Below are 72,089 nucleotides of genomic sequence, written 5' to 3' on the forward strand. Positions count from 1 at the left end.
CCGCCCCAGCGGGTGGAGTCCACGCCGCGCTGCACCGGGATATCAAACATGCTGCGTTCAGGTAACAGCTGTACGAGAGACGAGAAGAGGGGACAAAGATTAAATCAGGAAATATTTTCGCAATAAACGGACACAGAGGAAACTTTCTACAAGATACAAATTCAAAGCACTGAAAAGAGGGATCCCGTAGCCTGTGAGCATCGGCGTATTACGTTTCGGGCTCTTCTTGACTCCGTTTCTTCTTCCTTGTTTTACCGCGGCATCAAATTTTCTTTGTGCATGAAAGCATATGCCCGTAGGTTCTATAACGCACGAAAAACAAAAATGAGGCACGAAGCGAGATCGGTCGGTATTGCACTTCAGAAAATCGAATACATCCTTCGGCCGGAGGAAAAGCAGGAAAGCTCGCGCAAAGCGCTGAGATCCCCCTTAGCCGGATGAAGGGTGGTGTTGTCGATCGCAACAGAAATCATCCTCCATGTGACTTTAAAAAACCAAAGCAATCCTCTTCCTTGACTGTACGTTTTGGGAGGCTAACCCGGCAGAGTTGAGGATTTTGGTTTGTTTGCGTCCGTCTATGCGTTTGTGAAATCTTCAGCGCTCCGTTTTCTTTGCTTGTTCATCGGGAAACAACGAACAGCACGCAGGTGCAGTTCAGGAGACCGCGCTATTCCTTGTTGTGCCAGAGCGCCCGGCCCAAATTCGCTTCACGGGCGACGCGTCGACAGCGGGGCCGATTCACGCCTCAACCAAACCAAGTCGGCATTGACAGCAATGAGAAGTTTCTACGTGCGCGAGGGATGGGTGCCTCTGCAGCAAAATCAGTCGTTCCTGCTTTTACGTAAAATACACTGCATGGATTACGGCTAATCATGGGTGGTCGGGAGATCCATTGAGAAAAATGTCACAAGTTCCTTCGTATATGCACTGACAGATCACTCGCATGGTGCCAGCATATTGATTATTTGCAGAAAAAGGCATCACGTGTAGTCCATGTTTTGCGTTATCTCGCAGGCACCCGATGGGGTAGTTCATCCGATTTTATGCTTCGAGCGCATGCGGCACTTGTCCGTCCGGACGTAGCATATTCTATATTTGTTCTTCATGGTCTGTTAGATCATTCAGAGTAGCGACTGTGCAAGCATTCGTAACCAGAGGCCTCCGTCTCTGCCTCGGAATGCCGAGGCCAACAGGTGGCTCTTTGCCAACAGGTGGCAAAATAGCCACCTGTAAATGCTTTGCGAGTACAGGAGGTACTTCCCTATCACCTGCGCCTGACTACGCAGCATGGGTCGCACCCTTTGGTTCCCCGGTTTGGCTTCCTTTGATTTGGCATCAACAGATTTCAGCGTCAAAGGTTCATAAGGTCCTCTTTGGTGACATCATGGTCCTGCCCCTTGCGTCTCAATGACAACGCAGCAGTGGGTTGCCTCAATAGACAGATCCCTGCATTTACACCAAAGCTGACATCCCCTGGATGCCAAAAAATCATCTATATCTACAGTGGAATCAATGCAGGTGATGCTCAATTACACGCATGAACATTATGCTCATTATGTGCATATATACACCGATGGATCGTTGGCAACCACCTCGTCTTCGTCAGCTTTCAAAATACCGAGTCTCCACATTGATCACTGGGTCAAGCTTTCGCACCCCACTTCGTCGACGGCTGCAGAGCTTTACGCTACATACGTTGCAGTCAAATTTATCGCTAATATAACTTCACGGACTATTCACAGATTCAAAAGCGACTCTTCAAGCCCTAAATCCAATTGCGACTTGTACTCAAAACAATCTGTTGGCAACACGCATCTTTGATGTGATGGCAACTGAAATAGGAAGAACTTGGAGAATAATACTTCTGTCGATTGCCGGGCACATTGGAATACGTGCAAATTCACAAGCTGACCAACTAGCAGCAACCACTCATTCAAATTCCACGCATAGCACCGTGTGTTTTACCAGAGGTAATGTGAAAAATTATTTGATACAACTGAGCACGCGCATTACTTTGGAAACCAGGTTGACCGATAAATATCGTTCACCGCTGCTACACCAAGTGGACCCGCCCCTTGCGTACCCGTGCACGTATCACCTCGGTCGTTCGGTTGACTCATTGTTACATCGCCTTCGTCCTGACATGGCTTACACCAAGAAATTCCTTTAACGTATTCGATTTGCTGACGACACAAGCTGTGCTTGTGGACACCAAACTGAAGACGGGCCCCATGGTTTGCTTGAGTTCCCTCTATGTTCCACAGAGCGGAAAAAAATAAGTTACAAGCTTAGTATGCTACCTCGGAAACTCCTATCTTTGAAAACTGTTGGGACCGCGGGACAATGTACGCAACCAAACTAAAGCCTTTAATCTTTTTTCAAGTGACTACGATGTGCCTACTAAATGCGTGCACATTCCTCTGGATGAGTGTGGAAACACACAATGGTGTTAGGCATATAGGTGAGAGTATCTGTGTCGCGTCATGGCCAGTTTGTATTGTATGTATTAAATAATATATAGGTTGTTTGGGTGATCGTTCAACTGTGGGTATTTCATTGTACTTATTCCTACCTTGTTGGTCATTACGATAATTATTGTATCTTCTAATTACTCAAATGTTTGGTGTAGCCAACTCATTTTTAGGTTGAAGCTAAACTCTCCAATAAATCCTTATTTATCTTTCTCTCTCTTATGTGCTGAAAGAGGCCATGTTTTGTCGTCTGCCACACGGGTCAACCACCCGCGCTGTCTTCGTTGTTTCGGCTGTTTGTGGTTGGGTCGATCGGTACGAGGCCGAAGCGGCTGCAGTCATCCTTCACACAAAGAGCCGCGCAGTTGGTTCCTTTCTTTCACTGACGTGTCTCCGCCATCGTTATCGATTGCTTTCATTACGCCAGAGTCGGTGTGACTGTCTGTTTGCCCTCGACGGGGTGGTCCCCGCGCTCCACCCGGATGGGAAAAAATAGAGGTCAGCCCGAAAGCCATCTGGGGTATGTGAGAGCAAGGAGAGATCACCCTTTTTCGGTTTAAAAAAACTGCCGTCACTGGTGCCTTCATTCCTATTGTCAATATGACATCTGCTCATTCCTTAAATGTTTGAATTGTCTGGCCTCCTTTTGCTTTTTGTTTCTGAGGCCTTTTGCTCTGTTTTCATATGTCCCCTTTAAATCTCGTAATCTTGCTACTGTTTCCCAACCCCTCCTTCCCCTTCAATTTGTGACTGCGTTTGTAAATTTGTGGCGTAGTTTTTCTCCAAATGGGTAAGCTATCGTAAGCGTGTATTTTTTTCACCTCCTCAGTTGTCCCGCATATTTCTTCCGGTGTTCCAGAATTCATTTGTGAAGCGGAAAGACTGCCGGCGGAAGCATTCTGTAAAACGATTACTCCTGCTCCGAACCTAGCTGTCGTACCTGAGTCCCAGGGTGGAAAGATTTGGCTATGAACTTCTCTTTCTCCGTGCACGAAGACCTTCATACCTTCGTGTCTGTGATAAAATCGTCTGCACTAAGCTTATACAGGATTACGTACTTTACGTTAGCACACCTTATTCATTATTAAAGACATGGAGAAGCGGAAGTATGGTGTCATCGGTCACGTTATCGTGCAACCTTCGTATTTGTTTGACTCATTCTCGCCACGTGCGGGAGGGCTGTATTGAGGACACCAAGCCGGAAAACTGGCTAAAACCAGTTAGACTATCAAAAGAATGGTTTGAGATAAAAGAGCTCCAGCACAATAAATCTAAACATGCTCTGTGACACTTTTGAAATGCCACTTTTTCCTAATGTGCGAAGTTTCTTACGACTCCCTATAACTTTCTATTGCCTTAGTATGACTACATTTTAGGTAGATATAAATTTTCCATTTGCAGAAACTTATTCTGTATTAAACATTTTCCCGAACTTGTCAAACAATTTCCCATTAAAACGACACTAAGAATCAAAAACAGAAACTGCAGTCTACAAAGGAACGACCGTTTTGGGACAACGCATATAACATAACACATCTGTTTATTCCCTGTATAAAGGTAACAAATGTTTTTACTTATTTCCCGCTTTCATACTTTAGCGACACTCCTTTCACACGGCGGCAAGCGGTGTCTAGCTTCGCTTTCGACACTGCGGAACCAGTTGATGGCTGGTTGGGAAGTCCTGGCGCCGCTATTTATCGCCGCCTAAACGACGTCCACACACTGCAGAACAGGGGGAGAGAGGAAGTTTGAAGTGGAATAGAAATCGATGACTTTACGGCGCCAAACGAGGAAAATGTGGTGGGGCCCGTCGCGGCGCTCTGTCGTTTTACGTTCGAGGACCGCATACTGTCCCGGGCTTCGTGAGATGTCCTCCCTTTGCAGAACCACTAGCATCCGAGTACGCGTCACTGCCGTGGCTCCTATGGTGTTTAGTTTACAATAATAATGAGAATCGAGGACGGGATCAATACTATTTAAAGGTAAGAGCGAGCTTGGATCGAGGTTTAGTAAGTGCCAAATATGGGTTTTCCACCCGAAGTAAAATAATAGAGTTATAGCAGATTGGAAAAACGGATCCGGTGCAGTAACGTCTACCGTCTGGACGCCACCGCACATGCGCAGAACCATACCGTGAACCCTTGGCCGAAGTTGGCCGGACGGTACCGAGACGTACCGTGTCCGTCGTTACAAAGCAACCGGTCGTTTTGGAAGAGTTTGGTAGCCGTACGCTTGGCTCACGCCTAGTCGAGCGGACTGCAAATATGAGATCGTTTAAGAAAAATGACGTTTCAACAAGTGAAATCCGCGCGATTCTGACAGCTCAAGCAGCAAGCGAAACACGGTCCCGACCCAACTTCCGTGGCTTGTGTCGTCGAGGGACGCATGTACGATTGCTTCTTTTAGGTTAAATAAAGGCGATCCGGCTACATAACTAGTATTACAGCAACATGGGTAAAAATCTACAAATCGCGAGTACAAATCGGCGAGTGAGTAAGAGGCGGTATCAGTGCGAGGGACTCTCAAATACAACGAAAAACTAGAAGCAGCCAGCCGTATGTACAGAAAGCCCAGCTTGACCTGCTGGCGCCATCTGTTGAGATGGAGTGGAGGTAAAATGCCCGCTTCATGTTCACGCAGTCGCTAGTTCGAATCTCCGTAGGGGCGTTGGATAAATTTTTTTAATACTGCCTTTACCGCTTTTGAGACCTGAAAACTAATATTTCAGTACAGGAAACGCCACAGACTCACGCAGAATTGCCAGGCGACGTACAACCCAAGTTTCTCTCCCAGTCACGGTAGCGCGGTCCGGTAGTTACGGTCTGCTATAACTCTTAAAACGAGCCTTCCCGGTACGGTACGGTAACGGGTACCGCGTACCGTACCGGAACCGTTTGTCCGATCTGGTATAACTCTCTAATGTCACCAAATGACACCACCGGTGGCTCGAATTTCTGCCTTTCTTTCTGTCTTTCTCTCTCTCTCTTTCTTTCTTCTTCTATTTCCTTCTTTCTCCATTTCTGTCTTTCTCTGTTTCTGACTTTCTCTCTTTCTGTCTTTTTCTCTTTCCTTCTTTCGCTTTTTACCTCTCTTTCCTTTTTCTCTTTCGTCCTTTTTCCTTTCTTCCTTCCTTCCTTTCTTTCTTCCATTCTTTCTTTATTCATTTCTTTCTTTCTTTCTTTCTTCGGTTGCTTTCAATCTCTTTCACATCCAACATCGTTCTCGTCGTTCTCCGTCTCCCATCCGTCCGTCCTTTCGCGAGAGTCCGGCGCCGTGCAGCCGGTCACGTTTATTGCACCGCTCCTTCGACCGTGACGGCGAGCTCCACAGGCGTCGGCCCCACTTCAGCTGAACCACTCCGTCTGTATGGTGCCGCATCGCCGTCTTCTTATCGCACGCTGGGGCGGAGGCTACCGGCGTTTACACCAGGTTTCCTTTCATCCAACCTATCATCGATCAAGTCGAGGGCGGTTCGCGTATCACGAAGTTTGCTTGTTGGGGCAAAATCCTTGTTTAGAAAGTGTACAGTGCTCTTCAGAGTACATAGTGCCACACTGCGACTTGGAAAGTGGAATCTTATTCTGTTCTATGACCGGAGTTCCTTCAAGGTATCCTCGCTGCTATAATCATGATCATCAACAACCGCCCCCTACGTCCACTGCAGGACGAAGGCCTCTCCCATCGACCTCCAACCACTCCTGTCCCGCTCCACTCGAGTCCATTTTTTGCCTCCGAAATTCCTTATTTCGTCCCTCCATCGAGTACCTGGCCTTCCCCTTCTTCTAGACCCGTATCTGGGTATCCACTCTGTCACCCTGGCAGTCCACAGGTTGTCATTTCGCCTAACTGGGGCTTTAAAAAAAGCAATTGTATGTGGGGAAAACGCTTCGGAGAGAAGTAGGATTCGCTACGTTCAGTACATAAAGTGTCGCCGTAGCGAACGGGAGCTACAATAGCTTCCCTGCGTCTTTTTTCTGCTATTTTTCCCGATTTGTTTTTACGAAATTCATTCTAATGGATGGAAAGGTTTTAAGGAAGCGTTAGCGGACCTACGAAATCATTTTCTGCATTAGTATCCGTAAGATCATCACCATCTTTAACATGGTGGTGACCGCACTAGAAAAAGTGGGCGCGTCATCGCTCCATCCCTCCATTTCTCTATCATTTTGCGTGTTAGCAGTCAGCACTCAAGTAACGTACCTCTTTCACGTAACACTCAAAGCGGGTGACCTCGCTGTGGTATACGTACGCACACACGCGCACGCGCACGCACACGCACACGCCCGCGCACACACGCACGCACTGATTCTCCCAAGGTATGCAATGCTTTCCATTTACAAGTCATAATCGGTGATGAATTGCGCCTGTAATTCATTTTTCGCGAAAAAGTAAATCGAGGCACACTAATCGTATCGCGAAGGAAGTTACTGATTCAGGATATTTTTTTTAGGATCACCGCAACTTTTGAACTGACATACTCGTAAATAAACAAATACTTTTAAAATTGACTAATTAACAAATTGGCGAAGCTTGCATATATCTCACAAGGCTTTAATTTGAGGATTTCTTGAAGCTTAAGGATTTCTTTCTCTGTAAGCACTGAAGGACACAACACCTCGCGTTGCATTGGGTTTGAAATGGTTTATTTACATGTTCCGTCGTTGCGTTTCAGTGGGGTAGTAGTAGTCATCGCCATATCCATCTATATCGTCGTCTTCCTTATGCATTACTGGCGGGTCCGGATCGCTTTGTCCGCAGGCTTTCACATTTCTCCCAAAGTGGAACGCGTCGGCGCGCACTGGAACAGGCGGCAACCGGCTTCGCGAACTCGTCGTCTGTAGCGCGAGCTGTCTTGCGCTCTCCGCTTGAGGCGCAGACGCACGTGAACTGTTTTCTTAGCACTTCTTTGCGAGCGCCACGCGCCAGCCTGGACGACGCCTGGCGTTCCTCAAAAACGCGTGCTCAAAACTGCGGTCAACGGCGGGAGCAACTACAACACCGTTTCTTGATGACGCCGCACATTGCGCACATTATGGCCAGCAACAACAGCTTCGTTGTTTAAATTACGCGCCGAGTAATTTTCCGTAATAGAAATGCTCGCTGTAAGTACACCCGATGCCCTATTATATGCAGTTGCCCTAATTTTGCTGTAACCTTTGTTATACCTCGTTATAACGAAGTTTTACTGGAGCGATAAATTAGTTCGCTATTAGCGATATTGGTATGTCGTAACAGTATGGGTAAAAATCGGCTTCAACAAATCGGAAATCTGGCTAGCGCAAAAATCTGATACAACAACAGTATACGCTAGGCTTTGAACCCACTACAAAAGTGGTAATCCTTTCCTGCCTCCTTGTGGCACTTCAAACTGAATGGACCAGAACACGAGGAAGTGAAAATACAACAGAACAAAGTGTGTTCGACAAAACATACCTGCGTTATTTATTTGTAGTAGGATGTGATCTTCATCAGATGGCTTTTCACAGCACTGAGCAGGATGAAGTTTTCCACATTGTCTACACATAAAAGGGCCTTTCTACTCCCGCAGTTTTGAACGTTGGGAATTTTTAAAGCAGCCTATGAGCCTTCCTCATATATTTATTAGTTATAGCCGATATCGCACGCGCCTCTCGTAGTTTCGGTTTCGTTATAAACAGAATTAGTGCCACTGTAATAAAGCGTGGCCAACCAAAGTTCGTATTTACTTGGCTATAGGAGATAATTTGCTATATCCGTGTTCGTAATAACGAGGTTCAAGTGTAATACCTGTTCTCTTCTTCTATATATCTTGGTTGATGTTACCGGTTATAGCCTGTATAGTAAAGTAGCGGAATGCGTCAACGAAAAGAACAAAGAACAGGCACTGCATCACTTGGCGGCTTGCGGAACGCTTTAATTCAGTGGAATTCATTAAGAACAAGCATGAAACAAATTTGGTGCTGGTAGGCCAACACCACAGCCACCCGTTGGACAGCCACAGCTCTCGCATCCACCACAAGCTTCTTTAGACTACTAACATCCTAGCCTAGATCCAAATCGTGGGCCATGAAGTTATTTAGCTCACACCGGCGTCAGCATTATCCGCGCCAGTGTCAGCATTTCCGACGAGGCCGGGGGACGTCTCCGAACACCGCTCCAACTTTTCCATTCCCCTTCGCCACCCAGAAATTCTACATCATATGGTAGTGTAGAATGATCGAGGCGCCTCTGACGGTATACCGTCAGAGCCGCCTCGATTACACCACCCCTCACTCACCCCCCAGCGTTCCCGACGCCCGACTAAGGCACGGACTCAAGAACCTAACATGCTTCAACACCTCAATCTTTATCACATGTTTCTCACAATTGATCTCGAGCTCATTTTTACGCTATGTGTCTGATGAGCAGTGTCGAAGGCGTTCGCCGCGTATTAACCCAAGATTACTGCGCCGTCTTGCTCACTGAAGCTCAGCTACCGTGTATGCGTTTCTCCCTCCTTCCCCTTGTCTTCCGAGCAGCTGGCTGAAGGGATTGATCAATTTAAAATGGCATCGGATATCTCAACACAGCTTCTTATGGGCATCTGCATAAATAAACCTTTAGGATTGGGGAAACAGGTCATGCAAGACCGCGCATAACTAAACAATTGACATATTGAGACAAACGGAAGCATTGCACCAATACAAGACGGTGCTTCATTCCTGGAAGGCCGCCTTCATCCCCGTCGTTCGCCCTCGTGGTTTTCTCGGCCCGCACCATTTCAATTTCTCCGCGCAGGGCGCTGATGCCCCTGCTCTGGTTCTTTGATTTGCCCAAACGAGGCATAAGAAGCCTTTCCTAAGCGATTATCTTACGCCAATGTTTTAGTCATGTGCCCCAACGCGTTAATGTTTATGCGTGTTCGGTGCCGGTCGGTAGTAACGTATGCCAAAGTCTGAGCAAGCGAGCACTTTTTATTGTCGCCATAAACGCACTCCACCAATCCGTAAGACAAGGAAACGATCGTGAAATGTTTGTTTTACAAGAACGCGTACTTTACGGAAAACAAAAACTGAAAGAGTATTACAAATTTTGTAGAAAGCAGCGTTATTTCTAATCTTACATAAACTTCCTTGCCTATTTTTTGTTTGCTGTTGAACGTGCTGTTAATTTGCAACTACGCAAAAGCAAGAGGTGTTCTCATTATGTTCGCAATGCTACTGGTCTTGAGTTGATTGTACGCACTCGGAGTCAGAACCATTCACAAAAATCGACGTGCTCGGCGAAGAGGCAGCACAGGAGCTGTAAAAGGGGCATCAATTGCAAGCGATGTATTTAAGTACTTGCGGAACTTTTCCAATAACGAAAACTAAACTAACTGGGCAAGAGGTAATTGCTTTCTTCGACAGGGTGCAACTTGCGCAGCAGAAATAGTTCCACATAATCAAACGACGAGATAAGAGGACAATGACTGTGGCCGTGACCCTCTTGTTCCCTTGCTTACTTACATCTTTCGTTTAGCGGTCTTGCTTGCGGAGTATATGTATGCTTAGGCTCAACAGGGAAAAAAAGCGGTATTTCCTTACGAGCACCGGGATTTTAAAGCGAAGCTTTACTAATCTCGTCCAGCTCTTTCGCCGTCGTGGTAAATTTGACCTTCATTTGACCGCAGCTGCCCCGTATCTTGGGCAAAGCATCACGTGACTCGTCGGGCCGAGCTCCGCCGAAGGCCGCACGCGCCGCTGCCGCACAAGGCACGCGCACAAGGCACGCGCACCCTGCACAAGGCACGCGCAGAACAAGCAGCTACCAAACATACCGTCAATGCGTCGCGGACGAGCCAGCTTTGAAGGAGACAAATACTAGTATATGGGTTAGGTATGGCGGTTTCCTGTACGGCTACCCTCCGTAGCCCTTGTACAGCGCTCGTGATATGCACTCACATATAAATCCAATTCTGTGTAACTCCTAACCTGTGTAGTGCCTACCTCCATAACTACCATGTTTCATAACCTGGTGTACTTAGCGGATTTCCTTCTACGATTCTCGATTGATTGTAGTGTTTAACGCGGCGACGCAACGCAGAAGATGAGGCGCGCCGTAGTGGAGGGCTCGGGATTAATTTCGACCACCGGGAGATTTTTAACGTGAGCCGAAATCTCGTACACATTGGCGTTTTTGCTTTTCGCCTCCATCAGAAAAGGGGCCGCCGCAACCGGGGATCGAGCCCGCGACTTCGTGCTCAGCAGCGCAACGTCTTAGCCACAGAGCCACCGCGGCGGGTCCTCTACGATTATCAAACCATCTCTTGTTCTCTTTTAGGGGCGAAGCCCCTGAAAGGCTGGGGCTGTTGGCTTCTCTTGTCGTCGCCGTCGCAATCGTCGTCTCACGTAGTCATGGTGCTAAAACACCGGGACACTCGTTTACGCCTCACGCTTGAACCCTTTGTGCTTCAAAGACAGGATACTTTTACAGCACAGCTGCATACCTCCACCCGTCAACTGTTTCATCTTGGTTGGGAAAAACGCCAAGGCGCCAAGAATACACTTATACACTGCACGCTTCGCCCCTCCCCATTTGTAAAGCTCTTCAACACGAACAAATATGCCGTCGCCGGCTAGCTTCCGTCTTACCCTGTGCCAATATTTCATTGAGCAGGCCACAATAGGAGCATTTGAGCAAATTATTAATATGTAATTGGTACGTTGAACGTGATCACACATATCAATAACCATAGCAGCTGTTCTTTCATCACCATAATCACCACACCACCACCCTCATACTAATCATCATTTGCCCAGAATTTCCCTTCAACAGTCAATACCTTGGAGTTTCTCGGTGGCATCTTACCTCCTGCCACTTTATTCTATACCATGTCATCAAAGAACATTTCGCGTTGATACTAAAGAATGAAGGATGTCATAACAACTGCAGTGTCCACAGAAAAGGGCAACCTTTTCTCTCTTTCTCATTCTTTTTTCTTCACCCAACCTCGATGAACTGTCCGGAAGACAATCTGACCCACAGGCGGACGACCTGTCGCCTACACGAAAGTGTTGCGTGTAGCCTGAGAACATTGCGTTTTAAGAATGTGCGTTTAAAGCCAGCACTGTATATTCGGGCTTGATAAACAAACGCAAGGCAGGGGAACATTTTTCCAAAGAAATAAGATAGAAGGGAGCGCAATATGAGCCCAAAAAATGATAAGACCTGGGCAACAAAAATGTACATGCAACGCAACCTCAAAGACAAATATTAGGTTGTACAAACATTTTACTCTCAACCGAGAATGCTTCCATTCAGACCAAAAAGTTACGAGTTCCGTTTCCGCGTGAAAAGCTTCGCCGGCGTTCGCGGCGGTGGCTGATGATAGCCTCCACTTGCTTGTGGAGATATTTGGCTCGCTCTGGTCATTTCCAAGCTTTCGCCAAAATTGTGCGCTGCTGCGAGTGCAACAAACACGGCGTGGCACGACACGTTGATCTGATAGGCTGCTGGGAGTCAAAGCGCGCAAGTGCTCATAAAGCGGGCGCCCTTCCAGAGCGACATCACACGCAGGTTGTAAACAAGGTTCCTGGTTTCCTCTCCGACATCTTCATACTTTGAGTTTCATGTTCTATATGATGTGGAAGGCTTGAGGCGAGATCCTATTCCTTCTTTCTTCTCTCTCTCTCTCTTTCTCTTTGTCACAGAGCACTTGAGAGTAATCTAGGGAGCAAATAAGAGATTCTGACCTCCTTCATGCCTCTAAAATTGCAACTGTTTCAGGCAAACCTGCTCGAAACGGTACTACCAGCCGAAATGCTATTCACGCTTTGTGAACACCAGTCCCACACGTCTCTCGTGTGATTTGTTTGTTCTGCGGTAACATATTTTTGGAATGCAAATAGCCATTTGCCCCAGAAACGACTTACAATAAATCGTTGCACGTGGAGGTGCGGGGACCGCTAGACGACGTTAAAGTTCAGAGCGTGACGCTGGGCCTAACCTCCGGCTGTGGTAAATCCGCGTCACCCCTGTCTCTAATGCGCATCGACTTTTGCGGAAGGGAGTTATAAAGCGGAAAATAGGAGTGGCTTCACGAATAAGGCTCAATAATGATATTTGAAGACGAAGAAAGTGAAGAAATTTTGCCGTGTTCCTGTAGACCGTGCGTGTAGACCGCCATGGGGCTCTGTGCTCCGTAAGGACACGTCATCAGTGAGCGGTTCTCTTGGTTTCTACGTGACTGCAGCGGGGCGGCCCTACGTTTTACGTTGGGGTAGCCCCTTCCTCCTGGACGCCGTCTCCCTACTGACCGCTGGACCACCATATTGGACAACAAGGACACGTCACCATGGCTTCTTAAGAGGTTGTTCAGCCACCACCCAAGGCACATGTTTTCTACTTTACGGCCTTGAAGGACGTCACCGTGGACGACCTGGTGGATGCCCTCGAGGAAATCGTAGGTCGTTATGGCCTGGACACCCTGATGCACCAGGGTGGGTTCAAGTTCTGCGCGGTGGCGGCTACGGCTGCTGCTGCTCGTAAGCTCACGGAGAAAGGAGCCGTAGTTGTGAATGGCGTTTCGTGTCCTGTGGCCTGCATGGGCCCGCAGGTCGTCTACATGACAGTGTACCGCCTGAACCCCGTTGTGAGTAACGCGGAGCTTGCGGCAGCTCTGAGACCGTATGGGAAGGTCCTCAACGTCAGCCAGCTGGCGTGGAGAAGCCTTCAGCATATCAAGACCGGCATGCGACTCGTGAAGATGGAGATGGCCAAGGCCGTCCCTAACTTCATGAAGATTCGAGGGTTCAAGGCCCAGTTTGAATACAAAGGTGTGCGGAGGGTGTGCGGACCGACCACCAAGTTAGCGCCTGCAAGACCCCCTGGTGCGGCCGCTGCTCAGAGTACGGCCACGATGACGTTGACTGCAATGCGCAGTGTCGCCGCTGCAAGGGCAACCATGCCACCGCCGACTGCCTGCGGCCCCGCTCCTATGCGGACGCTGCGAGCAATTTCACTGAGATGACTTCCGCACCTTCCAGTCAGCAGGCTCTCGAGAGTACGAGCGACTTTCCCGAGCTACCCCGGGCCTCCTTGAGCCAGCCTGCCGAGGCTTCAAGCGAAGGTACTGCTCTGGGCGTCAACTCGACGATTGGTGAATCGACAAGCGACAGCCAAGAAATGGAACACGAGAGCTGCCTGTCGCCTTCGGAGGACGAGATTCCACCTGCGGAAGAAGACACTTCATCGTCTTCGACCGATGCCTCCCACTTCACGAGCTCCAGCTCTGTCGAGTGCAGTGACCTCGCGGAGCAGCCTCAGCGCGAGCCAGGGCGTGCAAAGGAAAACAACACCACTCTCCCTGGTTCCTCGAGCGGCTCGCGCAGCCGCCGGAAGGAACGCAGCAAGCCCGGCACGAGCAGCAAAGCAGCGGTGAGCCGTTCTAATGACACCTCTAAATCGCCTGTAGCTGGCAACAGTACGTCCACTTCCAGTGGCGTGCCTACACCGAAGGTCACTGACCCTCATCTGGTCAACCCTGTCTGCCAGGTCGCCGATTTGCAAGGTTCCCCGTCTCTCCTGGAGCGGCTCGCAGCGTCCACCAAGCAAAGTCTGTCTTCCTCGACGGCCACAGGTGATGCGGGCGGCACTGACGAGCTTCGTACTGCTGGCCCATCCCTCGTTGTGACCTACCCTCGCCTCGTCAACCCGATCAACCAGGTGCACGACTTGCTTCCTCCCCGACCCTCTCCACCGGACCGCCTAAATGCGTCCAAGCGGACGTTGCCGTCGTCCTCAGCGGACACCGATAATGCCGACGATAGCAAGAAAGTGTTCGTCGAAGTCGACGTGCCTTCCGACGACAGTGAGTTTTGAAGATGGGAAGGTTAATGCGGGTTGTGCCCTTATCACCTTTATGTTGGTGCGTTTTCTTACTTTGAATGTTCAGGGCTTTCGGGACTTGGACAAACAGAGGGAGGTGATGCACTATTCTCGGGCGCAACAGGTTGACCTTCTCTTTTTGCAGGAGTGCAACTTTCGTACTCCACGCGACGTTCTTTTGTTTCGCGAGCGCTTTAGCGTGCAAGCCTTTTTCACCCTGTCAGACAGGATGTCTTTGGGCGTAGGCGTCGTCTTTCTGCGCGAGAGCTTGCGCCGCAAGGCTCATTGTACCTTCGGGATAGGAGGAGGAGGAGGAGGAGGAGGAGAAACACTTTATTTGCAAACTGGGTCTAGGGGAGAGCGGTGGCGGAGGATGCGATGTTCTCCGCGACCTGGGCGGCACGGTTGGTTAGTGCTAACTGTACTTCCGGGTCGGAGCTCTCCAGGGCCTGCTCCCAGTGTAAGGGGGAAGGAAAAGGGGGAAATGGGTCGTGGGGACACTCGCAAAGGGAATGGTAGCGGGTATCCGGCTGGAGACATTGAGGGCAAAGAGGCGAAGGGTAGAGATTGAGGTTGATGCGGTGTAGGAGAGTTCGGCAGGGGGTTGTGTGGGTTTGTAGTAGCCGTCAGTGGCGAGCGGCTTCGTGGGTGAGGGAAGGGTGTGGGGGAGGATATATCCTGCGGAGGAGGCGGAAGTGCTGGGTAATGTCCCGGTACGAGACTAGAGCGTCCAGGAAGCTGGGGGTGCCGTGGGTAGAGCCAATTAGAAGGGCCTGCTCGGGTGACAAGAGCTCGAGCTGTACGGTGGGCCGCTTCATTGGCGTCTGTTCCCGTGTGGGCCGGGGTCCACAGCAGAGCCACGGGGTGGGAAGGTGTTCTACGGGAGAGGATTTTGAGGGCGAGTGGGGAGATTAGCCCTGCAGAGAAGTTGCGAATTGCCGACTGAGAATCCGAAAGGACAACTTTGGGTGTGGGAGACTGTACTAGGGCGAGGGAGATAGCCGCCTCCTCCGCAGCGGTAGCTGATGTTGTATGTATCGTGAGTGCGTCCAAGGGAGGGCTGTCGAGCTATGAAATGACGGTTGTTGTAGCGAAAGCTGGCTTATCGTGGTAGCTAGCTGCGTCGACGTATAAATGATGCTGGGAGGGAGGGAATGTGCGCTGCAGATGTCTAGCCCTGGCCAGTCGGCGGTCGGCGTGGTGGTGGGGGTGTATATTGCGAGGCAGTGGGCGTACATGCAAGAGTTGGCGTAACGTAGTGGGGATAGGAGAGCGCGTTCTTGCCGTTGATTTTTTCTTGCTCGCACGTCGCGTGCGAGCTGTTGTAGTGTATGCACCTGCGCAGCACTCTGACTCGTCCTCTTTTTTTGCATCCCTGGACGCGTTCATGCTCGAACCTTACCCAACATTCTTGGTGGGTGATTTCAATTGTGTGACCGACCCTCGGCGTATTGTGCGGGGACGTGGGCAAGGTCGGCCTTATAGTGGTGCCCGGGCGTTGAAGGACCTGATCGGTCAATTCCATCTTTCCGACGCGTGGGTGCAGCTTCACGGCGACAGGTTTGTCGCTACTTGGGAAAGAGGACAATCTGGCAGTCGGCTAGATAAGTTCTATTTTCCACCCGAGCTGAGCTGCTACGTGGAATGCTGTGACGTCCTCACCTTCCCGGCTGGAGTTCGTAGCGTTTCCGATCAGCGGCCTGTGTTAGCAACGGTTAACCTTGGCAACTGCACGCCCTGCCACCAGATGTGGCGGATGGACGAGCGTCTGCTAACCGACAGGGACAGTTCTGCAGCGCTAACGGCTTCGTTGACTGATCTGTGCGAGTACAGTTCTCTCCCTTGGGATGAGTTGAGGACCACTGGCGCGTGCTTTTAGTTAAGGAGGGTCGTGCGCTTAAGGTGCGTATCACGGCCGCGCTTAACGACACGTTGAGGAGACTTCGCATCGTACAGAGAGGGGGCACCTTAACCTTCGCGATGCGGGACTATGTCAACCTGCTGAAAATACGCTACGAGTCCCTCTTACGGCAGTCATCACAAGCGGCGAGCCGTGCGCAGACCTTGGGCAGGCCTGTATCGGACCCCTCCGTACTCCGGCATATTCGAGCTGGCTCGCTTGACGAGGTTAGGTTAGCCGCTGTTCCACAAGTTACACTCGCCGATTGTTCGGTTAGCACGAGGGTTGAAGACATAGCCGAGGTATTCGTGGGACATTTTGCCACCCTTTTCTCGTCCGAGAGCGTGTCTTGGGATGCAGAGGAATTCGAGGACAAGCTTAGCGCATTTTGTGGGGTGCTGCCATGCGTGCCAGATCACCTGGTTGAGTTGCTGTGTGCTCCTGTGGATGCCGACGAGTTGAGTCAGTGTGTTAAAAGATTGAACGGTGCGTCGGCGCCTGGGCCTGACGGTATCCCTGCTGGATTTTACAAGAAGCTTTTTCCGGCCATTCGGGGTGCACTCCTCGACATGGTGAACGGCTTTCTTCAGCGCGGAGTGCGCCCTGACTCCTTCCGTGAAGGCCGTGTCATCTTGATCGCAAAACCAGGCGGGGATCCTACTCAGCCCCAGGCGTATCGACCGATTACACTACTGAACACTGACTACAAGATTGTACCATCCATTCTGGCCAGACGCACCAGTACCGTGTTGGCCGATATCATAAGCCAAGCGCAAACGTGCAGCGTACCAGGTCGCACAATTTTCTCGTCCCTGGCATTGACGCGCGATTTGTTCAGTTACGCGACAAAGATTAGCGCTTCTGGGTGCTTCATCTCTCTCGATCAAGCGAAAGCTTTTGACAGAGTGGAGCACCGATACTTGCTGGGAGTTTTGCGCCAATACGGCTTCCCGCCAGACTTTGTCGCTATGCTCGAGCTGTTGTACTCGGACGTCAGCGTTCGAATTCTTGTCAACGGGCTTTTAAGTAGTGCGTTCTCTGTCACCCGTGGGATAAGGCAGGGCTGCCCTTTGTCACCTTTGCTTTTTGTCATTTGTCTCGACCCACTGCTGCGACGTGTTGATGCAAGCTCTGCCATCCGCGGCTTTCCGTTGCCAGGCATAGGCCAAGTTAAAGTGTCCGCGTATGCGGACGACGTGTCCCTGTTCATTCGGGACGAGGACAGCTACCGAGCATTTATGCGGCTATTTCAGGAGTACGGTGAGCTGTCTGGAGCTCGACTGAACAGGGGAAAAACTATGGCGGTGCGCTTCGGCACATTCACGTCTGGCTTGGCGAGCGACGTAGAATGGGTGACGGGTGTTCGAGTACTAGGTGTGGTTTTTCATGCCTCGGGTGAAGTGGCGCGTAGTACGTGGAAGCGCCTCCTTGAGACTGCGGAGCAACGTCTTGCAGTTGCAGGAAAGTTCAGGCTTTCCCTTGCAGAGCGAGGGAAAGCCTGTAGCACGCGTAGCACGCGTAGCACGCGTAGCAAAACCGCCGCGCCATTTCACCCGACAGTTCGCAACGAAGCTTGGATCGTTCTTCTGGGCGGGCAAAACAGAAACGGTGTCACGAGCGCTGCTGAGGCTGCCCAAGTCAATGGGTGGTTTAGTCTGCTTGTTTGCAAACCATGAGCAGCGTGCTGGCGGTACGGGCAGTGATCGACCTTGGGGACTCAGACGAGTACCCAGGAAAGGCGCTGCTCCAGTACTTTTTGGGAACTTCCCGGTCATTATTTTATGACGCGCACATCGCCGGTCCTTCGGCTGAGCAGCCGCCGCCATTTTACGCGTACGTTATAAAAACATTGCGAAATCTCCAGTCTTTCTTGCCTAGCCTTAGTTTTAGGGAAAGTACGGTAAGTGAAGTGTGCGAAAAATTGGCAATAACCCAATTAGACAACCAACAGATAGGAAGGTCACGCGGTGTCCGGTGGCATCAGCTGACTTCGGCGGCACTTCCGGCTGATGTTCGGGATTTCGGATGGTTACATGGCTGGGAAGTTCTCCCGACGTGTGATCGTCTGGCGAGATTCGGCGTTGTGCGTTCCGCACGGTGTCCGCACTGCGGCCACACTGAAACATCAGAACATGCCTTGTTTCACTGTCGTGTAGCGGCAACGTTCTGGACTGTATTAAGCAGGATGTTCGGACTCACACTTCGAATGAACACTCGTTCAAATGATGTGTTGGTCAACTTTCTGATGTGCGCTGGTGCTTTTGTTCTGTGGAGAAATCGTGGTGCTGCATGTCTTCGAGCCCGGCCGCAACGGGCAATGTTCCCACTGCTGTGGCGTGTCCGGTCGATTCTGATGAGTCATTTGGAGCATGAGTTGGCAGCTCTAGGGGAAGAAGCCTTCCTTTTGCGTTGGTCTACGCGCTTTATAGTGGTCAGGAGTAACATCCTGAGCGTTTCTCTAGTGCCGTACTGAGCTGAGTTAGTTGATGAGCTGTTTTTCTGAACACTGGTGAAGTTTGTGTGACTTGATTTGTAGTGACTTGTTGACCACGCCAAAAATTTTGCGCAGTGTGTATAATGACCATGTTACATGCAGACTGATTGGATAATTTTCTGTTATTAGGGCAGCGCTGTTATCACTAGTCGCTGCGCCCTGATATGTGGGTTATAATAAATTATCTTTACCCACCTGTTTACGGGAAATTGGCCGAGGTGGGCTAACCGTTTATTTCGCACTAAAATTCCTTCGTGGTGACTTTTTCGCCTTACGTAGAAGAAAAAATCAGGCAGAAAGTTCACGGTTAAGGCTCAACAGTCACATGAAATCATAGTATTTTTATGCATCTCATTGCCGCGTGGCCATACATTTCGTGGCGGCATGTAGGACAAGATAAACTGCACTACGTTATCCACGTGAATTGAATTATGACACGCCCGACTGTTCTCGTAATTCAGCTTCATTCTGGCGACGACCCTTCCGACCTTAGCCCCACCTCCCTCACACAGCGGCGCTGCTGGAGGAGATAAATAATTAAAGGGGTACTGAAAGGCGTTTTGAGCACACTAAATGAAGTAGCGCAATCGTTATATTGGGTCATCAACGTCATCTGTGCCAAATATTACTCTTTTACGCGCCACGGAAAGCTCACACTCTTGTTGCAAAGTTTGCCGCTTTTTTCACACCGTTCCCTTCGTGTTTTTGGACGTGTGCATCATCGATTCCCAGATGTTCGTCATGAGATAGACATGCTGCTACTGGGCGGCTTTTTCACGCACTTCCGGCAAAGAGATTAGAGGTCTGCTCAGCGTCGGCTCGCCGGCTGATCTGCAAGCGGAGTGCCGGAGTGCTTGGACATTTTACGACAAACGAAACAAGTGTAAACAAATGCTTAACCGTTTGTATTGAATGCAACACCGCCATAACACGACATGGATATTCTCTTACCTGAGTACGTTCCATAAAGAAAGCGTTGAAGCCCCGTGGCACTTCTTTCGTGCAATCGCAGAGAACGCCCTGAACCGAATGCCCGGGTTTCACGCATACATTTTATTCAACTTTAAAAAAATCCAGAGATGCGTTTCGAACGAACACAACGTCACAACATGCGTTGCAAGTCTGAACCGCGATTGACAGACGATGGGTCGCCTCCTTCTGCCCGTCGTAAATTCGGCACTCACCTCGCACCCGGTTTGCGGGGACGAACAGCAAATCACTTAACTCTGGCGCACAAGCCGAGATGGCTTTTAGCCACGCACACTGCACATACCCCATGCGAGGTTGAGTCGTACGTCGCCCGAGAAAGATAATCCAGACCATGGGAAGCACTATCCACCAGCAGAAGCACTAAGTCGCATTTCATCGCGAAACAAAGGCATCCACAACACACACACCATCGCCTCCTGTAATATCAAACGCATCTCGCACATATAAATGGGAGTGAGTGGTACGCCTGCAGTGCCCACATGTCGCGAGGTGGGGCCCCGAGCTGAACCGGAACCACGCAACCGTAACTGACTTCTGGAGCGGTTTGTGCCTTGTTGCCAAGGCAACCGATGTTTGAGATTGTCAAAGAAATGGCGATCGCTCCAGCGCTAGAAAGCTCAGAGACGCGCCGGAGCATGTTTGCCAACGTTGCCGCTCTCCACCACGCGTCGCCCCAAGCGTAACTGATCACATGAGTGAAGCGTTTTGTGCACGGGTTCTGTATCTGTTTAAAATGTCTTTTTCACATGCCACCGGCAGGAATTACCACCGCCGCAAAATAAGACCCGCACCAGCGAAGCCACATCTGATACGGCGCTTTTTGGATAAACAGTGCGCGGTGCATGAAAGCGACCGAGCGCACGATGCTCCCCGAGCGGCTGCGAGTTCGCTGCCGATAAAAAGCCACGTGCCGCCGATAGTAACTGCAGCAACGTACATACACCGCGAAAGAGCAAGGCCAGGCCGCCGCACAAATGCGGCCAGATTTTTCGTTCGCTTTTCCAGCCTTGAGCGGAGTGCGGGATTCATGGTGTCAACAAAGCTTGCCCGTAGCAGACGGCAGTCTGAGGAGCGCCATAGCGGAAGTACGTCATCGCTGAGGAGCGCAGCATCATGGGAGGGAAGGCTCGCAAGCCGTGAACAGCGAAAGGAGGAGGAAACGGGGCGCGACGATAATGCGTGGTTTTTGATTTACGATTTCTCAGCTAATACTCATCGCTTTAAGAAAATTCTTGCGAGAGGAGATTGCTAATACATTGCTCTATTTGGTTACATGTACATCCATGCATCGGCGGAAGGTATTTCAGGACCCCTTTAAGGGCGCGATTACACGCCACGTCATGACGCCCCAGCAGTTGCTTTATTACAGCGTTCCGCTGACCTGCACAGTGAGCCACAACTAAGTTGCGCGACTTGGGCAAAACAAAGTCAAAAGATCTGCTGGAAAGCCTAGAGACGTGGGTTTTAATGAAGCGCATAACGCTACGTGGATCAGAACAGACATGCTATGCGGTCAATTTCGTAGCTCCACGCGGGACTTGCGGTTCGATGTACCCTGTATTGGGGTCAATTTAGTATGCCGGGAGGATTTGGAGTCTCTCCATGCACAGCTTCTCTAGGAGACGCAGAGTAGCTCCACATAATAGGGCCGGGTTTCATACTCACGGCACATGGCAAAGAGATCATTCTCGATCGAGTTGAAAAGTGACCGCATAACAAGTCGGGGCCTTATCCCAGCGGGGTTTAATGGTGGCCAAGAAGAGAACGGAAATTCTGACGGAGGTTCTTCTGAGGCTGGCGTTGTGATTTGTTTCATGCCACAACTGTTTCACTGTTTCACGTAACGTTCTGCGTTTTATTAAAGACGATTGTTTTTATTGGGCTACTTAAACGCAAAAATTTTGTTCTGTCTGTATGTCTATCTGTCTGTCTTTCTGTCTGTCCGTGACTCGATTCAGCCACCCGGCCAAAGTGAAACATAAACTGTGCAATAGCCTTATATACTCACAGCCAAATCTAAACATCCAAGTCCGGCGTCAGTGTTCATACTTGTCAACGCTGTTGAACAAGAACAAGACATTATGCGAATATAAGGCAGAAAATGAATGCATAAGTGATATTTGCAGTGTTCCTTTATTAAAAAAATCAGGGATGCTTAGTTTTTGCTATAGCAAATGAAATACTACACCAACGGCACAAAACCGTCACCTGGTGTTGCCAGCGCTACTTCCTGGGGGCATTTAAGAAGTCAAACGGCAGTAGCAACGAAATGTTCCACTAGATGGGATCCACGTTCTGCTTGGGACGCGCGTGGAGTAGGGCAACGTGGTTCTATAAACATTGCGGTAGGGTTCCTCAATTCCCACGCGTCTCCGCCGTACAGCAGCGCTGGCATCAAGACACCCGACTTGGAGCAGTGGAACGCGGTAAATTTGAATTGACTTGAGCAAACGTCTAGCGTCTTATTTTGGGAGGAACGAGACGGGAGAGGATCAGCATGAGAGGTGAGCGGGAAAGAGAAGGGAGGCCTTTACTTGGCAGGGGGGCCAGTCGACTATCGTCTTTCGGCGACATTTGCAACTAAAGGAGCAGATACGCAGCCATTTTTTTTTTCTCGCGCGGTTGCGTGAGATGTGCTCTTTAGTAAAATCGTATGTTTATAATTTCTATGAATGGTAGGGAGAGCTCTACGGGGCTCTGATGTACCTCTGTTCTGTACGGCTTCTTAAGACCTGCTGTATACGGCTCCTTTGTTTGCCTTTTCGTGGAGTTTATACCTCGAAGGAAATTAGAGCAACCGAACAGTTATTCTTTTAATTGTTGTGTTTTTATGTGCTAAGCCCTATTACCCCCTAACCGGCTGGATGATTCCAGACGTATCAATCTTAAACAGTTCTTGCATTAAACCTTACCCAGAGGCATGCATAGATTGAAAAATGTCGCCTGATAAAAAAGGAAATGTATCTTAGAACGGGGAGCAAGTGGGCTTGTTGGTGTATGTTTAAAAATGTTCTTACATTTTTAAACATACTGTCCTGTCCTTTGCGCTGTTTCTTACATTTTTATAAAAGGAAGGAGAGCCACTTAAATTCGGCATTATAAAAACTTAAGCAAAAAAAATATGCGGCAGATACTGTCGAGATACCTTTTCGTAACTTCTGTAAGGCGTATTTAAAATTCAGCATGATAATGTTGTTCGGTGGGATATGGCACGCTTTTTTATATTTTTAAAACGTTGTAGCACACTGGTGATTGCTTCTAACAACTCTGGGCCATTTTAGCGCCCACGTTTAGTAAAGGCAATTGGAAAAAATGTTGCCATTGGATCATTTGTTCCTATATTATTGATAGCACAGCATGCAAAATCATTCCATAGAATGGTGTACCGGCTAATGATGATTCAGTTTATATTATGTAACAAGTCTACATCCACTGTAAGTTTAGTAAACCTAATTTTCAGACCTTTCATTATCATCCAGCCTATTTAGCCCTGCAATATATAGTAATCATAAGGGGACTTCGTCATAATCCACTGTGACATTGCACCAAATGGGAAGATATATTTGCCGGTTGTTCCTGGCACGATTCCGGTTAATAATAATGTTGTGCGAGTCTACATTATGTCAAATGTTGCGTCTTGCTAATCCTTGCTAATTACGCCTGCTTTGGGAAATGTAGTAATTTTAGATGATTCGGCAGCTTCTTGAAAAGTGTAACGTGTAACTTTCTCGTTCTCAGTGTTGTACGGAACGGCGTTCCTGGAACTATAGTTCCTTTTGGGAGTGCCGGAGGAACGCCACTGTTCTGTTAAAAGTAGGTAGAACTGCAACGGTAACTCGTTAGGTTTGCGAACGTACGGCAAATGTGGGAATGGCGTGGGTATCGTTAGGTTTGCGAAAGTACGGCAAATGTGGGAATGGCGTCGGCCCGAACAGAAGCGCGAATAGGTGAATAGGAAGCCATACCGCGAGCCGGCCTAGTTGGAGGCGATCGACGGCAACGTTGCACGAAAACAAACGAGGGCAAATAAGAAACGAAAGGACAAGCGCAGCGCACTTTCTTGTCGTTTCTTCTTTGACCTTGTTTGTTTTGCGCAACCTCGCCATGTATAAAAAGCCGCTACTAAAGTTCCTCCATATAGGTCCCTGCGGGAGCTATATAGAGGAACTCTAGCCGCTACCGCCGCACTGCGCCCTGTAGTTCCAGCTCGTCGAGTAGCTGCGAATACCTCCCGGATGAAGGGCAACTTGCCCGCTTAAAACGCCGACGCGGGGCAGTATTACTTGTTCAGGTTTCTTTCACTTCTAAGCCCGCGCACATAACCGGTTGCCGGCGTGCACGGCTTGGGGGGAGGGGTGCGTGCACGCGGTCCTTACTGATGGCGCCTCCGTTGTGCTGGCGGGAGGTTTAAACACGGACGTCAAACTGCCCAATGCGACTTGTCCGGTGTCCTCTCAGTGATCGAGCGGATTGGGTTGGTGTGTTACACGAACAGTGAGATGCCTACGAAGCGGGAGTCAGCTCCTAGCTTGTCCGCGAGACTGAACCTTGGGTCCTTCCAAGTTCATTCAGCTAATTGGCTAGGAAGTATCCTCAATCGCTATGTACGAACAAACGTGTTTCCTTTCATGCACTCCGTGGACTGCGTCCAGCTTCGCAGGTCATTTTTCTTCACAGAGTGGAAAGGGCACTAATTTTCTTACAGCCACGACTCGTACGCACCCGCCGCGATGGCTCAGTGGCTAAGGCGTTGTGCTGCTGAGAACGGGGACGCGGGTTTGAGTTCCGGCCGCGGCGGCCGCTTTTCGAGTGGATACGAAGAGCCGAACCGCCCTTGTATATACGAGATTTAGGTGCATGTTAAAGATCCCCAGGTGGTCAAAATCAATCAGGAGCCGTCCACTATACGGCGCGCCTCATCGCCTTCATTTTGTCGGCGCGTTGAACCTTACAATCAATCAATCAATCAATCAATCAATCAATCAATCAATCAATCAATCAATCAATCAATCAATCAATCAATCAATCAATCAATCAATCAATCAATCAATCAATCAATCAATCAATGAATGAATGAATGAATGAATGAATGAATGAATGACTCGTACGCAGTAGCATTTGTGTTCCCGCGTAGTGGACTGTTTCTTCAAGACGTGGCGTTTCTTATTCGGTTTCAAAAGCCGCGGAAGGCGTCCGGTAACGGCCGCATGATCGATAGGACCGTGAAATCGCGCCAGCCGAAGCCCCCTAGCCGACATGAGGAACCACCAAACAAGAAGGTTATCTTGCTCCGTGACGCAGCATAAAATGCCTTGTCATGCATGCTCCGGTGGCCGCGCGGCTGCGACTTGATGCGATAACTTTTTCGTTTTGTTTTACAACTGGCAGAATGTTCTGGAAGACGATATCGATGTGAAAGAGTGGAAGGGTAGGCGGTAGCCGACCAAAAGCAGCGCTCTCTAATGCCAGGATAAGCGCGTTTTAGAACAAGGGGCACGCCATCTGCCTGCCTGTTGCCCATCGGGCGCAGAGTAGCTGGCGGCGCGGTGACGGCGACGATGGACAGGTGAGTTTTTTTCCACGCGGTACACGGTCTATTGGGGAGTTTGGTTCGCGCTAACAGGTGTTTAATGCCATGAGTGTTGTCGGTTTCGTTTCCTTCAGTCGTTTTTCGTCGTGCCTGTGCCATCCCCGCTCCCAACCGGCTCGCTCGGACAAGCGAATACCCACGAGGGCCTCACGGACTTCCTTCACGGTATGCTGCTTCACAGTCTTCACCGACGACTCTTCCAAGTGGTGAGTTCCGTGGCTGAAGGCCCGGTGCGACGTGCGGCGTGCCCACGAAACCGGCTTTCGTATAATTTTTTCGCGACGCTGAACGTTTGCGTATTTGAATTTTCCTACCCGAGCGCACATTAGCCTCGGAGCCGGACGTTTCCTGGGCCGTCGCGACGCAGGGATTCCGACTGTCGCCAAAGCTTTGCGGTGCGCGTTAGGCTGTAGCTTTTGGGAAAGCGGCGCAGTGGCGGTGTTGGAGCCCTTCGCCACTGCCTCTAGCGTCGGACTCTAGCGTCGGACTCTGCTCGGAAGCCCCGTTAAGTTGCGGTGATAGTCGGTCTTTCTTTCCGAACGCCGCGGTAGCCGAGATATATGCACTTCGATAATGCCTTCCGCTAGTACTATCGCGGTCACACTTAGCGGGAACGCAGGAGCGCGTGGCGCGAGCTACTACTAGAGCTTCCTAACGGCGCCGCGCGGAAACAGCAGGCATGCGCGTTGTGAGGGTCCGGAGAGTACAGAGCTCATCACGCGCATCGCGTCATCAGGCGGCAGCGCGTCGTCTGCTACATGCGAGCTGCCGGCGCTAAACGAGCAGCAGACGTTGCCAGTGGCGGTGAACCGCAGTAATAAAACACTGCAAACGTCTAGGATTATTTTTTGCAGATAAGAATTGTCACCGCGAGCTACGCAATAGGCAGAGCCTTTACGAACTTTGTTGGAAGGTAAATACATTTTGTGTGCTTTTCAAGGCAAAAAGGTATCAGCGACGGGCTTATCGCTGAGGCGAGCGCGCAAATTATTTCACATGTGAATGCCAGCACAAAAGGCGCTGTAAAGTAAATGGCCCAGAGGAACACTTTATTTCAAGCTTTTCTAATCAAAGACGGTGGTCTGGGCCGTTAAAAAATAATAAGGAACCAGTTGAGACGCCCTTACTAGTGCGTCGACTTCGACGACAGCAGACATTCTTGACGGAAGTGATTCGTAGAGCGCTGTCACATGTGAGGTGTCGCTTGCCAGCCGCTGCCATTCGGCGAGCACTGCAGCCCACAGCTCGTATGCAGTGGTCGAAGGCTTGAGGGTCCGGTTCAGCGCCACTTTCATGCGACCCCAAACATTCTCGATGATGTTAAGGTCGGCTCCTTTCGGCACCGATGCCAGCTATCGACGCCGGTCTGCTGAAGGTGTGCCTGCACGGAGCGGGCTGTGTGGACGGGGGCCAGGGCCAAACCCCAGGCAGGGTGGCCTCGAGGTGCGTCACATATTCGGCCTTCGCAGCGGTATGCTTGGACAGTCCTATTCACCGTATGCAGGGGCCTATTCACGAGTTCCCTGATTTGACGCTGGGAGTAGCCCTTCGACGGCAATTCGACGATCCGGCGCCTGTCTTCTTCGGGAGCTCTTGACATGTTGAGATGCTACGGCCCTTCCGTCACTGGCGCATTTTGTGCGTATTTTATAGCGTCTCTTAAGCCAAAGAACTTCCGGAAAGCGGTGGCAGTTTGTTGATAAAGTAAAAACACGCACAAAAGACATATATGCGTCGATCCCTACATCACTGGCGTAAAACGTAATTCAACATGACCGGCGTTTCGGGCATAGTTGAGCCCGCAAAGATAAAACTGACACCCCCACAGACGATGCGGGCAGTGGGCGCGCATAGCCGGTTTGGTCACGCATCAAATATTCATCAGCTCGCGGTGACAATTCTTGCTTGTGAACGCAAAGGCGGCAGAATAGCGGTGCGCATCTGAGCAAGGAACCGCGATGTGACCTTTATTTCGAGCAAAAAAAAATTAGCGCCAATCCACACTGTGAATGTGGTTGGAAAGCAAAGCTGTAAACGACCCTCACACTGATTACTCATGCGACGTCCCTTAAATTCACTCACGTCGCTCTACAAATAGTGAAAACAGAGAGAAAAGGAATGCCTTAACCACACCCTCTAATACTTGAAAGAGATATTCTTGGTAAGGTTAAATTATTGCATGATGCATGAACGGTGGTAGATTGAGTTGTATTGGTGTAGCACGTGAGTGGAAACTCTTTTTTTATAACATTAAAGCTCTAACCCGGTTAGACGACCTGACTTCCCTGTCACCGCCGTCGCGGACGGAGGCGATGAAATCGGCTGCAGAGACGCGGGAGGAGCTAGCTTAGGAGGGAGAGCATAAGGAAATACTTCTATTCAAATTTTTGAACAGCACAGAGTGCCGCCCAGGGGACTGGTTCCTTCTTCACTGTACCGCATATTCAGTCTGCGCCGCCTGTGCTCTACCCGCTAGTTGAAACTGTGTAGGCAGAGAGAGCCTAGACAGCAGCATCTCACATTGCTCTTGTTCGCTAGTTGACGAAAAAGGAGAAGGGTGCTCAGGGCTGAAGTCGCACACCCCGATTATGTGGCGGAGTGTTCCTACTTCTGAGCAAAATTTACATTCAGCGTCGTAGTGATTCGGGTTCATTAAGTGAAGGCGCTTCGGGTGTGGGAAGGAGCCGGATTGTATGAACCGTAGGGTAGTTTGTTTTTTAATGGAGAGTTCAGGGTAAGGCGAAGGTAGGGTCTGGCTCAAAAGGGGATAATGCTTGGTTATGTCCCTGAACGAGAGAAGTGGGTGACTGTCCCTCGTGCAGCTCCATAGCACGGGGGGGTGGGGTAAAGTGCAAGCTTGTTGGGCGTATTCGTTGCCCTCCATGGAATCGTGAGCTGGTGTCCAGATGAGCTGAATGGAACCATTTCATGAGTGTTTTTTTTAGCACGCTCAGTGCAGGTCGGGTCACCAAACCCGACTGGTTATTCTGGCAGGCTCGTTGGGAATCTGTGACTACCTTACGAAACCCTGTTAGAGTGAGAGCCAAGGTGATGGCTGCCTTTTCTGCTGCCGTCATTTCTTCGGTCTCTAGTGAGGCACACGCAAGAAGGTTGTTTCTGGAGGTAGCCACAATGATGGCGTACTACTGCCCTCGATGTTGGGAGGCGTCTGTGTAGATAACTGCATGATGCCCACCGAGGCTGCTGTTCAGCGCTTGAGCCCGTGCTTGTCAGCGACCCTTGTCTTGGGAGGGGTTCATATTTCAAAGCAAAGGGAGCATCTTTAGCTTTTGTCGCCAAAAGTTCAGGAGTATATCAAGCGGAGGGACATTCTGTGCTGCCCAGCCAATCTGGTGAAGGATGCGGCGACCCGCCGCTGTTCTGCTCATTCGGTGCTTCTGAATAGAAAGATGGCCCTCTAACCGCTCTTCCACCGTGTTGTAGAGCCCCGTGCTAAGCAGCCTTTCGGTGGACGCACTCATGGGAGGACCAATGGCTTGCTCAACCGCCTTTCTAATCATTATATAAAGCATTTTTCCTTGCCGAGAAGAAGGCAGGGGGTTGGCGTAAGTGATTCTCAAGAGGACAAAAGCTTGAACTAATCGAAATGTATCAGATTCCTTGAGGCCTCGCTTCTTGGTGTCAACTCGACTGATCATGTGTATGATTTTATTGATAGTGTGTTTGAGGCTTTGCAAGGATCCGTAACTCTTGGTGTTGGTCTGAAGATGTAGGACCAGTATCTTGATTCTGGGGCTTGGAGTGATGGCCTGGCCATCAAGGAGTATTTGAATGTGTTCTTTGGGGTGTCGTTTGTCGTGAGGGCGGATGACAGGGAGCTGAGAATTTTACGTGTGTACTGGAAGCCACAGGCTTTAGCACACTGGCGTACTAGAAGTGATGTCATGGGTTGGTGTGAGCTTCCTTGAATCGCTATCGCGTGGCATTCAGCGAAAATGCAGGAGTTAAACCCCTAGATGTGCTTGGTGAGTGCACCACTTTTCTTCCTCGTCTCCGCGTGGGCTCGTAGCTAAATCGGTAAGACAACGGGCTCTCGCTTTGTTAGTCTGTTAGTTTTAGGTTCGATTCCTGGCAGTGCAGTAAATTCTTTTATTTGTTCGCGGGAGTTTTCTGGTGACACCAACGGTCGCGAAAGAACCCTTGGGGGGTAGAGGTAAAAAGCTTTGCTTTAAAAATTGCTGCGTATCTGCAAATGCTGTTCACGGCCGCTGGCAACGTCTGCTGCTCGTTTAGCGCCGGGAGCTTGCATATAACAGACGACGCGCTGCCGCCCGATGACGCGATGCGCGCGATGAGCTCTGTACTCTCCGGACCCTCACAACGCGCAGGCGTGCTGTTTCCGCGCGGCGCCGTTAGGAAGCTCTAGTAGTTGCTCGTGCCACGCGCTCCCGCGTTCCCACTAAGTGTGACCGCGATAGTACGTCCTCGGTTCGCGCGGCGTTCGGAATACAGTCGACACCTTCAACGAGCATCACTGAAGCACGGAACGCAGCTCTGCGGTCCGCGGCTCCAAATTGGGGTCGTGGCAAAGGCGAGTGATGGAATTGGTGTCCTTGGTTCCCTTTCAGGTTCGCGTCCGGCACCGCCTCCGCCCTCCCCTTTCCCCGACCCTTGTGTTGTGTCTTATTGCACTTGCTCCTTCCAGCAAAGATGCACTACTCTTCTGGCTAGGCAGGTACACGTCTCCATCTGTCCTATCTACTGAGCTCGACGAGGCGTGTTTTGTAAGAGGCGTTTTCTGGTAATGAAAGTGGTTCTGTCGCTATTCGTCTGTTACTTTGCCTTTCAGCGTCCCCTCCCGTTCCTGCCAGGCGTAATCATGGACCCCGCATTCGGTAAGCCGTGATTACCTTCGAAATTGCAACATTTCTAACGTGCTTTGCCTTTTGTTCCAGACCGCCGCCTGCCTATGCGTACCGGCCACCACCGAGCAGGACGGGGCCGTCATCGAGACGTCCAGAATGCCGTTCGATTCGAGCTGTACATGCCTGCGCCTGTGTTGAAATCATTAAACCCTGTTTGTAATCGGTAAGGAATGGTGGCCTCCCTAAACGTAACATTTTTAACGTGAGAGGAGGTGCAGACCGCCTCCTATCTATGCGTCCTGGTTACCACCTTGGAGGACGGTGCCGTCATCGAGCCTTCACGGATGCCGTTCGAGTCGAGCTGTCCGTCGCTGCGCCTGTCTTGGAATTAAACCCTGTTCGAAACCGGAGTACTGCCTTTGTCGTTTGTACACAGTCGATGCGGCTCGCTGGCTCTGTCGGCTCGAGCGACATCAAGTACTGTGTCGGTCTCTTGTATCTCGTTTCGAACAGTATTTTAGCAAATCCTAGTTCTCACAATGGCGCTCATTAAAGTTGGGAGAGAAAAAAAAAGAGCGAACAAGTTCGCACTCCTAGTGAGCATAATTCCAAAAATGATTCGCTAGGAGTGCGGCTAGGGACAGCCATCATGAAGAGAAGTTCTTACTCGGGTACTTTGTCCTTTGGCTGGTGTGGAAGTGTTCATTCTAGGCAACGTGTCCTCCCAGGATTTGGCCCCGGACGGCGAAAAAGGTAAATGGACTGTTGTGTGTAACTTGTACAGGGGAGTTTGGCGTAGCCGCCGGCAAAGTAGCATGCGGACAGAAGTCTGAACGTTCTTGTCGTCACTCGTAGAGTTGACTGTAATACTAGGCGTACTGTTTAGTTTTCTCAGTGGCTCTAACTGCACCAATTTGTGTCCAGATAAACCATGTCTCCCGCCTACTTGCTTGGCCAGTGGGCTCCTTCATCTCGAAAGCAAGTGTGCCCTGGCAGAGAATATATTTCCTTCGTGGTCAATAAAAATGCATAAAATGATTCACGATTGTTGTCCTCCCTTGCTTCACTTACCAAAGCGTTCAGCACTAATCAGAGGCACCGAAAGCACAGCGGCAAACAAATAATGTTCACATACGGCCATATTTTCGCTTCAAACCAGAGGAGTCCTATTCGATGATAGAAATACATGTACTGAATTAATTAAACAAACTAATGCGATAACAGACCAAGTAAAACAAATGAAAGAGAAAGGAACAAAAGGTAAAAAAATTGCTGAAAAGGTACTGAATCAGGCTTGCGGCTTATGCGCGGGGCTCAATCTCTGACAAGACGACGAAATCTGCCGGCCACTGTATACCGCCATCTAACCTCCACACATCATTGGCGCAGAGAAACGCCCTCTCACGGACAGACTCCGCCATTAAATGGCTCTAATAATGTTCCCTAATGCGTGTGGAACTAAACACATGAGTAATTTGCCTGGTAAAGTTAAGGCTGAAAGCTTCAGAACTAGCGCTACTAGCCACGGGTGTACTAATGGGGACGAAATACGAGTAGCATTTCGGCTGGCGTACCCGCAAATTTTCCCGCCATTTTTTTGCGGGGCTACCATGGTTGCCAAACCAGGAATGCCCTCCCCGCTAAAAGAGCGGGTGCAGGTGGTCGCCAGTTTCAGTCCGCTCTGGTTACAAACCCCTGCGCGCTCGCGCCGCGGGCTATGGCTCGGGCCCGGGTGCGGATCTGTCAGTCCGCTCTGGTTGCAAACCCTTGCCGAAATACGTAGGTCTCAACTCGGCCTGCATGCAGTCTTTGCCTCAACGGGCGCTTTCTAACCATTCCGACTGCGCCAAAAAGGGCAAGGAAGGCGCCAAGAGGCACGATTTGCGTCGCCGTTATCAGGAAAATCTTTTGCTGATAAGGGGGGTATTTTCAAGCATTCTTTTACAAAACTTTTCACTCGAAGGTGTAACCATGGCGTAACATTAGGCTGCGCGAAAAGGTGTAAACTTTGACTCCCTTGAGGTTGTACGTGCTGACTCTCTTTTGCAGGGCTATACCCACACCCTTTGAGGGAAAAAAGTTTCGCTAAAGAACGCTTGAAACGACCCCCCTTATCAGCAAAAGATTTTCCAGATAACGGCGACGCAAATCGTGCTTCTTAGCGCCTTTTGGTGCCTTCAGAATGGTTAGACAACGCCTGTTCAGGCCAAAGATTATCGGGACGCTCAAAATATACGCCCCTTCACATCCACAAGCCTGCGAAGCTGTAATTAGCCACGCATTACCGAGTTTCGCGTAATTAATTAACGGAGACAGTAATTTAGAAATCCGCGGACCTTTCAGCAAACTTGCCGTGTTTTGACCATAGTACAGAATACTTCGGCTCGAAGGGTGAGAACTTTTATGTTATCGGGCAAATCTTTTGCTGTTAAAGGGGGTCTTTTCAAGCATTCTTTAGTTAAACTTTTCACTGGAACTGTGGAAGTATAAGCCCCGCAGAAGGGTGTCAGTCCTTGTACCCGAGAGAGAAAGAGAGCGAGAAATATGTTTATTGGAGAGGTTGGCCTAGGAAAGTCAGAATTTGCTCCCTTGCGTGCAGCGTAATGTTAGACCTTTTGGGGGAAACTTCACATCACGTGTGTAAGTTTTCTCTTCGACGTGAGTTTTCATGTGATCTTATTTATTCGTATTCAGAGATCTTAGTGAGTGAGGGTTTGTTTCCCATCCAAATTCCATTTTATATTCATATTTTTAATTTTTTTTTTCTTTTCAATTCTGTACATGCACGCCACTGTGCTCAAGCTGGCGTAGCCAGCGAGCTCAGGAGCCTTGATAGAGGCAGAAAATATTTAAAAACTTTTATTTTCGCAATTGAAGCAAGGAGTATGAGCGACATGGCGAGATGCTACGTCATGTTTTGGCGGCGTGAAGGATTGCAAGCTTGTACAGAACATGGGCAGGCTTGGACGCGCTTCGGGTTTGGAGCTTCAAAGAGGTGTCCTGGCTTGTCGAACAAGGCCAGCGGGCTGAAGCCAAGTGAATGCAACATCTGAAAAAAAAAAGAGCAAGAAAACGCCAAAGTTACACATACGCAGCAGTCAGGAATGGAAGCAGCTGCGGGCTGGCGACCCGGTTTATTACAGCTCCATAGTAGGGAAGGGAGCAGGCCGATAAGCATCCTTAGGCACCCCAGATTACATGAAATTAGTTTTATAGACTTTCAGTCATCCTTCTAAGATTTGAGATATGAACAACCCAAGCAACCACCGGACGTCCGTCGGCCGTCCGCCGTACGTACATTCCGGCTCTAGCGGACGTCGGTATGACGTCCGTTTTAGGGCCGATGGACGTACCATGTACGTCCGGTGGACGTCCGGTTTTAACACGTACGTCCAGTCAGACGTCCGAAACTGGCTGTATTTTATATGTACAGTAAAAATTTCCACAATCACATAACGGCATGCTAATGTTCTTACAACGAATAGTACAGCACACCGCGCAAGGCTAACGCACTACCGGGCAGACGGCATACACGAACACAGTGAACTTGCTTCACGTTTCATAAGCGGTTCTCAATTCTCATATATCCTTCTCCAGAGAGATCATCGTTGGAGTTGGTGAAGTGCTTCAAAAAATTTGAAAAATAGGCTTAATATTAGAAATATGCAGGAAACTTGCAACCTACACTCTTAACCTGGTTCCACATCAGATCCACTTAGTAACTGGAACTTTTTTGCAAAAAAGTTCCAGTTATATATTTGGAACCGTGTTCCACATATCCTGAAAATTAAGTGTAACAGTGCAGCACATATTTTTGCGACTAAATTATGTGGATCAGTGTTCCAAATAAAAGTATGCGGATCACTGTTCCAAATAAAACTGTAGTTTAGTTACTGGAACATTGATCCATGTAAAATTATTATGGTATTCGTCCGGTTCGCCGTTCCAGGTACCTTCAGACCAGCTGTTTATATAAAACGGTGCTCCTATAGACATTGGGAAGCTGTCTATGGGACTCCACTTTTCTAATATTTCTGCTTTCCTGTCGGTATACACCCAGTTCATATGCAGGCTGGCGGATGCGTTGGTATCAGCAGGAAATCGCAAGCACCATTTTAACGCAACCTTTATATATGACCCGCAGTGATACTAACAATTGGAAAGCAGAAACCACCGCAGCAGTGTGGTCCCTGACAGTTCTCAACAGTTGCCTATCGGCGCACAGTTCCATATAAATATTGGTATGAGGCACCTAGAGCGGCACGAAGTCTTTGGCTTCACCCGCAGAATCTTGTTCTGAGTTTTAGCTGCATGTAAAAGAAACAATATACTTGCATTAAAATACAGATGAAACCAACTATTATGACTCACACACTGCTATACAACTTTATTGGGTGCAAGTATGCATACATTCCAGATATGAATAGCTGTCTATTTTAAATTGCACAGAAAATGATTTTGATTGATTGATTGTAGGGTTTAACGCGCCGACGCAACGCAGGCGATGAGGCGCGCCGTACTGGAGGGCTCCGGATTAATTTTGACCGCCTGGGGATCTTTAACGTGCGCCGAAATCTCGTACACACGGGCGTTTTTGCTTTTCGCCTCCATCAGTGCACATAAAATGACCAACGTACAAGGAATAAATACCATAACGATAACACTAGGCTCAAAGTGGCATTTTCACATATTAACCTTTACTCAAAAACCAGGGTAATAAAGACGGTTTTAGGGGCAACTGTGTCAAAAATAGACTTGTGCGTCTACCGCGGCACTGACACAGACATTATACAACAGTGAGCATCAAATATGCTGTCTTATCAGATAAAACAAGGTAACTCAAAGGCGGAAGTACCCTTTGCGCTTGCCATACCATGTTTACGCATAACTGTTTGGGAAAATGCAGTTTGCTGTTCCATTGTAGGGAAAGGCCTAAAAACAATCCATACGCGGTTGTATTATCACAAGCCTACAACAGTGCAGTGCAAGAGCTTAGGAAAAGAACGCTCGAGCCAACCTTAACGATAAAACATTTCGACTCAAGGTCACATGTGGCAGTATTCCACAAATTAAAACATGAATATTAAAGATAGTACAGTTTCCTGACACCAGACGTAAGTGTAACGTCAAGCTTTTTGTAGCCAAAACAGACTTTATGAGCGTCCTGAAAAGGCTTTTGACTTAAAGGGACAGACAACCGATTTTTGTCGTGTGTATGTGTTCTATCCCAAATGAAAGTCGGCGTTTTATTTAGCCCGGTAACCACAAGCAATTTCTAAACAAATTGGTGGAAATAATTTTAATTCGGCAGCAAACTTCCTGAAATCGGAAGGGTGGCGGTTCGTAGTGCCGAAACTTGACACTACAATATGTGTCCCTGTCACGTGACCTATAAACCCAGCAGCTACTGTAACTGCTGAAACGTTTGTTTACGTATTGAAAACCTTTTAACACAAGTATTTGAAGAAGGTTAAATTGTAGATGTATTTCTAAACATTATTTTGAAATTTTAAACACACGCCGCCCGCCTCCGCAGGGTTGCTCTAAGTGTGGCTAACTGAGCCTCCATGCCCAGAATCAATGGCAGCGTTCTGTAAACAGACCCCGTGAAGGAGCTTTGACGATTCTGCCTGAGTCAGGGGCGTTTGTTCTGCCAAAATAATTTATTTCAGTTTCCAAATACGCCAACGGCAGCTTAAAAAAAAAAAAAAAAGTCGCTCCCGGGGAGAATCGAACTTCCCGCCTCCACAACGTGAAGCCAGATTCTACCTATCGTCTATCCCAACAGATGGCGCATTCGTGCAAAATAGACCGTTGCATTAAAAACACACATAAAGGAACAGGAATGCCTGCGATTCAAACTTTTTTAGCTGGAGACAAGTTTTTAAATATCGTTTTTTATTTCGCATACAGACAAAAGTATGCTGCCGAGCTACTCTATGACATAGTTGCCAGCATTGTTTTTGGGAGGGACACATACGCCTCGTAGATATAAAAATTTCGATTTAAGAAATTCTAGGGCCTTATCAGCAAAACCGTTTCTCGCCTAGGGGCTTTAAGTGATGCCCTTTCGTTTGGGATAGAGAATATATACTCGACAAAAATCGGTTTTCTGTCCCTTTAAGGCACGTTACTTGCCCAAAGAATTTGTAGTTGTTTAAAATAATTCATCCGAAGAAATCTCATAAAAGCCAGTGTGAATCTTATATAATTTGCAAACCAGGCAGCTGGGAGCATTTTACACATGTTAAAATTTAGCTAGTAGACTAATTATATACACGTCATCAGTTCAAGCGGGAACAAGTCAGACATACTTAAGAACCAAACAAGCCAGCGTTGAAAAATACAGGTGTCCAGTTTTACAAAGCAGACCTGAAAGCATTTTTTCCAGCTTCAACATTTTACCTGAAGTAAAATTCACAGTCGCGTGCTACAAAAACCCTCCCGTCTTGCTGTCAGTGTAATTGTGACCAAAGCTCTGCCTCTGCCAAGCAAGAAATGCAACTTTGTTCAAAGGAGAAAACTTGTTCAACCAAATACGCACATTTTTCATTTTCCTAAGGCATGGGTGTCAGCTCAAATACAGTACTAAAATTTATCAAGGAGGCGGAAGCCGTCTGCTTAAATACGCACTGTTACTTTTGCAGCCGCAGCAGCACTGCCATGAAAAAAATCTCATGAGCTACCCTTGAATAATAAAGACGTTAAAATGCCGTGCCATTAACACTCACAATAGATTCAAAGTCAGCCTGCGCATTGTGCCAATGATAAAAAATTGTTAAGCAAGGCACGACTTCAGTGTTCAGTTGAGATGCAACTTGCATGTGCCAGTAATTTAAACCTCTTCATCAGACCTGACCTCCTTCATGCCTTTCACCTGAACTCCTTCATACCTTTCAAGAGATACTTTAACCTCTACCAATAATTTAAAATCCCAAGTAGAGCTGACCACTTCAACTATTTCAACAGACTCCAACTTAAATGACACCAGGCCACTGTCAAATTCATCATGCTGTCCAAGAAATCCCGGCAAAAGTCCCAAGAGCTCTCCAAAGGCATATATCCATAAGAACATGATGACACCATGTAAAAGATGACATGGGGCGAAGAGGATCACCACATCCTGAAGTGACAATGCAGGCGGCGCATCCGTGATGTGTTTCTTGGGGACAATATTGATGCCGCCATTCCCTTCTCTCAGACTAACCGGCCCTCGAGAAGACTTACTGCTCAGCTCATGTACCTTTAAGGAAACAAGAAAATTTTGTTACATGGTTGCTTTAAATGAGTGAGTTGCTTAGGCCCTTTCATAGCACAGCAATTGATTTAAAATCAGTGATTTCTTGCGTTTTTTTTTCTGGGAGTGCTGCTAAAGGTGAAAGTGCGCTAAACAATATCAGAACAGACAATCAATGAAATTGCTCTGATTCTGGAAAGTATCCCACTTTGCTGCCTCGGTATCCTGAATATAAGGTTTTTATCCTTGAGAGGTTCAGTTTATTAATTAAATATTATTATTTGAGGGGTTATTATATTCTTATTATAATAACCTTTCGGCATTATATTTTACACATCTTCTCACAGCAAAAAATGTTCTCTGTACTGTATAATGTGCTCTCTAGAATGCTGTAGTGAGACTGTCTTAATATAACTTACAGCTAAACGATGTTTCTATCACAAGGAAATAAATGGCCAGTCATAAGAAATCATAAATATCGCACTGTGACAGAAATGTTTTATGGAGTTATTTCCACCGAAATTATTTCCCTCTCGATATGTATTACCTCCAGACGTTGAGCTGAATAATGCTGAACTAAGCTGTTGCACAATTTTCTTATAAATCACAACCACAGCCCATTTTCTTGCAGACGTCGCTGTGTTCTAAACAATTCCCTTCAAAAAATATTATGCCCTTATTTAGCCAGCTATCGAAATCCAATGCAAGCATTACTCATGCTATTGCTGTATTTGGGAGTATTATTGGTACTACGGGAGTATTAAAAGCGGGAAATTTAAATCTTCAGTTGCCACTGTATTGTTGCAGTAGCAACCACGTTGGGCCCGTGCGCGGTGCCATCATATCACAGCAACAACTCTCAAGGTATAAAAGCTAAATATATGCAAAGCCTAAATGCAAAATAGTGGCCTTTTTGACCACTGTTGCAGCATCCGAAATACGCTGAATGTGAGAACAATTCCCAATATTGGCGTTCACGATAACTTCCAAACCGCGAGATTTTATTAGAATGAACACTCCCACTCCCGCAAAAACAAAATGCCAGCTTACCCAACCATAATTACGATCTGGGAGCTTCTGCCAGGGCCGTCTCAAAGTGCACTTCCGGGAAAGTTTTGCCAACGTGTTCCGAAAAGCTCATACTGTCACCTCGAACCACAGGCCAAGTTGTCACTGAAAAGAAGTTTCAAACTAATATTTATAAAGCAACTACCTAGAAACGCACCACGAAAGACCCAAAAATGGCAGTGCGTCCTTACTTGTAGAATGCAATGATTTCATCCGGTGCAAGAGCTTTAATGTGCTGCCTTGTGATCATACACTTCCAAGAAGGGGTCCACATACAATTAAAATGGCCGTATGCATTCCTTGTTCCGTTGTTTTCAGTTTGTGTTCACCCTATTGCCTAGAAAATAAACAGTACAAAAATATTAGAGAATAAATTTGTGCCTGGCTTTGCCGAGAGAGCACGACAAAATATTGAACAATGTCTGATTCGTTCCACGAAACTTGAACGTTTTTTACAGCTCAAGCCCTGGTAATCTGTAATTGCTAAAAAATTGATATAAAGATATTTTAACATACTTTAAGCTCACCTGTCCTTGGTCTATGCAAACTGATGAATATCTGCACAATTTGCACTACTCAAAAGGTACTCTTTTGTGGCAATAGCCCACAGGGCATTCATAATCCGCCACACTCTCCCGGACGACCCTTCAGCATGCCGAAGATGTCTTCAGCCATAGTGAATGCCACAGCCATGACTTCGCAGGTTCATGTAGGGACTGTAAAAAAATTGTTTTCATTTCTATTTTGCAGAGGATGAAAAACATTCAGCCATACACTGTTTCTGAACAGGTCAAAGAGGATGAATAGAGAATGTAGCAATCTGCTTTCGCAGTATAATTACTAAGTTCAAGGAAGAACCGAAATGGATTAATGTTTCGTGCACATCGTGATGCAACAACTTTGCACCTAAGCGTTTTGAAAATTATTCCGACTCTCGATCGAGCTGCCACTGACATTGATAGAATAAAATTGCAGGAATGAATTATTTTTAATCTTACTTTGTGATGTTAGAACTTTTAATAGTCAACACGTGAGCCTTATGGGTAATTATTCTGATGTCTCAGGTTGACACTGACATTGACTGCATAGAAGCGGCACCACACTTTCTGCGTGTTTCCACCTGCCTTCCCCTCCACAAACGGAACATTTTGTACTGCTAAGACAACCACTTTCCCGTGCATTTCACTACACGTCACGGAGCCAATTAAAGTTCACTAGTGGAAATAAAACATTTGAGTTCATCGAAGGCATTGGAAGAAACATGGAACTACACACACACCACAGATAAACGTAAGCAGTGCTGCCGCTAACGCCTTGGACGCACATCAACATTAGGTGGAATAGTGTGATAGCACAGTAAATTTATGGTTCTCAGCAAACCAAACACAACGCAATTAACACGAAAGTTTAAAAATATAGATAAGCCTAAAGTCAGACGCTCTGACAAACAAGTTGTTCAGTGCGTGCGCGCGGCGAGACAATAACGAGCGACTAACCCGAGAAGATTCAGTACCGCTGACAGGTACAGCAACCGTCAATATACAACTAAGCAACACCACACCGTAAGGAGACATGCAGACTCGAGAAATGCGCGCAGCAGCAACTTTCTAAATAGCACTAGCGAACGTACGCAGTCAGAAATGTCAAGCCGACTCCGACCCACAAACACGCAAGCTTATGTGAATAACGGCAACAAACGTTTCTCGAAAACGAACAGGCAGCGGAGCAGCATGTTTACCGGACGCAGTGATGAACAAGTCAATGAACAACAACTTTTACCAGTACATAAATAAGCAGCACTGACCTTTCGTGCGTCTCCTGGCAAAACGACATTTCGTCGAACGGTAATTACAGCCCGAGGATATGAAGAAATCGCAGTTCCACGCCCCAACCAAACTGCTAACTGCCAACTCTGATTGACAATGCCTCTAGTACATCAGGCGCATAACGCGAGCAATCGAGAAAACCGCTGTAGAACGCCATTAGTAACGCTGCATGCAGAAAAACGTAAAACTAGCGCAGCAAACGCCGAGAAATTAGGGGCGCTGCTGTCGTTTAAATGGTTGACGCAGTCCTGTTTTTCACTAATCGTCATTGTACCCGTTGCCGTCCCACAATAACATGCATCAACGCAAACGGCGCGGCCTTGCGGCTGCCAACGCATGCGCACAGCATGCCGCACTGAAGTGGCGGTCATTACCTGACGTTCAGGAACGGTGGACGAGCCCTACTGCGCATGCGCCAACTAGACATAAAAAAACAAAGAAAGCAACTTTTTTTTTTGCCGGACGTGACGTCATGGTTTTAAAAAAATGGCGGCTGTTGTACGGTTACTTCGCTGCGATCTTCTCGCCGTAATTTTTGTCTGCTGTTGCTGCGGTGCATAGGTGTTCGGCTTGCGATTGTGATAAGGGCGCTCTCGAAGAACTTCTGGAGAGCACTCACGGTGGCGTGCAGCGTGTGATTGAGACACTGAGTGTGTGCGGCCGCCTTATTTGCGCGTAGTGCGTTACGACGGTGAACACGGGCGTTCTGCATCAGTTGTGCCGCCTCGATTTGCGAGAGTGATGAGTGCGCTCGCGACAAGCTTCTGCGCTGCATTTCATTAGAGCACCGTGTTGAGGCCGCTGGGCGTTTCATCTCCGACGTGCGAGTGCGCGTATGCCTTCAACTTCAAACGGCGGTGCTATCATGGCCAGCCGCGAACGATCGTTCGCACGAAACTCTTGTCGCTCACCACACGGTCATTGACTAAAAAATATCAAGACAAGACTATTGCGACCGGCCAGCCACGAACGATCGTTCGCACGAAACTCTTGTCGCTCACCACACGGTCGTTGACTAAGAAATAACAAGACAAGACTATTGCGACCTACAAAGGTGATTCCTGCGCGTCGCTTTGGTTCGTCGAATCCCGTGTCTTGTAATCTCTCCGGGGCTGCATATTCTTGTTAAATCATTGCAGAGGACTCTTGGCGCGCAGAAATGAAAAGTTTGTAATTATCCACGTTAGCTTCGTTGATCTCCAGAGGGTTGCTTTCCTGACGAGCGTATTGATGCGTATATCGCGGTATGGGAGCTGTACAAATGTGTTGACGGATGTGGAGGGGCACACTTTGTAGCTGTTCTTGGGGCGCTGGATATACGAGGAGTTCAAGGGTGTCTCGTCTGGTAGGTGGTTGAGGCGGGAGGTTAGGGAGTGATGGTAAGCTTCGTGCAGTTTAGCTAAGGTATTATGTACTTCCAGTTCGACCAACTTGCATGTGGGTGTCGAGAGGGCACTGTTCGGTCTGTGAAAATATTTATTTCGCCCACCACCATATTTGGTGCCCGTTTGTGCTTCTGCTATCAGCCTTCGTCGTGTTCTGCTTGTTCCTACACAGTGACAAAGTTTGATAACCGTAGCGGGACCCCGCACGACATGCGGCAGTGGGCCAAATTAACATTCTCAAATGCAATTTCCATAACACTGTTGGACACGAATTCTTGTAACTTTGTTCCTCCTGTGGCTACACAGCCCGTCACCATGATGCACAGCATGTACTAAAAGTCACATGCTTTGTTGTTCCTATTTCAATGTATGTTAATGGTAGATAGGGCAGACAAGCCCCCAACAGGCGGTGGTGGGAGCATGCCGCATTGCTGACGACTGGAACAGAAACCGATTTGGTGCTCCATTCCAAGACTCAATGCACGCCAGGTGGCTGCATGCCAGAATTTATACGACGAGAGTGCTGAAGTTGTATGGCACAAAACAGGAACGAGAAATCTTTGAGGCCTATGTGATAAATGTGGGAGACAGATGCACTATACAATACTGAATAATTAGTGTGAAGTGTGCAGCAGCTGTGATTGCTTTTTACATGTGGTGTTAAACCAGTGTCATATGAGGGTTTTGTTTACTTTGTAATCACTCTCAGAGGGAAATGAAGCTTCGTTGACGAAGCTCATTCCTGTCCCTATCCTTTCCTTGAGTCATGCCTGACATTTGACCAAAATTTCCACGATGAAGTCTCAACTAGCCTGCGTAGCCACCTTCATTCAGTTCACTGTTTTGATGCATATTTAAGCACAAAACCCTGGGACGTCTGCCGTTAATCACTCATAAGAAACCCTTGATGCCCGCCACACTCACCACTACCACTTCCACAACTTTGCAAAAAACAGATGCAAGCACAGCCATGACAGATTCCACCGTGCTTCCCAGTATCATGTCCCTTTATCAAGGAGGATGCATCACACCTCAAATACACTACGACGCATACAAAAGCTAGTGATCATCTACCTCATCAGGACATCACGCCTTTCTACAAGGGAATGAGGCGGCACGCACTGCTGCCCTCAAATTTACTAGCCACGGATTCATAGAAAGCAGAAAAGACCTGCCAGATTCCCTCACCAACCTCTAAGTCCAAAGCCGTTGTACAGATGTCTACAAACCCACACATACTACAACACAACATATTACCCAACACAGGCCCCTATGAATGCCCACCCTGTAAAGGAAGGAAGGAGAGAGAACAAACACTTATTTCTAAGTCCAGGTCCTAATTTGAAAGTTCAATTTACCGGATCCACGTAGTACTCCTGAATGCCTGGTCCTAATTTGAAAGTTCAATTCACCGGATCCACACAGTACTCCTGAACGCCTGTGCGGATCCGGTGCACGTGTTAGTAGAGAGCTTCCTGGGCAGCCTGGATGTTCACTGTCAGCGGGGAAGACAGCCAGAGCTCCCAGGAAGTGATGAAAGTGAGGGATTGGGTAAGAGATGGTGGGGTGAAGTCCCGATTAGAATGAGGGATGGATGGGTAGGAAGAACACCTGGGGTAGGAAGGATGGCCAGGGCACCGATAGATGTGGTGAAGAATGTGATGGGAGGGGAGTGAAGAGGTTTGAGCCTGTCGAATGAGGCACGCAGCCTCACAAGTTAGACGGGAACTGGGGGGTGGGTACAGGGTGCGTGATAGACGTTGGGCGTGTAATTGGTAATGGCGGGAAGCGCGGTGTTGAGTACGAACCGTCGGTGGGTGGTACAAGAACCCGGGAAAGGTACTCGGGTGAGCGCGTCTGCTAAGGCGTTTCCGCACATGCCAGGAAGCCAAACCAGTGTGAAGCGTGGCCGAGGATTCGATTCAAGTCCCGGAGTGACGAAATCAGTGGTGTGTGGGTGGGTCTCATGGTTAGCGAAATTACGAAGGGCTGACTGACAGTCGGAGAAGATATATACTGGCGTGGTGGTAGGAACAGTATGAGTAGCGTGCTCTATTGCAAGGGCAATGGCGTATTCTTTGAGGGAGGTCGAATCTGGTGGAGAAAGAAAGGAAAGCATAGCAGTGTCTAAAGAAGGGAGTAGGAGAAATGAAGCCATACCCGTTGAGTTTGAGGGGATGTAGGAGATAGTACAGGGAAGACAGAGAGGTTAACCATCCAATCAACTGCACCCAATGCTTATCAGTGATTTCAAATAAATGCATCAAACTAGCATAATGAACACCTTATGGCATTTTTAACTTTCATTCATGAAATTATTTGTATAAACTTATTGTACACTTACACTGAAGTGACCAGGCAGTATATTTGAAGGTGTGTGAACATTCGCAACTTGGAATACTGTGCGAGTACTTTTTGATATTCGATTTGCAGCTGTTTCAAATATTTGAAATTTACAAATAGTAGAGGAACGAATGTTTGCTCTATCTGAAGACGTGCAAACTTTCAAGCTTCACTACATGATAAGACCTTGCGGGTTGGTTTTTCTGCATGACACCGAAGCCGTGCCAAAAGCCTAATGCAGAAGCCTTGCACCAAGCAAGTGTTCGCTAACTGTGGTGTATGTTAGGTCAAGTGCAACACTACGAAAGCAAAACTTATAATCTAGAATAGGTTTCCTATAAATATAATAGCAGAAGTGAGAAATAAAACGTTATTGCTGGTTTGTTGGTGAGGTCCCACCGGCAACTAGCATGCCCAGCCTCCTTTCAATCATTGAGGGGAGTGGGGGGCTGCTGCCTATCATATTAAATATACCTAATATGCTTACTGTGTTCACAGTATTTTGAGGAACCCATATTTCTTTATGGCAATGTATGCAAAATTCTTGTTGCACTGGTTTGCATGTCTATGTTTTATTTTCTCTGCTACATTAAATTTTTTTTATGTCAAGCGCAAGTGCCTGAACAGAGATGTGTCTAGTTCTGACTGCCTAAGCTGTCTTTTTTGGTGTAGTTATGTTTTATACACTCTAGAAACACCAAAACAAAGATAGTGTGGTTTGAAAATATTCAATTCGCAGCCAGCTGTTACTATTCCTATTCAAAAATATTTTATTGAATTCACAGCCAAGTTTAACTTGTATTCAATTCACAAATGCCAAGTTGGTAATCACACACCTTTAAATATATATACAAAAGGTAAGTTGTCATTTGTAGTGACAAAAAACACTCAGCTGCAGTGGCGTCGCTAAGGGGGGGCCGGGGGTCCCTGGGCCCCAGGTACCAGCCCCTCGATAAAGGGGGGGGGGGAGTTCCACTTGGGCCCCTACAATGTGTAATGCTGACGTCGAAAACTGGAAGACAACTGTAACGAGACCACAGCTTTGGCCTGTTCAATTTACGTCCCCACTGGTCTATTCAAATTTGTTTCCTGGTACAATGGAAGAAAGCGAGGAGAATTTTGGCATCCAGGAATGTCACGGTAGTCGAGGATGGGCGCGGCTTGAGGAGTTAATTGGCTGCAGGGTGAGCGGAGGCGAACAAGGAACGATTCCTAGAGAGGGGATGCGTCGGTATATGACTGTGACGCTCGGAGGGGTGTAGCGAGCGAGCTTGCTTTTCAATGGGACAACAGGGGCCTAACAAAGCCACGTCCAGGACCACTGTTGGGGCGGCGGACGAGATCAGTAGTGGGGAGGAGTGAAGGGGGGAGGCATCCAAGCCTACGAGACTTTGGTCATGTGTCCTCGGCGGTTATTTATGTGGCTTTTTTTACGCACATGAGATGTTGTGTATGGGTCATGGTGAATGTTTAGCATTTTCTGTAGTCTTCGCAGTGACGCGTCGAAGACCGTGTACCCTGGTCCGGTTGTCATATTTTCAGAAGGAAACCAAGGTGAAAATGACCTGAAAAAATAAATATGGGGAAGACTGAATCTTGAGGAAGCGGGGACTGATAATTAAAACGAAATGAAAGTAGTGAAACATGCAATGAAGGTTGGTGCGGGGGAGCTAACTGTACAAATTAAGCCTGTGTTGGGAGGAGGGGCGCCAGTGGAAGAGGAGAGGTGGGAGCTCAGGTGTCCAACATTAGGTGAGACAAATGGGTTGTCGCGATTTCCCCTTGGTTGCACCCGATTCCTTCAGTGCTTGCACTAACCAACCAATTCGCGATTTAAGCAATTGCGAAGGATCTGATATCGGGTGTTGATAGCTCATATTTTTTGTCGTTGACTTTCCTTCATCGTGCCAAGCGACACAGCCAGCACATGGCAATTGTACGAAGATGGCATTATATGGAAGGGGCGTATCCCATGCAGCCTTGTGTAATTAAACTAATAGAACAACGGACAAGTAGCTTGTCGAACAAATTATGCAAGAAATAGAACAGTTATGTAGGCATTTATTTTATTTACCTAACTTTTAATCAGGTCAGTCTACGTTTTTTTATTTCATTCCCCTGTAAGTTAAGAGCAATATAAATGAGCATCTGCGTTGCGAACATAAATAAAGCGGACAGCCGTGTGTTCATCTTCTTTCCATATTATCATGGCTTTCGTGTGGCCGTCCCAAGGAGTTTTAAGTGAAGAAATATTTGAAGCGGATGACCTAAATATTTTGCTCTGGTAGGTTCATCTTTCAAGGTGGAGGGTGAGAAAAAAAAAGGACAGGACAACGAAATTAAGTGCATAACAAAAAGATAAACACCAGGTACGTCACCCACTTTCTATCATTAGGCACTCGATCCGCTGAGTGCTCCCATCCCGGAATATGGTCGGGAGACCCCACGATAATTGAGGTGGGAGTGAGGGGCAGTTTCTGTGTTAGTGAAAGCATTCTGCTGAGTGCTTTGTGTACATTACTAGAAAAAAAATGTTGAAGACTGTGCGGCAAAGGACAGGACGCCCGGTGTCGTATGCAAGATTTTTGAGCTGAGTGCCCCTCCCCATGCATTGGGGAGGAAAAATCTACTGGAACGACTCAGGCAACACGACGACGACGTCTGGCTGCAAAACATCAGACCACAAAAGAGACTTCGGTGAAACGCTCCAGAAGCGTTACCAACTGGAGGAAAAGATGCAAAGAACATAAATCCTTCCCTCCGAACCCTCCCACTTGTGTACATGCGGGCACCGTGCTCCACAGCGAGGCGCTTTGTGAGTGACCGGCGCTACAACGCGACCCCAGTCACCCCTGAAGGAAGAGGGAATCGAGATGGGTCCCAAACGTCTTGTTCTTGGTTATTACTTTTGGTTGGAGAGGGCGATATTATTTCCTCAGCTACTGGGAAAAGGTTGTTTCATCTAGGATCTGTCTTGGACTAGTTGACTGTACGACGTCAATGAAATCATCACCAACACATCGGGATAGACGCGACCAAACGGTTGTGAGCCAGCGTGTGGCGCTGATACACTTGGGCCCGTACGAATCTGATATTTTACTCAAGAGTTCTTTCTTTATCGCTTCATAACCTCCTTCGATTCAGATTTCCTCCATTTGCTGGTGGCTGCTTCACTGGTAAGCCCGAACCTCACATTTTATACTTTATACTGTGTTCGTTTTCCCAAGACGCCAATGTCAATTAACGTATTTGCAAATGTGTGGTGGAATCTTTTTACAACGTACGAAAGGAAACGACAACATTGTCGCAGACAAACATCCACACGACTAGCCGTGCACTAGCCACTTAGACGACTCGTGTACGGCCAGTCGTCTCTTTCAACGCTAAATGTTCCCTTTCTATCTGCTTCCATTCTCAGTAATCACATAACCATAGAAATAAAGAGACCCGACAATGTATCTATTTCAAACGTACTGAAATTCTCACTCAGAGAAATTTCCAGCAGTTGCATGCTGCCACAGAGGCTGCCTTTAGTGACAAACGGGCAGGCGCAGGCGGTTTTTCCGAATTTATGGGGCGGCCGTTTCTTTCACATTTTATACCACTTTTCCTGCACAATACTTGGAAATAGCTTTGTTTTAAGTCCGGCTGTTTATTTGCTGGGACAACTTCTATTTCTCCCCCAGCCTTCTTTCACCAGGCTCCGCCTGTGGTCCTTCAAGCATAATTTGTTCAAGGTGTGTTCCTAGACACAGGAAAATTGATGCGAATGAAGCGACTATTTGTCTTGCATGTGTTGCCTTTAAACAGCCCTATCATTGCTGGCCACCCTCCTCCAGGCCCGCGGGACGTCTGCATGATTTAGTCGCCACAGCGGGCTGCAAAGCTTTCCGAACGCCTGTGGCGACCACCTTATAGTGTCGTTTTCTGACAAGGCCCGAGACTCTCTCACATCTCCATTGCTCTTGCAGGCATCCATTCGCTTGGTATCGACTGTAGATGTGGTACTCTCACACTGCCGCATATCAGCCTTCACTTTTCCCCTACCCTACTTTGGTTTGGCGCATTACACCCTGTGCTGCCGCAAGTAGCTCTTGGCCACTCCTTTCTCGGCTGCTAATGGTGTTTTCATGCTCACGAGTGACACACCATGATGCTCCTTACTGTTAGGATTTTTATCGATGTCTAATTCACTGAAAAGGTCGGTGTTGTGTATCAAGATCTGCACCAGAGTCATCGTCTGGGGTTCTCTAAACCAAGCTCGTGTAGCTATTATTGCCTAAATAACACACGGCTTCTTATCTTGCTGCTTACTTTTCTAATATATTGCCAGTTCATTGTAAATAACTACAGATCAAGTATCCTGTGGCTTCATTTCGCATCGCATGTCGCATATTATGCATGCTTGCATCGACGTTTCGAAGCCCATGCATTCAGTAGCTGTGCAAAGTTTTTTTTACATTGGTATCCAAATGAAAGACACAAAATTTGTCGAGACCAATCGCTCTTGTCGCACAATGAGGGCAATGCCAAGTGACAAGAGTGACAGAAATCGCTTTTGGTAACTCCAGTCCCAAGTGTGAACCAGCCTTCATATGCTAACAATAGAAGACATTAATATTATCAATAATAACAATAACACTAGTTTTATTATTAATAATTGTTTTGTATATATGAGGGGGAGACAAATTTTCTGGGCCCCGGGTGCAAGTTTACCGAGCAACGCCACTGCTCAGCTGCCATTGCCACACTTCTGGAGAGAGAAAACTGACAAGCAAAACCTCATCCCTGACTAATTTCAGTTTTAAGTTGTAGTGGTACTGTTCGACAAGCAATAACTTATTTGCGGTAAGATTGCTGCAGACAAGTCCTCAGTCACGCTAAACACAGAAGAAATGAACTTGAAAGCATTGCACATCATAAGATCTGTTCCTAAAAGTACCAACTGAAGTACAATATTGTTCTTCGGCATGTGACAGCACACATCAAGGACATATTGAGTGAACTGTCCAGCATCTGTTGAATGCATGGCATTATACCAGCTTGAACGTGCCTTAGAAGGGGTAATTTTAAAAACGGTAACTTGAGAGGGCCCACGGAAAAAAAATGCTTGGCACCAGGGCTAAGTGCAACTAGTTAATATTTTCTCATTCACTACTTGAAGCCTGGATGTGTATTATTAAGGCTTGGTTCCTACAGCTGGTAACAACAAAAAAAAACCTTTGTCCTGTGCGCAGCCCTACCTCCCACCGGGCTGCATGTCCTATTATCAGCTGGCTTAAGGTTTCAGACCAATAAAATGATTAGCAGACAGATTATGGGAGTTACTACACCTTCGCAAAGGCGAACATTACCTGCCTGCCTCACGACTCCGAACACACAATTATACCTTCGCACAGGTTAACTCCGTTGTACTGGAACAAAAACACAACCCTGTGGTCTACGTAGAAGTGGTCTACGTTTGCAGTGGCTAGCTTGGTTACGATGGGAGTGGTCATGCGCCATCCCAGTGCCCTCGTCTGACCGGCGTTGCTGCCTCTCGCCACGGCACGTAGGCGATGAAACGTCCAGCGGCCTCAACACGGCGCTCTAATAAAACACAGTGCAGAAGTTCGACGGGAACGCACTCATCACTGTCGTAAATGGAGGCGGCAGAACTGATGCAGAGCGCCTGTGTCACCGTCGCAACGTTCTACGCGAAAATTAGGCAGTCGCACACACTCAGCGTCCCGATCACACGCTGCACACCACCGTAAGTGCTCTCCAGAAGTTCTTTGAGAGCGCCTTCATTACAATCGTAAGCCAAACACCTATGCACCGCTGCAACGGCAGGCAAAATCACGACGAGAAAAGCGCAGCTAGATGACCGCGCCATTTTTCTTAAATTATAACGTCAAATCCGGCACAAAAAAAAGTCGCTTTCTTTGTTTTTTGATGTCTAGTTGGCGCATGCGCAGTAGTGCTCGTCCACCGTTCCTGAACGTCAGGTGCGGTCGTTTCGTAATGGTTTAGGAGAGGCCCTGACGTCACACCCAGCGCAGCCGGAAACGCCATTTCTGTAAGTCGAATGGCGGACCATTGGCCCTCCATGCCATTGGCGGACTCTTTTTGCCTCTCTCTCTCGGTGCACCTTCTCCGCCTCCTCCGTCCTGTATCGCCTCTCTTGTCGTCTGCATCTGCCAGCGCCGAGCCGGCGGAAATCAGCTGATAGGCAGGTAGAAGGCCGTTTTGCAGCGCGTGACCGTGAACCTAAACGCGCGGTTACACTGTTACACGTCTTCAGTGTGGCCGCAGCAGGCTTGCGAAGCGGCTTGCTCTAACAATGCCGCAATGCTCGGTGCCAGGCTGCAAGTCGCGATCGGTACCCAAGGAATTGGGCGTCACTTTCCACCGGTTAGTGCATCATTCCGCTGACAAGTATTGCTGTACATTGGTGTGCATTCATCCTTTGTTTGCAATCGCCGCCGTTTATAGGTTCCCAAGCGATGGAGAACGCCGCAAACAGTGGGCGAACGCCGTGCGGCTACCGGACTGGAAGGTGCCCAAGTTTGCGTTGCAGTTTCACTGGCAATCCCAGAGATGACTAGTCAATTAAACGGCCGTTCTATATATATAGGTAAGCAGTACTTCATGCAGATTTCACGCTAAAAAATTGTGGAATGTTTTTACCGTTGTTCGCGTGCCTTCGATAGAATTTTTTTGCGAAGGAGGAGGAGAAGGAGGAGGAGGCAAAACGTTTTATTGAGTAAAAAAAATGAGAGGGTGGGTGGCGTCAATAAACTTTTTTTCGCCAAGTTTCAACTTGTCTCAGTGTCAATAAATTCAAGGTGATATCAGTTGAAAACGTTCATACACTAACCTCGCAGTATGAAGCGTAGAAAAACGAAATCCAGAGCGAGACCACAAAAAGATCCAGATTCCAGATCCAGCACTCTTCCAGTCAACAGACGGACACCTACTAAGGTAATAGGACGATGGAATTATATCAACTGGGAATCTACCTTGTAACAGTTGCAAAGGCACTGCCGCGCATTGCCGGCCTAGCAAACTATATATTGCAGCGGCGATAACCAAAAAATTGAGTTGCGAATCGTTCGGTTGCAAGTCGCCTACGTACTGCACACCGTGTATCACTTCCCGAAAATCTACCTGACGGGTGTCCGCGCGTACGACGGGACGGCGCGTTCACGATATCTGCACTTCAATAGGCGCGTCGTGATCGCGACCGGAGCAAAAGCTTGACGCGGTACAAGGTGCACTTGCAAGTAGAAATTAAATGACATATTCACATCGGCGCAGCTGTCGCAACTCGCAGCATCCTTTTCGAGTTCCGCAACACCACAGCGCAGTAAAGCGAAGCAGCAATCTTCGCAATCGGACGACAAGGCAGGCGCTGCCTTTCCTCCATGACTGGCGAACGGCGGGCGGGCTGTTGCTAGGACGCCGTTGCTAACGCGACTTCCAATGGCCGCCGAAAACACGTGACTTCCTCCACACTTTTGCCAATGCGCGGGGATAGCTGGGGGCCTCTCCTAAGCTTTTTTTTCCTCCATGGTTTCGGCCAACTTTTTCTTCCTCCGTGGCTTGGGCGATGCACGCCGTGGCCAGTGACCAGTCCGCGGAAGAGATAACAAACTCGGCCCCCTTGATCGTTTTTATTTGCTTCGGAAAATGGGAAAAGGCCTCTAAGCGGACGTCTACGCGGCTCTGAGGCTGGAACAAAGAGCTCAGACATTAGCCAATTTAACACGCTAGTTGGGCTAAAGTTGTTTGTCGCCGCTGGCCGTGAGCGCGTGCGATATGTGTCCATAAGCTTTCATGACAGCTTTACTTCGTTGTTTGCAGCAAAAACAAAACGACGCTGCTTTATTGACTGCGTTCTCTTAACAAGCCTTTCCAAATCCAATAAAATATACAGCGACGCTCCTTGATAACGCTCTTTGATGACGCTCTTTGATAACGCGACGCTCTTTGATAAAGGGAGTAACATTCTGTTTGCAACGTGAAGCGCAGTATCCTGACTGCGCACTTGAAGACCGAAGTGGGAAGTGCCATATGTGTTGCACTTGTAATTGACGAGAACCAAAGCTGCAGTTAGGCATGTCAGAAGTATTTCCGCTGCTTCCTGAAACAAAAATCGCCTAGGAACGTTTCTTTCGGTTCTTTTTAGCTCCAGATAATTTACGCCCAGCGATGTTCACATTTGATAATATGGGCAGTTTGAAGCAAGTTTTTAATTGGTCACTTTGTTTCGCCTCAGGGTTATCTGGCACTATATTTTAGTTGAAAAGATCAAATGAACGCTAATGTAACGACACGTTCCGATGTTCGAAGTGTAACTCGAGCGTGTTCCTTTCGCATTAAAAGAACTCGTAACGGGAACTCTGTTCAAAATTGGGAAGGAATGAGGGACGTTCTTCCGTTCCTGTTTTAGACGAACGTGTACAACAGTTCCTGTTACATTCTATCCCACAGCAGCCCAAATATAAACATTCTTTCCTCAAATCTTTCCCGTGAAGAAAAGCCTGTGGTTGTGATAACCGTTTCTGCGGAAATGTACCGCTCTACTATCTCTCCCCCCCAAAAAATAGTGTTCAAAAATCATTTCAGGAAAGTGCTTGCTTGCTTTTCCCAAACAGGACCAATATATCATGCTACCACTCATCTCGTACAATGAACGTCCCAACCTTCCCATCAATCAATCAATCAATCAATCAATCAATCAATCAAACGATCGATCGATCATTCATTCATTCATTAATTCATTCATTCATTCAATCAATCAACCAACCAATCAATTAATCAATCAACCAACCCCAATCAATCAATCAATCAATCAATCAATCAACTTTATAAACAAAATAATTTCATATATGAAAGTTAGGAAACCAGTACCCGCGAACACAGCAACCTTTATGATCTGGCAAAATACTCGACCTTGATAACATCTTACAAATTCACTGAAGGTTTCACGCTGTAGTGTGATACACCTCGCTTACGCCGCACTAGCACTAAGAATCGGATGCGCAGTTTAGAGCCGCGAATGCAGCTTCACACTCCACATGTTCCGCTCTATGGCAAATACGTCCTTCGAACACAGTGATTGGAGTTTGTCCGGAAGAGGGGAAGGGGGGGGGGGGGAGGTTAAATCTAGCGATCGATTACGTGGCTTCAGACGCGACGGAACGATTTCGTGAATGTGCTTTCTTACCGTATACGGTAGCTTCGCGTGGGGCTTTTCCGTTGTTCTTTGTTTTTGTTTTGCCGCACCTGCAATAAAACAAACTGTGAGAAACGTGGGTGGTTTCGGATAGAACTTCGTCCCCTCGTCGCAGTCGGAAACTCTGCCGAAGTAGCAGACAGAATGCGCAGGCACGATGTCATGCTCGGGGATGTTCGCTTTGCCGTCGGTTTGCTCCATCGCAGAACCATGCGAACACATTCCGTAAGTGTGCAACCCTGATTAAGAGTGGCCCTTCGGTTTGTTGCAACCTAATGGGCAATGTGTTTCCCCTGAGGGCAGATAAAGCGGCGAGCAGGTTCTTCTTGTCGTTGTACGCCGTCATTCCTGGCGCGGGAATGGAAAGTAATAAACCTCTGCACACCGATGCACTAAAAAAATTACCGGCATAATTAAACTCGCATGGCTGCCTGAAAACACAGCCTACCATGTATTAAAACTTTTTTTCAAAATTTGAAAGGTTCTCAGAACGTAGTCAACAAGCGCATCGAGGGCTTAGAATATGGACTCACATGTGCCTTAGCCGAATCCTAGAGCTCTACTCTCACCACAAACTTGCTCAAAATATTTTTTTTTCTCTTTCTCGGTCTGGGCCTTGTTCGCGCTCCTGAGTGACGTCATTGAAGCTATATCAAGGCCATTGACCTGCCTCCTCTCAATCACAGCAATAAACACACCCTACAGCCACTTTAACGAAAATCGCAACAAAAGCTTCTGCTCTAACGAGAAAATCACGCAGTGCCGCTACGTACAGGCGACCACTGCAGTTTTCGCAGTGCTTCCCGGCAATGAGAAAATAGGGAAGTCGTTTATCGGCAGCATCGCCAGATCCTTTTAAATGAGAAGCATGCTGCCCAGACTGCTTCTCTCGAGAAGCATGCTTCCACCTCAGGATACCGAGCTCAACCTTGTGACCCGTGCAGGGACAGCTAGTCGAAGTCGAGAAATCTTGGTCTACGGGTGCCTTTCACTGTGTGCGGCTCATAACATCATCGTTGTTCTCTCTCTCTCTGTATTTGGAGAATTAATTCCTATTAGCTCACTCACCTACATGTTAAGGACACCTAGACGCTTAGAGGAAAGGGATCCTTCAGAGCGAGTAGTGCGAATAACACGACTAGGGTGGAGGGGGTGGTGCCCGTCGCATCAAATCAGCATTACTTGAACCACGCACCGGTCTCAACCAGGTATAAACAATCCTTGTGACCGTATCACTACTACAGAGGATTATTTTGCTAATATTCTAATATAAATCGTGCATTTATTGCTTTTTTTATAAATGAATGTTTGCACTTGAGCCTAGACTCATTTTTGTAGCACCATCGGCCACTGAAGGTGCATACAAGTAAAATGAAGTCGAGACATGCAAATGGACGCTCATTGTGTGCTTTACTTCTTGCTTTAAATTGAGCTGACAGCTTGAAAAATCGAGCATGTGCTGTTGTCACCATGCAACAAAACCACGTTATTGACAACCTTGGCGAAGGGAGAAGCCAAGGACGCAGATTTCACTTGACGTGTCTTCTGGTGACTTGCCTTTAGGGGAAACCTCGATGGAGCCCCGCTTCGTGCGGGACTCTTCTCGGTGCAAAGCAACCGACCGAGGCGGCAGCCGGTAGGACAACAAGGAAAACATACAGTCTAGAACATAAATACTCTTTTTAGTATTTTTCGATAGCTGGGTACACACAAGTATGTATATAGGAAAGCGTGCGCTGACACGATGCTGATCGATTCTCCCAGCTTCATTCTTTTTAAAAAACAACACTGTTGGCAGCCGCGACACACAAGTTAAGATTTAGAGGGAAAAAGAGGTTACTATGTATAAGTAACGTTGAATTCACCATGAAAAACACTAGAGTGATGGGAAAAGTGCATATTGGATGACATGAATCACAAAGTACTCGTTGTGATCCCCCCCGTGCCAAGTCATAAGTAAGCAAAGCCGAAGATCATGCTGTGCATGCCAGAGCCCCGGGCGTCATCGATCCGCTACTAGCGATTTCTTCTGGCTCGGAATCAAAGCGCGACGGCTTCCCCGACGCTTACAATGTAAGCGTGGAGTGCGACGTCTCGAGCGCTTCCAGCGGAGTCTTACGATGGCAATGAAACTTGAGGGCAAGACACAGAGTGCCTCAGAGGACTATGTACGGGTTGTTCTCCTTCGTTTGATGAGCTGAAGTTTCGTGACGTAGGCTGCCACCGCAGAAGGTGGAGAGGCAGTACCGAGCCGAAGTGAGCGCGACGCTCCTCTGCTCCGCGGCTTCTCAACGAGTGGGCGATGCCTGCACTGTATACGCTGAGAAGCGAGATGCTGTATAAAACTGCAGCCGAAGGTACGAAACGAGACAAAGTTAAACCAACCAATTACAGCGTGTCTAGCTTAACCTTTTCGTTCGTCCCCTTTGTACCCGCAGTTCAAGAAAACACTTGGAGAACTTGTATAAAAAAGCGGCGTCGGCAGCACAGCGCCGTGAAAAAAGAATGTTGGACAAAAGCAAACGCCGAACCTTAAAATTTCTCCCTCCGTCTGCAGGTATCAGTGCTGGCCGGATACTGTTTTTTTTTTGGGGGGGGGGGGGGGGGGGGGGGGGAAGGGGGGGGGGGGAATGAGGCACACTCGGCAGAAAAGGAACAATGACATTGCTGAACGTGAACGGAACAGAAAAATGAGGAGCACAAAGAGGAGGTTAAAGAGGCGAGCGCTGTGCAAAAAAAAAGGGATGTATTTTTTTTCGCCATTCCGCTGTAGTGCTTGGTGTGAAATTGTCACCATGGCACTGTCCTTTCCTCCACAGGATGTGCGTGGCTAGTGGAAACAAATGAATAGTTCTATTTTTCAGGTTTTTGCGTTGTGCATGGAGTAATCCTCCCCTTGGAAGCTCATACGGTGAAAGTTCTAATAGGCTGAGTTTACAGAAAAGGGTAAACTAGCACCGAAGGATCGATCATAAACTACCGCATATTAGTGTCAACAGGACGGAAGGAGTAAATCCGATTAACACCACTCCGTGCCATGCGCTTTAAAAAGAAAATTTTGATTATGATTGTGCCGCTTAGTTTTCTATTGCGCGATTTAATTAGTCACGTGGTGCTGTGTGCATGAAATGACTACAGTTAAACCCGGTTATAGCGAGCTGTAATATGCGCCGCGATTACTTCGATATATACAATAATTCGATATAGCCGAACCCTTCTATAACGAATTTTTTCGTTACCAGTTCGCAATACGCGGGACCCCCCCTTCCCACCCCCCTTTCATTCCCACATAACGAAACGAACACATTAAGTATGCCATTACCTTACACAAAACAATCCATTTATGGCATGCAATAAAGCTACTTTTCGCCTTCACAGCCTACTTCGCAAGAAAGGGATGATTTTTTTTTTTCACTTTCATTTTGGCGGCACCAACTAACACCGCATTCCCTACACGAGACATCGTTTGCACGAGTTAAAGTCCTTGTCCTTCAATATCGAAGCAATATTGACGGAGAACATCGTTTGGAAAAAGCGCTTCATAAAGCGTCAGACGGCTTTACAGTGTGACATCCTCTGTCTCTTCAGTATTTTCAGCAGTGCCAGCTGCCATGACATCGGCGACGGTGTGTGCGCTCGAGGGGCTCACAGTGACGGCAAAATCGTCGCCGACACTCAGGAAATCCTCAGAGGACACCCTTTTCGGCACAGCATCGGGAACGTTGGCAAGCTCTTCACGCAGTTCGCCGATCAAGCCGTCTTTGTCCGTACTCACTGGCTGGATGGACTCCGTCGTGAATCCCGTGCGTCGGAAGCAGTTACGAAAGGTGTCGGGCGTCGCGTCGGTCCATGCGAGGTTCAACATCTCAATCGTGGACAATCAGCATCACAATCGCCGCTCCGAGACCACGCATTTCGGTGGCAATTGTAGGCACGCCGAGTTCGTATATCCGGTGTGAACTTCGTTATAAGGAATATGTTTAGCATGTATTTTCGCAACTGATTTCATTTTGTTCGATATATACCATAATGCGCTCTATCCGGGCTCGTTATAATCGGGTCTGACTGTAGTTATCACTCCACTGCGCGCCTTAGGAGAAAAACGTGATTTGATTGTAGGGTTTAACGCACCAACACAGCGCAGGTGATGAGGCGCGCCGTAGTGCAAGGCTCCGGATTTGTTTTGACCCCCTGGGTATCTTTAACATGCACCGGATTCTCGTGCACACGGGCGTTTTTCCTTCTGGCCTCAATCAGAAAAGCGGTCGCCGTGGCCAGGAATCGAACCACGGCCCTAGCGCTCAGCAGCCCAACTAGAAGATAAACGTGCGATCTGTATGCACCAAGGTGTACTTTTGTTTATTGGTCATTCCTTGTACATACATCGGTCTACTAAACTTCAGTGTTTTCTTTTGTTGTTAGGCGTGGCGACGTCCTCGGCGTGCTGTGTTTCATGTTTTCTTTTCGCTGTATCGCGCGATTGCCAAGAAACGAGGAGGGACCCGTCTGCCCGCTACCGCGCCGTGAACCTAATCTGGGGTCCCCGTTTATATTCTGCTCGTGTCTGGCCGCACTGGCGGCGCGTGGTCAGCACTCATGGGCGGTGGCTCAGCTCCCGCGCTATCACTCTTCGACGTTGTACGTTTGCGGCAACAGACGGCTGCAAGTGCGTTTACATTTATTCTTTCATGGCTCTGCTGTAGTATTAACCACCTGAATTAACCCCAAATTAACCCCAAGCCTCTCTACGATTTTTTTCTTTTCGAACTGCTGCTTTTGAGGTTCCCTAAAATCTTCGTATCATAAACGCTCGATCGTTCAAATAAATAAATAAATAAATAAATAAATAAATAAATAAATAAATAAATAAATAAATAAATCACTCAGTCAGTCAGTCAGTCAGTCAGCCAGTCAGCCAGCCAGTCAGTCAGTTAGTGAGTCACTCAATCAATCAATTCAGCTGAAGGGGCCTTATTGTATTGGGATTGTAACGTGGCATGAAATAATTAATAAATGAACCATAATTTGTAGGAGTGAGCACTTTGTCCTCGTTGCTACCGGGACTGCGAGATAGGAATCAGACACACAATGATGCGAAACGTATCCAGCAAGGTGGCCGAATTTCTGAATGCAACGTAGCGAGCAGACCTAAAGCCGCTCTTGGGTCAGACGCGGTCAAAACGCCGCCGTATTTCCGCTCGCCCTTGCGATCTAGAAATGCAGTGCTCAGTACAGACGCGGGGCAACCGAAAGTGACACGTTCGTTGACATCGGCGTGGACGGAGTAAGTGGATGAGTAGGGCGCCAAAGCTCCAGCTGCTCCCTGCAGAGTACGAGGTCTTGTGCAAGAGGAGTAGGTTAGGCCATTCCACATTGACATTCCCCCTGGCGGTGTCATTCAATATTCATAAGCCCCCCGGGGCGACACAGGACGCCAATTGGAGAGGTCTGTGTTAGTATTTGTCGCGCACAACGTAAGCTATTTGGGCGCATGCTTCTGAAGGCAAGAACAAATACGGGGCTATAGGCACCCCTCGATAAAGCGGCCGTCGCCGTCGGTCACGTCAGGTAATCTGGTGGAGATCCTCACACGACCAGGGCTTATGCTCGCCCCACTTCACAGCGCAAATATCGCTAAAGCATAGCAGTTTCGTTTTAAAACAATTATAATGTCTTTTCACTTCTTTTGCCAGCAAAATTAAACCATTAGTGAACCGCAAGGCCTACGTTGTATTCACAGCTAGAGTGTGCGTGCACAGGGCCTAAACCAGACATTGCCACAAGGTTGACAAGTGCGTTATTTGATGGGTGGGTAGCAACAGACGCTGGGGCCGCTGACGCCGCGTTAGGCCAAGCGGATGAAAGGTTGTACAATCTGCTACGCGTTTAGCAAAAAGAAAGCAGTGCAGAAGGTTGGAAGTTTAGCGCAGAAAAGATACACACCTTGATAGGACGTTAAGGGCGCTAACTCAGAAATATACATTTCGGTCAAGGAAGAGAAAGGTATGCGAGAACCACGTACGTAAAAATACAAGCACCTTCATTAAGTCCCGTATTGAGGAAACGTATTTGAAAGTACGCTATTTGAAGTAGATAGACAGAGAAGATTCAGTCACACACACACCTCGATTCTCTTGCATGCGATGTGTTCACTTCAGCTGAAACGATTTTCAAGGTTTTCTTAAATACAACGTACTGATAGTTCGTTGCGTATCTACCGTAATTACCCGATTCTAACGCGCACTTTTTTTCCGGAAAAATAGGTCGAAAAATCCATTGCGCGTTAGAATCGGATACGAAACCAAAACTGCCGAAACAACGGAAATTTCGTCCCGCCCATCGCCATCTCAAGATGGCGCCAAAGCTTTGAGCAACGATTTTTCGGACGCAGGAAGCATAGGCGCCCAGGCTTTTCTATCGGCGTTCTTACAAATCGTCAAATCGTTCCGCTTGCGCACGTGATAACAGCAATGGCAGTTGCGGCTCTCACGCCTTCACAACGAGTGGTCGGCTGAAGCGTGCGCCTCTGGAGAAGTTCGCAGTATGGGCGTCCGACGCGTGGGCCACGATCCCATCGATCATGGTTGAACGTTCGTTATGAAGTGTGGCATCGCGAACGCGCTTGACGGCACCAAGGACGAGATGTTGTGGTCAGCGGAGAGCGACGAGGAGTTAGATGAGTGAGATTACTTCGAGAAATAAATCGCCCGTTTCTCTCGCATTCGTTTTTCTTGCTCACAAAGTTCCGTGCGCGTTACAATCGGAAGTGCTAGTTTTTTCGGTTTTTTTGCCAGGAAAATCAGGTGCGCGTTAGAATCGGGGGCGCGTTAGAATCGGGTAATTACGGTATATTACTGCCAAAAAGAATAAAGGCTTAATTGTGCCATAGCAAAAGACAAAACATTTCAGACAAGCACATCAACCCGTGCTCTCTTGATATTTTGTGTATCCTTGCTACACGCGTAAGCCATGTAAATGGTGCAACTCTTGCGAGCTGCTACTGTGATACGCCGGTGCCTTTACAACCTAATTATTGCGACAGCACAGAAAAATAAGATTAGAGCAAGGAAAAGGCAATCTGATATCAGAACACTGATTATGCATTAGCATAAAAAAATTCAGAAAAGCTTGCACTAACGCGCAAGACTTGGATGGCGCAGCTGTAGTAGCATTGCCGGACGTATAGTTGCGTTTTAGTATCGTTGTTTATTTGCATAGTTGCAGTGCTAGTAATCGTCGTCATATGCATCGAAGAGGCCGTAGTCTCCTTCTCGGTGAGTGGTAGATGCAAAGTCATCCTCAGGATTGTAGACTTCCACCAGTTCAACTGGTGGCTTGAACCATAACGAAGCTGCAGGATTTCTTTCTACTTGGGCACTAAAGCACGCATCACCACACATTTGGGCAAGTTTTAAATTGTTTATTTACATGTTCCGTCGCTGCTTCACACTGTGCTAGTGGCAGTCATCGTCGTATGCATCAATATCGCCGTGTTTCTCATACCAAACATTGCATGCGTGGTAGCGCCTGACGACAGCCCTGGAGGTTTTTCTTTCTTTTTTTTTCTCTAAAGCCACTGCTCAAGCCGGGGACCTGACGGTCGCCGTGAGGCACGCGCTCAGGAGCGCTCGGCCTCTTAATCTCCTGGTGGTTTTTGCCACGTTTCTTTTTTTTTTTTTTATATGCGGAGCATCTCATGCTCGGGGCTGTGTCCCTCCCTCCCTTGTCGTTATCGTTGTTGTCCGCCGTCCGCACCCCCACTGCGCATGCCTGGCCAGGTACCCCTGATGATGATTGTGGCAGGATGTGTCCCTAGGGATTGGCCAACCAAAGAATCAATCACGAGATTGATTCTTTGGTTGGCGCTTGCTTTTGTGTGTGTATGTGTGTGAAACCGTTACCTGTTCTTTTATTGACACATGAATTTGCATTTGCGTGAATCAGCTGCAACTTCTATACATTGTTCAAAAGCTGTTCTTTTATAAAAGCACTTTTCGAAAATGTGGTTGACGTATGACCATTTATTGAGGAGCGACATGTGTTCTTTCTTTTACTTTACTTAGAAGACGACTACACACTACCGGCGGGCTCTATATTTCATATTTTTAAAACGCTGTGCACAGTATCTGCTTCCCTCAATGATAATGCTACTCTTTGACAAGAAAGCCGGTGCAAGTCGCGTAAGGACCATACACCGAGTAAAACGTCAACTCTTTCCACGGACTTTTTCGGAATTCAGCAATGTGTAGAGCCAGCATTCGTTAAAACATTGTTTGAGTCATGTTACCTTACACTTCAATGCTTTGGGGTAAACTCCAACACTGTTGTTCGATATATATTCAACATATCGGGGAAACGCCAAATTTTGGTGGGAGGCCGGCGTTAGAAAGTTTGTCGAACCCGAGACAGAAAGTTCTGAAACATCAAAATGATAATATATGCAAGCTTGTTGGCCTCACCTTCATCAATTAATCCTTCCCCTTATTCCTGCGTGAAATGTTCTTCTTATCCTTTTATGCAGAATAAAGGTGCGGGAAGGAGAGAAAACAGGTGTGTCAGTAGTAGTGCGCGGTATATGACGAGAGTTGGCAGGTCAGGCCATGGGTTCACAGAGCAGAGTGAAGTCGATTAGTCCAAGCCACGTCGAATAAATTTAAAAAAAAAACGGGAAAAGCTTAGTAAGTAAAACAGATTTCACATGTCATCGCTACACAATAACCAGCGTGCTAAAAGCCTCAATTTAGCAATGATTGTCAGCCAGACAGCAGTAGCTTTAGCTAAAGGAACGAATAAAAGCTGGAAGTAGTTGACCTTTTTCGGGCGTACGGTGCTTTTGTAGAGTGGAACTGTAAGCATTGTTACGACCGCCTGAAGCGTAGGAAGACTACCTTAATATGCCTGAGAACAAGAAAGGATTGCCTTTGCGTTCTCTATTCAGGCCGCCCCATTCAAGAAGTGATCAGAGAGAGGCGGGTGGCAGAGGTAACCCCCCAGGCAGACCGCACAATCATCAACCGCGGAGCAATCGTGGCTCAGCGGCACAGTGTCTTGGGCCAGAGCAAAGGTAGAAGGGACGCGGGCACCTCTCCCTCGGCGAGTGTCAAGAGAGGGGCCACCGTCAACAGACGGACTGCTATTGTGGCCGTTGCTCCGTGTCATTAGAGCGGATCTCTCGAGCAAAGTAGCTCACCATTGCCATCCTGTCGGGCAGACATTGAGGAGGATAAATTTCTCGCTCCGACTCTACTCGGGATGCACCACGCAACAAAAGTGATTTTACTCTGCGGGCGTTCTTCTTCTGTTCGCGTGATACGCAGATGTGATGATGCTTTGCCTTTTCTTTCAGTGCGCTGTTTTACATAAGACACCGATTACCGTGACAGACTCTATCGACGGGGTTTTTTTTTTTTTTTGCATCCTAGCAATGTAAATAAAGAAGACGGCCAGGAGAAGTGGCCATGGAGAAATTTAAACTAAATATCTCACCGACGCATTCACAACGCAGGAAGCTCTTGCGCCATTACTCATAATTACGCAGCGAAGACTGAACGACTGAGTTGCGTTGCTTCTGCCGTGAGTCACTTAATGTACTCTGCATTGGTCTACCGATATTGACTCCACAACAAGACATTTTTGATAGACAGCTTTAAATCGAAACTATATGTAGCTGTCCGCCTGCGTGCTATTGTTGAAGTTGTTTTGTTGTAACGAGAACACGAAACTCCTCCGGTAACTTACGTCTGCTTACGTTCTTTTAAGGTGAAGACTTGGTGATATTTATCAAAAACCTCTTTATTGCTGTATGCTGCTGCTTGCGTTTATTCGTCTCTTCTCGCCAGTTACTTCTACAGTCTCCTAAATTGCTACATCATGGCTGTGTTTCTTTCTTCGCTTTTGTGTCTTCGTCTTTCGGCGCCTACGGTTTCAGAAAGCATACTAGTACGCGCGCAACAGTTTTCCCGGAATAATAGTCTTGTGCGGCCGGGGTGAACCTGTTCCACTCACGTAACGTCATGTTCACGTCTCACGCGGCACTCACGAGTCAATCTTTTGTTCTACCGCTGCAGACGTGCGCAGGTAACACGGTAGTAACGCACTTGGTTCCTATACTGTCGACACTCGGGATCAAATCCACACAAATTCAAACGTGGTTTTTATTCACTCTTTGCAGCGACCGGACAGCTACAAGGGCGTTTTTTTTTTTTGCAGACCTGGGCACCAGAGAGAGAGAGAGAGAGAGAGAGAGAGAGAGAGAGAGAGAGAGAGAGAGAGAGAGAGAGAGAGAGAGAGAGAGAGAGAGAGAGAGAGAGAGAGAGAACATTTTGATGAGCTAGAAAGAGAGAGTGGAACCAACGAACAAACACTCCAACAAACAAACTTAGTGACACGCGAATCGCCCTCGAGTTGATCGATGATCGGTTGGAAAAATAAAATCTGGCGTCAACGCCAGTAGCCTGTGAGGAGGAGATGGCGATGCGGTATCAGTCAGAGGATCGCGGTTCAGCTGAAGTGGGGCCGACGCCTAGACAGCTGAAAGAGATACAGACAGAAAGAAAGAAAGAAAGAAAGAAAGAAAGAAAGAGAGAAAGGAAGGAAGAAAGAAAGGAAGAAAGGAAGAAGAAAAAAGACAGAAAGAAAGGAAAAAAGACAGAAAGGAGAGAGAGAGAGAGAGAGAGAGAGAGAGAGAGAGAGAGAGAGAGAGAGAGAGAGAGAGAGAGAGAGAGAGAGAGAGAGAGAGAGAGAGAGAGAGAGAGAGAGAGAGAGGGGGGGGGACATTTTTTTGACTCAACAGTGAGAGTCGTACACTAGTCCCGGAATGCGTGCGTTGCCCTAGCCGTCTTGGCTCGTGTCACCAGGGGAGTCTGGTCCTCCAGTCACCAGCTGATCAACTGTCTCCCACAAATCAGGAAAAGAGCGGGTGGAGAGGGGTGGTAGGGTTGGCTTGTGAGCGCATTATAGAATTATATGTTGGAGCGTACCTAGTCGTGGACAAAATGTGCACATGGCTGTCTATAGTGCGGGAAACAATCAGTTCATTCGAACTGGGTCTACGTACGTGCCAGTTTGTAGTTGTTCAGTCATTTAAGGAATTTCCTAATACCGTTATAATCCCTGGAGTCACACGATAAAACTGTCAACAATTGAGATCCTGCTCCTTGGTTCTTTCCCCGCTTTTGTACACAATACCAAATGCGATCGTTAAAACACAGTCTACCTATACTACTTGATATACATAAAAAGATGAAAGTATCGGTTCTTGCAACTGTTTACGCGAACACTTTATTAACTTGCCATGTCCATCTTAGTGGCTTGATGCCATAAAAATTGTATTGTTTTTGATACTGCGCACTTCCCACATGTGTATGTTTTATTGCACTCCTCATTTCTAATTGCATTAGAATGTCCAAGAAAATGTAATGAGTGCACAACGACAGTACAGGCGTTACTTAAACCAGTGAAAATTTCTCTGTTTTTTGTTGGTTACTTTCAGCGAGCTGTAAGCCTACAGCAATTTATTTTCTTCCTGTTGTTTGCTTTGAAATGCATCAATTGTCTAAATTTTTCATTGACTGCTGGGATCCTGCCAAGCTGCTTAATGCAGCTTTTAGCCCAGGAGACCATCCAGTTGCACTTATGTGTGTCTGGTAAACAGTTTACTTTGCCTGACTTGACCTGAATTTTCTTTTGAGTGAAACTGGCAGTGGATGAATAGAGAGGCTGTGGGCCAATAAGGCCGCCTTATCAGCTGCGGTATTACGGGTGACTCCGCAGTGTGCAAGTATACATTGCAGTTCTGTGCCCAGCCGCTTCTGTGTTGTTTGGAGACGCACAAAATGCATTTCCCATGTCATCGGTTCTTTCAGTGGTGATGCTAAGCGCAGGAGTGCTGAGCGGGAATAGTTGAAGACAGCCTCTTTATAAGCTGGCTGCTTTATGGTACGCTCCAAACTACCGTGGTTGAAAACTATTTTAAGCACAAAGCAGCGAAACTAGGATTAAATAGAATACTAGAGAATGGCCTCACTGCACTAAAAAATTCGTTAGGTGACACTTGTTAAGCTTTGTTTCGTAACATTTTACAGCCCTCAGAGGGCATTCGGCAGAGTAGTACACCGAAACAGGAAAGCAGCCCTGAATTGCTATCTTGAGTGTCGCGTTCCACTAAGGCGGAGGGCATACAAATAAAAGCACAGATTAGATAAAAGTAAAAAAAAAAGGACATTATAAACGATCTCCGAAAGCTCAATAATTTTTATTGCTAGCGAAAATTCTCGTGATGAAAGTACGTCACGAATTCGATTTTGGTGTCGATCGGCTATCGGGGTTGGTCGTGTGGTGTGCGCCCACTTTTGTTCAGGACAGGGCTTTTGAAGCAGAAAAATAAATTTGATTGACAAGAACAGTGCATCCCGACCGAATCGATTCCTCTGTGGTACGCGCGTGGACTAGTAAGAACGTATCGCGAATTTTGTCTGAGTCAGCTCAATTTTTTAAGCAAACTAAGCGGAAAAGTGTAGTATCGACCCCCGATATGAAATACCTCCATTGATTTCTTCGATTTTAATCTTCGATTTTAAAAAAAGAGTGCGCTTACATAATGCCTTGAGGCATATGTGCACTGCAGACGGGAGGAAAACGGATTGAATCAAGGAGATAGTAGTAATAATAAATATCGGCCTTATACAGTCAAGACAACCACATTCAAACAAAAGTATGAAAAGAGATTGGGTTCGTGTTTGTTATAACAAGTATTTCTCACGAATGTCATCTTAAAGAAACCGTGCGTATGAGTTTTTCCGCGAAGCAAGACTGCGCATTTTCAATTGTTTTTGCCGATTGGCGTTAGAGAGGTTCTGTTTGATAGTCGGTATGTTTCATACCACTCTCAATTTCACCCTGTTGATTGCAAAAAGTTGATATTATTAGCGCATGCTGGTAATATCTCCTTTTTCTGTAACTAATGCTTTCGGTTGATAAGGCTACCTCGCCGAGCAGCCGAATCGGGTGCGCCTTAGCTTGCAAGGGCTGCTTTTTAAAAAACTTCCGTTACATTGGCTGGTCAACGCTCCCAACAGTCACTATTCTTACATTGATCGCTGTAGCTTCGCACGTCGGTCTTTTTTGTTAGGCGGAAAAGTAGCGAATGTTACCTGTGATGGCCTCTTTGTTATGTTAGGTCTTAGTTCGTAGGATAAGCTGAGAAGAATGAATGCATTCTTTCCTAAACGAAAGAGCAGAAAATGAACGTAGAAAAAGGAATCTACCCAGTGGAATCAATAAAAATAAAATAAAAAAATTCAGATACAGCTGACGCAGTTGTAATTTGACGTGCACCCGATGAACGATGTTCCTACACTTAAAAATCCAAAGTGTAAATTTTGGGCCTTGCTCTCCACAGCGCTTTATCATTCCAGAGAAAGTTCAATAGCCAGGAACATTGTTGCAAGGGGTATATTTGGCTTCCATAAGATGGAGAAGGTTGCTTCTTTTATGAGATTGGAATTTTCCGAAACTTTTTCATTCCTTTGCTTGTCAAGTGCACTTTACTCATAATTTTATCCGAAATTCGCGAAATTTCAAAACCTGGTCTCAGGTGCTAAATATTATGGAAGGAGGAGTAAGACCGCGCGTCCGAAGCACAACGTGCGTCGGTAAAGCCGTTTACAGCTACGCCACTCGCCTAAGCCTCAAATCAATTTTAGTCACGCATGTCGAACACTGGAAAATATTTTTTCTTCCTCGGCGACATCTGTTGGTTTTCCGAAAATCCATGCAAACAAGAAAAAAAAATAACAGAACTGCAACGCCAGATTCCTTTTTTCCCGGGGAATTCCACCACGCACCTGCCACAGGAGTAAATTTCGATTTCTGCAACATTCTGAAACAATTCGTTGAAAAAAATCATACGAGGAAAGCAATCGCTTTGAAGAAACAGGAACAGAGCCGGTCTGCCATATTCGATTTAGATTTCGACGGCAGTTGCGTAAAGGAATTCGGCAGCGTCAATTGCCGACGTCCACCACTTCGCTTCAACGTTGGCTTTCCATAAAAAGAGACTTCATCCGGCGACCCTGTTTCCAGGGAAAGAGACAATTTATTCCGCACTACGTGTCGCGACTGTGTAATGGTGCACCGGGTGCGAAGGGCCAAGCGAGATGCCCTGGTTTTAACCTGGCGCTAAAGAGCTTGGGACGACTGCTTGCGTGACGCCTATCGCGTTTGAACGAACGGTTCACGGCAGGTTCCGGAGCGGTAGTAAACGGGAGGTGAGGTTGAAAAGGTTCATTGCCAGACAAAGAAAGAATACCCAAAAGTGCGTCTCGAAGTCGGCTTCCTCGGGCTAGAAAGCAGGATTGCTATCAAAGCTCTTTTCTCATTTCATGTTCTGGATGAAAGGGCCATCGATTTATGAACCTCTTCTGGCAGGTTAGTTCTGTGGGAAACGCTGCTCTAAACTGGTGTCGGCCTATTGCGAGGATACTGGGCTAATGCGGATTTGCTGACAGCATCCTTCGCTCTCGGTAAAAGCTGCTTACGCACACCGATTGCCCGAAAGGCTTCAACACTGACGGTTTTTTACGTCATTTTGGTCCATACCGATACGCAACGGTGTTTTTAGTGACGGAAGAGTTTTTTTTGTGTGTGTGTACACGGCCGCGGCGTACGATCCCACATCCTGTTCTCGTCGGGAACGGCACGAAGGTGAGAGGGGTGTGATCCTCATGATGGATTGGTGGAGACAAAGACATGCTTCACGAGTTGACCCCTCGTTGTTTGAAGAGCACAAAAATTAGGAACTCTGTAGCCTGCAGCTTCATCACACAGTAGACAAGCGGAAAAGGGCGGCAAAATGGTATAATCTGAAACTCCTTCGTGTCTACTGCAGATCCACACGCCATTGGTGAGGAGGAAAGGCGCTCCTGCAAGGTAACCATAATGACGCGGAGATGGACTATTTTTAGGCCTCTTAATTTTCGGGAAACATAGGGAATTCCCCATTGCCGGCTCGCGATTGCCGGCTTTCGGAAGCTCGAGACCTTGAAGGTCTCGTGTGGCCGACCATTGTTTGTATGTATTAGATGCAAAGCATCTCTTGCTCGGGGCTATGTCCGGCGTCCGTCGTTGTCCGCACCTCTCCCCCTACACTATAAAAAAAGAAATAGTTAGCGGCGCCCGGTTTCGATCCCACGACTCTCTGGCCGCAACGGGAGGTACGCGGTGCTCTTCCCACTACGCTAAAAAACCAGGACAGGAGCAAGTGCTACGAACGCGCCTTATGTCCTTGACTCATTCAAACTACGTCAAGAAGCTACTGATACAACGAAGGCACGCGAAGCTGAACGTCAACGGAAACGACGAACTGAAAACTTTAGAGGAGGATGTTGAATTTCCCGTGGGAAAGAAGTGGCGGGAAGCGCCACGCGCCTTGCAGCTCAACCAGCCCCGTCCGCAGCGCCTCTGATGCTGATTGTGGCAGGATGCCCCTAGCGATTGGCTAACCAAAGAATCCATCACGAGATAGCTTCGCGTTCAACCACCGTCGTCATCTTCACGTAGGGGAACCGATGAAGAAGGAGAAGAATACAAAGCTGCGAACAGGAGGGTGTGTACGTTGCTCTCGTTCCGTCCGCAGCGCCTCTGATAATGATTGTGGCAGGATGCCCCTATGGTTTTTCCAACCAAAGAATCCATCACGAGATAGCTTCGCGTTCAACCACCGTCGTCATCTTCCCGTAAGGGAACCGCCGAAGAAGAAGGAGAAGACAAAGCTGCGAAGAGGAGGGCGTGTACATTGCTCTCAGCCGGTGCACCAATGTCAAAAACCTTTACCTCACCAACGTCCGGGATTCGACTCACCGCCTCAACGTCCCTGAAGAAGTCTTCGTGGCTTGTAACAGTTTCTTTCTTTTTTTTTCAACGTTAGGTTAAAATGTTCTTCGCTAGGTTTTCGTTTTATATATTTCTTGTATAGTTAGAATTCAGGGAATTATAAAAAAAACACCAGTGTAGATTTCTGCCGCAGAGATTTATCTGGGAAATAATCGAGTGAAATGTCATTTGGAAATATCAAAAAGAAAACAGTAATCAGGTTGTTTGAGAAGGTACTGGCTCGAAGTGACTGCTATATGATGAGTGACAAGTATATATATATATATATATATATATATATATATATATATATATATATATATATATATATATATATATATATATATATATTGTTGTACGTGTTAGTACCTTAAGAGGAGGGAAATTTTCACTTTGAGGCAGGCTCGAAGATAAGCTGAATATGCATTTTCTAACGAAGTCTGAGCAGCCTGACTTCGCCTGATATAAATGTTGTTTAATTAGTTGGTACCTACCGTACTACCTCAACAAACCAGCAGATATATTTTTGATTATCGCCTACTGGAAGTGAAAGATGCCCGACAACCATCAAGCCTGTCTTATGGCCCCATAAATCCCTAAGATGTAGAGGCCGCTAACTTGTGCAATATTTCTCACAGCCCAAACGCGCACGACGAACTATAACCCAAAGATACAGAAATAGATTAGGTACAGCAGAAACCTTCACTCATATTTTGTGCATCAACTGGCAGAAAATTTGACTGTGGTTTTTACGATAATATTTCTCCGTCTGGTGAGTTGACGGCGAGGTCATAATAAAAGGGCATTTGTCAGCAATTCTCCCACAAATAGTCGTCTTCCTCCAGTCGCACAATATATGGTGTTTATATAAAAATAAAATATGCTGTTTATACTTTCTGCACTATTACGGTGCTTAGTTTTGCATTCTTCTACTTCAGGGGTAGGTTCCATTAAAATAACTCAAATAAATCAGCACTCTCCTCATTCTGCTGAGACAGCATAAAAAACGTAGTTGTGACTGTTCGTAATTCTGTACAAAATCTAGAAAGGGGAAATTTAATGTTGCATGAAGTCGGTCTTCGGAACTGCTCCAGCATGCACACATGAACTCACATTCGGTAATTAAAGTATGAACAAAAATGTGGAACAGGTTGTTTTCACACGACCTGTTTCTAGCCTTTTAAAAATGATTGTGAGAGGTGTGGGAGTATACCGATTACAAACCAAAGAAACAACAGTAGAAGCGAAAAATCATTTGCAAAAATCTGGGACAAGCCCTTTTTTCCACTGACACAATTTGAAAAGGAACATTGGTGGCACATAATGTCGCATAAACATCGCATTGTGTAAAAGAAACAGGCACCGTGGAACAGGCCTTATTACCTCTAGGATTTAAATACAGTACGTTCGGTTTAGTGCCGTAAGTGTTACACCCACTCATAACAGGTGACGGCTCGCAGTAGTAAGCCAGTCGTACTTTCCCCAGGAAAAGCAGCGGGAGTTCGCACCTGTTCGCTCTTGGAGGTGCGCAAATAAGAGTACCTACTTCATCATTTTCCTCCACTACCTGAGCGAGAACGCGTGGCAGGCATTAATATCAATTGCTTCTGAGCTACAAAGAAGCCATGTGCGGGAAAATTGCTCTTCCCGTGGGTTCAGATGTTTGGCCCTGATAGGCAGCAGCCGGGTATCGATAATGAATCAATGATGTTCCGCGCAACGGGCACATTTTTTTACGTAACCCCCCACCCCCTTCCCCAAAGGAGAACTCAACCTCTTTTCTGGCTGCCCGCCATTCCGTCTCGTGTGTAGACGTAGAGCCGTAGGGCGACATGTAGGACAGTCCGCACACGAAAACTGCAAGTCCTAAGCTAGCCCACGCTGAAGACGGAGCCGAGGAGCAAGAAGAGGAAACTATTCAGGAAGAACGTGTGCCCGAAGAAGACTTTATATTGGGGTCACGCGCTCCTTGAGACAGTGCAGACAGGCCGTACGAGGGAAGAACAAGGACAGAGACGAATGTCGGGTATCGGGGCGCATAGGTGTGCGCGTATTTGAGCCTTTTTGCTCTGCCAGACTGACTACGCTTCTTTCTTTGTATGGCCGAAGTTGGTCTTGGGAAAACCGGCGGCAGCCTTATTGCCGTCTTTGTTCTGGAGGCTATTACAGTTTCCAAAGACCGAACCACTGCAAAGAACAGACCTGCAGCAACAGTCTGAAGGAACACGACATCTAAATACACAAGCAACTTTTCCAACGATAACTTGTAGTGGTGCTGTTCATAAGTGCCTACCATTTTTCGAAGAACTGAATCACTGAGCACATTAAGGCTGAGGGTCATAGAGCAATACCGGCGAAGCGGGAAGCAAGACCTTTATGGCCACTACTGAGCGGGGTATGGTGGGATGGTCCCGCCACCCAGTCTAGGGCCGCCTCCTAATTGAGCCGTTGCAGCCAAGGCTGTCACACAGCCAGCTGGGCTCCCGATCTACCGTTCCCCTCGGCATCAGGCCAGGTGTGGCAAGGGGTCTTCCTTGAGCCCTGATACCCATGGTCCATCGCCTCACCTTCTTCCCCGTCACATGGATAGATTGAGCCGTAGGCCGCGATTAATGTTGGGCTTGTTTTCCTCGTCGTATGCTTCTCTAATTGCAGTTTTTGCGTTATCGCTTTGTCGATCCCCCTCCCGATCCCCTATCATCGTGCTGCCTCACATGACCAAACTGTGCTTAGAGTTTTCTGCTTCATGGTCGACCTATTGCTCCGTGTCAGTTCAGAGTTCGAGTAAGCCCGCACGGTGTTGGCTACTGTTGAGTTTCAAACACGAAAATCATACGCTCGAAGACAGTCGTGGCGAAAACCGCGTGGAGAACTGCAATGCCCGGATTAAGTTGTGTACTGTGCTATACTCTGAACATCTGGCACCGACAAGAAAAGGAATAAAGGCTTTCATAGCATTTGAAGTCCTCAAACAAAGGAGCGTGAGGTGCCATGGCTTGTGTGGCGAGAAAACAGAGAAAACAATTGCCAGCACCTTACCAAG

The 72,089-nt window shown here is 47.6% G+C and overlaps 2 long non-coding RNA genes across 3 annotated transcripts; one reads left to right on the plus strand and one right to left on the minus strand.

Moving 5' to 3' along the window:
- Positions 1-25,073: 25,073 nt before the first annotated feature.
- LOC144153859 (uncharacterized) lies at positions 25,074-30,507 on the plus strand. Of its 2 annotated transcripts, none has more exons than XR_013319398.1 (4): positions 25,074-25,247; positions 25,346-25,477; positions 30,082-30,127; positions 30,188-30,507. It is a non-coding gene; the product is annotated as an uncharacterized LOC144153859 (long non-coding RNA). The 2 variants fall into 2 exon arrangements; XR_013319397.1 differs by having other exon boundaries at positions 25,082-25,247; positions 25,346-25,436.
- A 2,462-nt stretch (positions 30,508-32,969) lies between these two features.
- On the minus strand, positions 32,970-39,450 carry LOC144152365 (uncharacterized). The gene is made up of 3 exons (XR_013319151.1): positions 38,594-39,450; positions 38,385-38,507; positions 32,970-33,146 (listed from the first exon to the last, which is right to left on the minus strand). It is a non-coding gene; the product is annotated as an uncharacterized LOC144152365 (long non-coding RNA).
- Positions 39,451-72,089: the final 32,639 nt, after the last annotated feature.

Source organism: Haemaphysalis longicornis, unplaced genomic scaffold (genome assembly GCF_048455015.1).
Source record: "Haemaphysalis longicornis isolate Haplotype H1 unplaced genomic scaffold, Haemaphysalis longicornis Haplotype H1 scaffold_9, whole genome shotgun sequence".
Classification (NCBI taxonomy): Eukaryota; Metazoa; Arthropoda; class Arachnida; order Ixodida; family Ixodidae; genus Haemaphysalis; species Haemaphysalis longicornis.